The sequence below is a fragment of the Rattus norvegicus genome, chromosome 6 (genome assembly GCF_036323735.1).
Source record: "Rattus norvegicus strain BN/NHsdMcwi chromosome 6, GRCr8, whole genome shotgun sequence".
Taxonomy (NCBI): domain Eukaryota; kingdom Metazoa; phylum Chordata; class Mammalia; order Rodentia; family Muridae; genus Rattus; species Rattus norvegicus.
In genome coordinates, this window is record NC_086024.1 from 93,013,991 (window position 1) to 93,081,409 (window position 67,419).

A 67,419-nucleotide genomic window follows, 5' to 3' on the forward strand; every position below is an offset into this window, starting at 1 on the left:
GCCTTTGAAACAAGTTAATAAACAATATGTGCCTGCCCGATTGCAGCATTTTTTTAAATTCAAGTAAAACGTACTCTGAAATTTGTCCTTCAATAAATAAGAGAGCACAAGTGGTCCCTGAAGGCCTTCTGAGGTCAGCAATGAAGAACACACAGAGGCAAAGCTCCTTCTCAAAAGTACCAGAAGGCACAAGAATCATATACCCTCTGCTGTGAACTACCTGCAACTCGACTCTCAGTATTTGAGTACATGGAAATCTGTCTTCTATCATTTGGGGGGAAATTAAAGCTGAAATCAATATTTCATATTATAAGACAAGCTTTGACTCCTTGATGCTCTATAAACACCTATTACTGATGTTCAATATGCCTTAAAATGAAGGTTTCTGGGAAATAGATAAGTATTCAGTAGTTTAGAGAAAGCAGTAGTGACCTTTTCTGTTTCCGGAAGAAATAAGAGAGAAAGAACTAAGGTATAAAACACATAGACTAGATCCCAGTAGAGTTTGTTATAGTTCAAACCCTAATTAAACGCGGGCTAAAAACTGAAGCAAGCGAAAAGTGGGAGTGGCATCCTTCTCTAGAGAAGACCACGCCCGATTGGTTGCCCAATGTCAGTCAACCCTGAAACCATATGCACAGGTAGCATTACATGAACAGTGTGTGTGTGTGTGTGTGTGTGTGTGTGTGTGTGTGTGTGTGTGTGTGTGTGCAATAACAATTAGCTTAAAAAATTAAATTTGAAGGAAAGTAGGAACAGATACACGGGATTTGGAGAAAGAAAGAGAAAGACAGTTGTTGCAATTCTATTATAATCTCAAATAAAACTTTAAAAAAAATGTTGGCTAGAAATGTACACAAAACAACCAAACAAGGTAGAAGGAGGTTGGGTAGGTAGAGTTCCTAAAAACTGACTGCCTGCTCATTGGCGATTGCCTCTCAGACACAGAACCCTTGATTGGAATTTCATTGCCCAGTAATTCCACATTCTTCTGTATTAGTCAGGCACCGAACCATTCCAAACCAAGTGCTAAGATATGTGAAAAGAGCTAACAATTTTAAATCGCTCTTCTCCACTCATGAAGTGACTCCCAAACCAGGAGAATATGAAGGTGGCAGGGATTCTGTGAATGTTAAATCACTGTGAGCATGCACGGTAATTTAAAATTATCACACACTAATGTTTGGTTGAGAACAGTATTCTAATTGGAAACGTGATAGAAAAGTTAGTCTACTGCAGCACTCCAGGGCATATTGGAAGAAATAAGGCCTATAAAGTATTACATTACATTACATTACATTACATTACATTACATTACATTACAAGCAGTCTTCCCTCTATGTCCACCTCCTTGCTGAGAGAGCAGGACTCACCCTTGGCCCACCTTCTCCTGGGACATGAGCCAATCCCGAAAGGACATTACATGGGGTCAGCTGAGCTGAAAGGAAGCTTCTGGGAGGCGGGGGTGAGCTGCCTTGATGACTAGAGAGTCTATACAAAAAGAAAATGGAACATAGCAGACTTACAAAGCATCCTAAACCTAGAGAAGCGCGGAGGCAAAGACATAGCCAGGCAGATGAGTAACAGCAAAGGCCAGCAGCAGGAGCAAGCCAATGTGAATAATTCCCGGGTGAATGGTTTTAAATAAAGCTCAGGAGTGCGCATGTGCTACCGTCATACCAGCTGCCTATGGGAGCTGGAGGACCCACAGTAACTACGTAAATTGGGTATTCCCTCCAGAGATTCAGCCCAAGGGGTGCAGCTCAGGGCTGACCTGGAGTTGTTCTCTCAAATTGTTTGTGTACCTGCTAAGTCAACGAACGTGTAAAACCCCAATAAACATGCACAAGGCATGCTTACTGTCGCAGATCAGTAACTCTTTACTGGTTCTAAATCAACCTAGGATCTCCTCTCAGGTAGAAGGTTCCCATTAAATTCCCATAAAGTAAGAAGGTTTCGGTTTTGAGGGTCTTATGTTTTGTTTGGTCTTAGATTTTTGTTTGTTTGTTTTTGTTTTAAATGGCGGCACCATCAAAGGACAAGTCTTCACTGAGTTATATCCAGAAGCTCATAGGGAAACCAATAACCTCCTTTACCAAAGGAGAAACCATAGAAAGGCCTTGTCACAGTGGAAACTATGAGGGTCACCTCCTCTCAGAAGAGTAAGATTCAAGTAAACAACCCTTTCTAGGTCTCTTTCCCACCTGTGGCAGGTGCATGGGCCTTTACTGGTTAAATTTCATTTTTTTCCCTTTGTTAAAAAAATAGGCTTTAAGAGATAACATTAAACTGTAAGATAATAAGATAAAACAAAGCAAGCACATCAGACTATGACAAAGCAAAGCACCAGAAGGAGAGAGCACAAGCAAAGCCACATATACAGAAACCCAGTCATTAACACTTTCAAGAGTCCTATAAACTGGAAGCCATAATATACAACCTATATGACCAAATGACCTGAAGTTTAAAAGGGAGGAAAAACATATCTTTTAAAAAACTGATAAATAAAATAAAAATAAGATGAAATTAAAAAAATAAATCCCTGGCATGACATTATGATACAAGGATCCCCCCAAGAGGTCACTGACTTTATTTTCTGTTGGCCATCTTTGGCTGGACATACAGCCTACCTATCCTTAAGAGTTTGTTTTCCCAGTGACACTCCCAAGAAGGAAACTAAATTTTCATTTCTAAGTGGTTACCAATTGTGGATTGTTTCTGGCTTAGGGATGGGACATGTGTGGAGTTCTTGCAGCCATAGGACCCCATCTTGGACCAGGCCCCTGCAGGCCCTGTGCACGCTGCCTCAGACTCCATGAGTTCATGCGTGCTTTGATGGTGTTGATTTAGAAGGCCTTGGTTCCTTGGTGTCCTCCATCCCCTCTGGCTCTTAATAATTCTTCCTTCTTCCTCTCCTGCAGGGTTACCTGAGCCCTACCGGGTAGAGGGTAGGGGTGGGGGAATTTAATGAAGACATCCAGTTTAGGGCTAAGCGTTCCAAAGTCTCTCATTCTCTGCCTATTGTCTGGCTGTGGATCTCTGTATTGTCCCCATCTGCTGCAGGAAGAAGCCTAGAGAGAACTTCAGTGGTGATGGTCAAGCAAGTCACTGATCCATGAGTACAGCAGAATATCATTAAGAGTCATATCATTGCTGCATTCTTCCAGTAGAGCAGTAATATTTGGTTTCCCTGAGGTCCCTGGGCTATCTTGTCTTGGCCACCCAAGCAGTATTCGGTATGAGTTTTATCTTGAGGAGTGGCCTTCAGTCAGGTCAAATGTTGGTTGGTCACTACCACAAGCTTGGTGCCATCATTGTACTAGCACATCTGGTAGACAGGACAGCATTGTAGATCAAAGGTATTATGCCCGGCTCGTTTCTCTTTTGTTAATACACAGAGTACCTTTCTATACCAAAGACCCTAGCACATAAGGCTGAAGGCTTTATGTAAGCACTAGCTCAACTTCTCCATGTCCGATGAGTTCCACAGGTATTATCTTCATCAATGGGTCCTTGCTGTCAGTTTGTGGAGAGCAACCTTCAGTCTCACCAACAGCCTAGGTTGTTTGTGGATTCCCATGGGACCTCTTTGGTCAACAACTCAATTATATGTAACCCAAATCCAGTACTGAAATCTTCATGGTGGCAACAAGGGATGGCCAGTTAGACCCTGTCTTCCTCATTATTGGCAATTTCATTTAAATCACCTTTATATATGTATATATTTTAGGAAACTTCTACTGTAATGAATTTTCATACCACAACTCAAATAGCTCTCAATAGCTCTCCCTGTGTTCCCTCCCTCATCTCCCTCTTCCCTCTCCCTGCCTACTTGGTCCTCCAGTCTCAACAACGCCCACCCCCTTCATTCCATGGCTATCTATTCTATTTCCCTTTCCTAATGTCCCTTCCCTCCCCCAATCCATTAATCTAACTTAACCTCTACAGTTCCATGAATTGTAACTTGGTTATCATTGACTTTCAGCTAATATCCACATATAACCAAATGCATACTATATTTGTCTTTCTGGATCTGGTTTGCCTCATTCAAGATGACTTTCTTCTAGTTTCACCCATTTACCTGCAAATGTCATGATTCCATTTATTTCAACAGCTGAATGGTACTCCATTCTGTAAATGTACCACATTTTCTTCTTTTGATGGACATCTAGGCTGTTTTCAATTTCTGACTATTATGAATAGAGCAGTAATGAATACAGTAGAGCAAGTGTCTCTGGCAGGATGATGTGTCCTTTGGGTATAGGCACAAGAGTGGCATCTCTGGATCTTGAGGTAGATCAATTCCCATCTTCCTAGGGAACCACCACATTGATTTCCCCAGTGACTATACCAGTTTGCACTCCCATGAGCATTGGATGAGTATTCCACTTATTCCCCATCCTTGCCAGCATGAGCTGTCACTTGTTTTATTGATCGTAGCCATTCTGACAAGTGCAAGATGAAATTTCAAAGTAGTTTGATTTACATTTCCCTGATGACTAAGGGTGTTGGACATTTCTTTATGTATTTCTCAGCCACTTAGATCCTCTTCTGAGAATCCTGTTTAGATCTGTACCCTATTTTTAATTGGGTTATTTGTTTTCTTGTTATCTAGTTTTTTATTATTTATATATTTTATGCATTTGTCCTCTATTAGACATGTATTTGGTCAATTTTTTCTCATTGTGTAGGCTACTGCTATGGTCAATTGATGGTGTCATTTGCCATGCAGAAGATTTTCAGCTTCATGTAGTCTCATTTATTGTTTATCTTAGTGCCTATACTAGCAATGTTCTGCGAGGAAAGCCTTTTCTTATGCCAATGAATCCAAAGTGATTCCCAGTTTCTCTTCTACCAGGTTCAGTGTATCTGGTTTTAAATTGAGGTCTTTGATCCATTGGGAGTTGAACTTTGCGCAGAGTAGTAGGTATGGATCTGTTTGCATTCTTCTATATGCATTCATTCAGTTTGACCAGCACCTTTTGTTGTAAGTAGAGTGTTTCTTCCAGTGTTTTCTTCTGGCTTCTTTACCAAAAATCGTGTGTCCATAGGTGCGTGAATTTCTGTCTGGGTCTTCAGGTCCATTCCATCGAACAACCTGTCTGTTTTAGTGCCAATACTGTGGTGTATTTACTACTATAGCTCTGTAGCAGTTCTTTTGCTATTTAGGATTGTTTTAGCTATTATAATTTGTTTGTTTGTTTGTTGTTTGCAAGTTGACATGAAAATTGTCCTCTCAAGATCTGTACTGAATTATACTCCAGAATTATACTGAAATATTGATGGGTCTTGCATTGAAGCTGCAGATTACTTTTGGTAGAATGGTCATTTTCTATGTTAGTCATGAGCATGGGAGATCTTTCCATCTTCTGAGATCTTCTTCAATTTCTTTCCTCAGTGTCTTAAAGTTCTTGTCATACAAGTCCTTCACTTTCTTAGTTGGAGTTACCCCCAAGATATTTTATAATATTTTAGACTGTTGGGAAAATTATTGTTTCCTTGATTTCTTTCTCAGTCGTGTGTAGAAGGCTTTTGTGGGTTCATTTTGTATCCAGCTACTTTGCTGAAAGTATTTATCAGCTGTAGGAGTTTCCCAGTGGAATTGTTCAGGTCACCTATGTGTACTGTCATAGCATCCACAAATAAAAGATATTTTGACTTCTTTCTTCCTCGTTCATATGCCCTTGGTGTCCTTTTATTGTCTTATTGCTTTAGCTAGAACCTCAAGTATTATATTGAACAGGTATGAAAAGAGCCTTATCTTGTTCTGCATTTTAGTAGAATTGCTTTGAGTTTCTTTCCATTTAAATTGATGTTGGCTATGCACTTGCTATAAATTGCCTTTATCATGTTTAGGTATATTCCTCATATCCCAAAGCTCCAGAACTTTTTTTTTTAATTTTAAAAATTGGGTCACTTGCTTTCTTTCTTTCTTTTTTCTTTTTTTATTAACTTGAGTATTTCTTATATACATTTCGAGTGTTATTCCCTTTCCCAGTTTCCGGGCAAACATCCCCCTAACCCCTTCCCCTCCCCTTCTTCATAGGTGTTCCCCTCCCCATCCTCCCCCCATTGCCGCCCTCCCCCCAACAATCTAGTTCACTGGGGGTTCAGTCTTAGCAGGACCAACGGCTTCCCCTTCCACTGGTGATCTTACTAGAATATTCATTGCTACCTATGAGGTCAGAGTCCAGGGTCAGTCCATGTATAGTCCTTAGGTAGTGGCTTAGTCCCTGGAAGCTCTGGTTGCTTGGCATTGTTGTACATATGGGGTCTCGAGCCCCTTCAAGCTCTTCCAGTTCTTTCTCTGATTCCTTCAACAGGGGTCCTATTCTCAGTTCAGTGGTTTGCTGCTGGCATTCGCCTCTGTATTTGCTGTATTCTGGCTGTGTCTCTCAGGAGCGATCTACATCCGGCTTCTGTCGGCCTGCACTACTTTGCTTCATCTATCTTGTCTAATAGGATGGCTGTATATGTGTGGGCCACATGTGGGGCAGGCTCTGAATGGGTGTTCCTTCTGTATCTATTTTAATCTTTGCCTCTCTATTCCCTGCCACGGGTATTCTTATTCCCCTTTTAAAGAAGGAGTGAAGCATTCACATTTTGATCATCCGTCTTGAGTTTCATGTGTTCTAGGCATCTAGGGTAATTCAAACATTTGGGCTAATAGCCACTTATCAATGAGTGCATACCATGTGTGTTTTTCTGTGATTGGGTTACCTCACTTAGGATGATATTTTCCAGTTCCAACCATTTGCCTATGGATTTCATAAAGTCATTGTTTTTGATAGCTGAGTAATATTCCATTGTGTAGATGTACCACATTTTCTGTATCCATTCCTCTGTTGAAGGGCATCTGGGTTCTTTCCAGCTTCTGGCTATTATAAATAAGGCTGCGATGAACATAGTGGAGCACGTGTCTTTTTTATATGTTGGGGCATCTTTTGGGTATATGCCCAAGAGAGGTATAGCTGGATCCTCAGGCAGTTCAATGTCCAATTTTCTGAGGAACCTCCAGACTGATTTCCAGAATGGTTTTACCAGTCTGCAATCCCACCAACAATGGAGGAGTGTTCCTCTTTCTCCACATCCTCGCCAGCATCTGCTGTCATCTGAGTTTTTGATCTTAGCCATTCTCACTGGTGTGAGGTGAAATCTCAGGGTTGTTTTGATTTGCATTTCCCTTATGACTAAAGATGTTGAACATTTCTTTAGCTGTTTCTCAGCCATTCGGCGTTCCTCAGCTGTGAATTCTTTGTTTAGCTCTGAACCCCATTTTTAATAGGGTTATTTGTCTCCCTGCGGTCTAACTTCTTGAGTTCTTTGTATATTTTGGATATAAGGCCTCTATCTGTTGTAGGATTGGTAAAGATCTTTTCCCAATCTGTTGGTTGCCATTTTGTCCTAACCATAGTGTCCTTTGCCTTACAGATGCTTTGCAGTTTTATGAGATCCCATTTGTCGATTCTTGATCTTAGAGCATAAGCCATTGGTGTTTTGTTCAGGAAATTTTTTCCAGTGCCCATGTGTTCCAGATGCTTTCCTAGTTTTTCTTCTATTAGTTTGAGTGTATCTGGTTTGATGTGGAGGTCCTTGATCCACTTGGACCTAAGCTTTGTACAGGGTGATAAGCATGGATCTATCTGCATTCTTCTACATGCTGACCTCCAGTTGAACCAGCACCATTTGCTGAAAATGTCTTTTTTCCATTTGATGGTTTTGGCTCCTTTGTCAAAAATCAAGTGCCCATAGGTGTGTGGGTTCATTTCTGGGTCTTCAATTCTGTTCCATTGGGCTCCAGAACTTTTTTATCATGACGAGGTGTTGGATATTGCCCAAGATGTTTTCAGTATGTAATGAGAAGTTCATGTTTTTTTCTTTCAGTTCGTTTATATGGTGAATTATATTTATCAATTTACATATGCTGAATCATCCCTGCATCACTGGGATGAAGTCTACTTGGTCATGGTGGATGATCTTTTTGATGTGTTCTTAGATTGTTTACAAACATTTTATTAAGAATTTCCGCTTCTATGTTTATAAGGAAAATTGGTCTGTGATTCTCTTTCTTTGTTGGGTATCTTAGAGTTATTTTTGCTGTGATAAAACCCATGACCAAAAACAACTTTCCTACAAAGGGTTTGTTTTACTCACAATTCCATATAACAATTCATCATCAATATTGAGTGAGAGCAGAAACTCATGTAGGCAAGAACCAGGAGGCAAAAATTCATGTAAAGACCATAGGTAGATTCTACTTACTGGATTGCTCCCTTACATTATAGATCTACATAAGAGTAGTCACTAATAATCACATGACACACTCAATGCTCTGCCATTTTGAAGTCTCTTCTGCCATGCCATTAATCCAAAGCTCTTCAATTTAACCTCAGGCGTATCTTTTGGACAAGGCAAAAAAGCAGCAACATTCTTTGCCAAAATATCACAAGAATGGTCGCTAGACCACATACTACTGTTTGTCCCCTCTGAAACTTCTTGAACTATATACCCACAGTTCAAATTGCCTACAACACCACTGTCTTTCCTGCCCCTGATATGTCTCATTAACCCCCACTTACATGCAACTGCTTTCCTAAACTGAAGTCTGCATTCAGCCTACAAGCAGCCTTGTGGTCATGCCTGTCACAGCAACACTGCACCCGTGGTACCAACCTCTGTCTTTGTCTGTGTTCTGTTGTTGTGAAGAGACACCATAACCACAGCAACTCTTATGAAAGAAAGCATTTAATTGGAGCCAGATTACAGTTTCAGGGGTTTAGTCCATTATTGTGACAGGGAACATGGTGGCACAAAGGCAGACATGGTGCTGAAGAAGTTGAGAGTTCTACATCTGGATCCTCATACAGCAGCAAGAGAGAGCACTGGGCCTGGCTCAAGCTTTTGAAACACCAAAGCCCAACCCCAGTGACACACTTTCTCCAACAAGGCCACACCTACTCCAACACCTCCCCTAGTCCTTCTCAAGTAACTCCTCTACCTAATGACTGAGTATCTAAATATATGGCCTATGGGGCAATTCCATGGTAACCGTGACTTCATAAAACAAGTAGGGCAATGTTCTTTCTGTTTATATTCTGTGAAATAATTTTAGGAGTATTAGCATCAATTTTTATTTGAGAGTTCGGTATAATTCTGTGATAAAACCATCTGAACCTGGGCAGGGGGTGGCAGGGTGTTGTTTGGTTGGTTGGTTGATTGGTTTGGATTGGTTTGGTTTGGTTTGGTTTGGTTTGGTTTGGTTTGGTTTGGCTTGGCTTGGTTTGGTTTGGTTTGGTTTGATTTGGTTTGATTTGGTTTGGTTTGGTTTGGTTTGGTTTGATTTGGTTTGGATTGGTTTGGTTTGGTTTGGTTTGGTTTGGTTTGGTTTGGTTTGGTTTGGCTTGGCTTGGTTTGGTTTGGTTTGGTTTGATTTGGTTTGATTTGGTTTGGTTTGGTTTGGTTTGGTTTGATTTGGTTTGGATTGGTTTGGTTTGGTTTGGTTTGGCTTGGTTTGGTTTGGTTTGGTTTGGTTTGGCTTGGTTTGGCTTGGTTTGGGCTGGAGAAATGGTTCACCCCTTGTACTTTAATTGCCTATAGGAGCTGAATAGGGGCTTTGCCTCAAAACAAATAACATTCTTTCTACGACATCACACACAGTTCCCTGCTCGTCTGAGATTTACAAAATGTAATCACATAGGGGTCAACAGCTAGCACTATGTGGAACTGCCAATCTCTACTTTGTGAAATTAACATCGAACATAGTTCTATAGTTAAATAGCTCTTGGCTCATAATGTTTACATTTATGAGTACTTACCTGTTATTTACTAAACTGGTCCTGGCTATGGTATATAAAAAAATGCATGAAAGTTAATTTATTCAATTAAACTGAAATTCTAAAAGTGATGCTTCCAGAAGACAATCATTACTAAAATCCCAGTACCAGGCCTGGCATACCTCCCCATAATCTGTTTGTTAGGTAGGCCCCAGAGGCACTATAAACATCATGAACTGTTGACATTGCTCCTGGTTGTCCATCACAATTTCATAGTAAGACCCTAATTCTGAAGACAGCACATACTTTGATCTCGGGACACAGAAAAATCAATCTTGAACTAAGAAAGTCTCCTCTTTTTTTTTTTTTTTTTACAGTTTTTATACTGCCAAAAAAAGTGCTATGTAAAATATTGAGGGAGGAAAACAACATCAATAGTTTTGTTTTGTCTTGTTTTTTGTTTTTGTTTTTTTTTTTTAGCACTAGGCTCTACATGCTACTATATGGACCTGCCAGACCAACTATGCCTACAAATGCAATAGTGAAATATTTATGGGTGTAACCAAATGCTTTCAGATTAGATTTGAATCATGTTCTGCAAAAGGGATTTAATGCCTCATGTTATGGTCCAAATCCCATGTCTGTGGAGGTCATAAGGCATTGAAGGAGAGCCTACCTAGTATTGTTTTATTACTAAATGAACCTGCTATGAAAGTGCCTTCTAAATATTTAAGTTTCTGTCCATAGATTAGAACTCCTTTCAACCTTGCTCAGAGAAGCTTCTTTTGGAGTGTAACCATAGGAGAACGCAGAGATTCTGAAGTGGCCCAAGTGCTAAGAATAAATGACCCTGGGAACTGAGCTGTAGATGTGTTATCTCAACCAACTTTCCCCACCCTGGGCTCAGGAAACATCGTGGAAAGGGATGTGTAAACAACGTGAGCACCAGTGGGTTTTGGAGATGAGCTGTTAAATGTTACCTTCTGGATCTAACATGGCCACAGCATTCATAAGGTCACATAACTGTGATATCTTGTGCGAGACCATCAAAATTCCCATGCCTGGGTGATATGCTCCAAGGCTCCACTTCAGATAAGGAATTATTAGCAGTTGATGTCTACTGATGGGGGAAGTCTCTTTTCTTGGGGAAGGTATCTTGTAGGCTCACCATGCTCCAGTAAAATGTATTGTACCTGTGTATGTATGATTAGCATTAACTGAACTCAGTGAGTTATTAATTGAAATTTTAAAAGAGCACAAAATTTGGGAGAGAGGTCTGTTGGGGAGTCCTGCTTGAAGGAGACAGTGGGAGGGTAGACTTGATTAAAATAGATCGTATACATGCACTAAATTTTCAAACAAATTAATTAAAATAAGAAAAAACTCTCTTTCCCAGGAAAGAATGGGGGTATGAAGAACTGAGACTAATACAGATGCTTCTGACCAAGCATTGGAAGGGCTGTCTCTCCCAAGACGTTGAAATGAGATACAAACCAGAAGGGAGAAGCCATTGATGTTAGAAGAGAAAACCAGTTTATTTCCTTTTTCTCTAAATCAGTAAAATCAGACACCTCAGAAGTCACACACCAAAAATCAGGACTACCCCCCCCCCAAGGTTCCCTTTTACAAACCCAAAGAACTTGAGGAAGATTAGTTCTACATACGTAATTCCTGGTTCAAAGAAATACGTTATTTCCAAAACCGCTTTCAGGTTTTGTGACCTGTTCAGGGAGCACTATGAAAAGGAAGATTATGACAGGCACCACCTAGAGGAAATTGCACACATTTCATACTAACCTTCATTCAGCGCCTGAGCTGAATCTGAACCAAGACTATCTGAAGAGCTGTGCCCTGCCCAAGGAGCTCATAGCTGCTAGGAGACTTTAGAGCAGACCTGTGTCCTAGGCTTACTTCCAGTGGGGCCTGCCTTATAAAAAGTCTACAGGAGTTAGGGGAAGGACTGAAGGAGCTGTAGGGGTTTGCAACCCCATAAGAAGAACAACAATATCAACCAACCAGACACCCCAGAGCTCCCAGGAATACACAGGGGAGGACCTATGGCTCCATCCGTATATGTAGCAGAAGATGGCCTTGTTGGACATCAATGGGAGGAGAGACCCTTGGTCCTGTGAAGGCTCCATGTCCCAGTATAGGGGAATGTCAGGATGGTGAGGTGGGAGTGGGTAGGTCGGTGGGGGAACATCTTTAAAGAAGCAGGGGATGGCTGATGGGATAGAAGGTTTGCAGTGGGGCGGGAAAGGGGATAACATTTGAAATATAAATAAATAAATAAATAAATAACATTTGAAATATTAATTAATTGATAAAACCTCTATGAGGAGGTTGCTGTGAGCTGTCCTTCACTGGAGGAACTGAAGTATGCAGGCTGTTGAAGTGAAAGACACTGAGGAGAATCTATTGGTGCATTCCACAGAGGTTTTCCACAAGAAGCTGGGATTAAAAGAGCCCATCGGCCTCACACCTTTGAGATGCAGCAGCTGTGAACAAGACCCAGAGAACCAACAAGCAGGGTTCTCAGCTGGTCGCTCCATCATGGAAGATGGTCTCTGGAGACAGTAGTTTCAGGCTCAACAGGCAAACCTGCTCCTGATGAGTTTGAGCCCTCACTCTGTATTAATTCAATGACATTCTTGCAATACCCAGGACAATGGAGAGACTTGGTCGTCTACATGTATTAAAGGTTTTACTGATTAATTCTTTGAAGGAGAAAAGACAGGAGTAGGTAGCTGTCCTTTTTCTTTCCATCTGTCTGTCTGTCTTTCTCTTGAGACACAATCTTTTTATGTAGTTCTTACTGTCCTGGTGCTCACTCTGTAGACCACGCTAGTGCTGAGCTTGCAATGATTCTTCGGTCTCTGTCCCCTGAAGGCTAGGATCACAGCCATGTGATATTGCACCTAACTGGCAATTTTACACTAGATAACATCAATGAGATTCAAACCTGAAAAACTTTATTCAGGCCCCACTATGTCTTGGGGCCATTAATTCAAACCTTTGACTCCCTAGGTCCCAGTATGTGACACTGGAAAAGAGCATTGCAGACAACGAGGTAAGATGGATGGACTCTCGCTTCTCCGGCTGCTCCAAAGTGCTACTTATAAACTATTCTATGAAGATATGAGAATTCATTCTTTTACTTTTGTTCATATTTGATTCTTTGACGATTTCATGCACGTATGGAGAGAATTTCATCCTTTAAGCCCCTGTTACATTCACCTATCCCCCACTCTTCAAAATAAAATTATTTTTTGAATATGTTTTTTTTAAGTCTCTGGTACATTAGAAGATGCTTATTAAATAGGTAAGTGCATGTGAGGAAGCCAATTATAAGGAAAATAAGCATTTTGCATATACTTTTAACACTTTCTAAAGACTGCATTGTTGTTAACCCTTGAATTACCCCTAGCATTATCTGTTAAGCGCTCAACAACTGCTTATAGAATTAAATATATTTGCATCTCTTACTACCAGGCATGAAGCATGATGAATATACTATTCATTTACTGTCAGGGCAGTCCCTGGTCATCCTAATACTGAACGTTATCCATGAAGCATGACAGCGTCCTCTCCTCACTGTCTCCCATCTCCTTAAACTTCGCTTTGACGTTAGTAGGAACCCGCTCAACCATGTTCCTTTGCACAGTGATACCATTCCTGCCTACAGCATGCTCCAAGGCTAACAGCAGAAAGACACTGCATTCTGTGGGTGAGTTTTCTGTATAGTCCACAAGTCGAACAGCAGCAAGGGGCTGGAAGACAGTAAAGAGGAAAAAAATTAAAAAAGAGTTTATTGTTTTCCCGTGCTCACACCTGTGAGCACGGCTGCTCAGAACTCCAGCTTACAAGGCTTTTCCTTCCTGCACGACAATGAAGAGTCACTGAAGCAATTATGTCATGGCTCTTCTGTGAATTTCCACATGCAGGAGTTTAGGAGTTTTAACATGTACTAATGAGTCTGTCACTGAAGACGGGATGATGTTATACACAGCAAATGTATTGCTAACTTTTCCATAAACTTAGGATCCTACCAAGCTCAGGGAATGGTTTACCATTTCATGAATGTAATTTTCTTATTCAGCCTCTCTTCTCTGCTGTAAGCGTCTCTACATACTTCTCCCTTTTAATTCTGTTTTCCCTGCATACTCCTCTCTTTTAATTCCTATGCTTAATTCCAGGTTGACAGAAAGGCCTATGGATAGAGCGTTACATGGATTTCCCAAACCAGTAAGACTCTTTTGATAGCTGCCCATTTACAACCAAATACATCTGCAGTTTCCAAACCCCACACTAATATACTAATATAGAGGGGGTGTGCTGCAATATAGACCATAAAACACAAGAGTCAAGAGCTAGGTAACACGGTGTAAATTACTAGAACTGGGGTCAAAAGATCCAGCGTTTTATCTTGTACTTGAGCATAACTTTGTAATAAAATATATTGGGAACTTGGATATAGATAATGAAAAGTGATCGGAGAACTTTTAGCATTTGATCAGATCACCATAGCTGCTCCGTTAATCTCTGGGACGTATCTTACAGAAACATGTAGTCTACATTTGATGCTAATTAAGGATGGAAATATCTGTAGTTATGAGTAAGCTATTGTAGGAAACGGTGAGCACCCAGGTTTAAAAAAAAAAAAGCAGAGCAAACATTGAGAAAGAGCGCCACCTACTGGCATCTGCTCCCTTACAGCTAACGGGGAAACCGTCATAACCCACACTAAAGAAGCATAAAGGTGATCTCAAACTTGACTGACGTAAAACTTTACTGGGGTCTTAGGTTAGCAGTGTTCATCAACGCCGGCTAAACTTCTGATTTCAGCTCACACCGCGAGACAAAGGTGTTTTACAGGAAGTGGAGATAATTTTTTTTTAATTAATTAGCTCTGGCAATCACTGGTACATAGAGCTGAATCTAAAGTCAGTATTCTATAGAAGCACAATGGACTCTTTACTGCATTGTGAGACTCCAGATATGGCTTAGAAGGCGTAACGTTGCTGTAAGTCTTTAGTTCACAAAATCCTGTGCATGTTATCATTTAGCTCAACAGACGTGGGTAGCGCATGGTCAAAACGCTCCAATTTTACACATTTAAGAGGCTCACCCTGTTGGTGAGTGTCCTTTTTCATAACAATCATTAGATAATTTTAATACTGCCTTGATTTTACCACCATCTGTCTTAATACAACTGAACTGCAAAAAGAATGTTTGAGTAATTTTCAGAGGACAATTTAAATCTGCCCTCTCAACCAACCTGCCATATATACACCAGCAAATCTATGTTTGAGCTGAGTTGTGGAGCAAGGATTCTGTCCACAGTGCTAAATGCTTCCCCTCAGAGAGAAAGAAATGTTCACCACAGGATACACACACACACACACACACACACACACACACACACACACACACTTCCTAATTTGAAGTAAATTTGAATTTCTTCCCTCAGTTTATCACTAAGTGCTACTGAACTAGTTAGTTTCTAGAAACACAACAAAGATGGGAGGAAGAAGAAAAAGCAAATCCTGCCTAGTACCACATACAACACCCTATCTATATCTGATCTATATCTGAATCAATTACCTAAGTGCAAAAGGAAGGCTAGAGTTATGGTTTGCATATGCTTGGCCCAGGGAGTGGCACCATTAGAAGGTATGGCCTTGTTGCAGGAAGTGTGTCACTGTAGGGTGGGCTTGGAGACTCCCCTCCTAGGTGTCTGAGGATACCCAGTCTGTTCTGGGCTTCCTTTGGATGAAAGTGTAGAACTCTCAACTACTCCTGCACCATGCCTGCCTGGATGCTGCCATGCTCCTGTATTGATGATAATAGACTGAACCTCTGAACCTGTAAGCCAGCCCCAATTAAATGTTGTACTTTATAAAACTTGCATTGGTCATGGTCACAGCCATAAAACCCTAACTAAGACAGAAGTTGGTAACAGAGACTGGGGTATTGCTGTGATAGGCCTGACCATGCTTTTGTTTAGACGAATGTGGATTTGTGAATTTTGGATTCGGAGAGCACTAAAATGCTTCAGATGGGGCTTAATGGGCTATCTTGTTGGAATATGGAAGACTTTGATGTTGTGAGTGATTTGAACTATGGAGACCTGGCCCAAGAGGTTTCAGAGGAGAAGAATTTTAGCATGTGGTGAAGAATGTGACTACTCTTTGCCCTTGTCTGAAGAGTCTGCCTGAGTCTAAGATAAAGAGACTCAGATTAATTTCACTGACAAAGGAAGTCTCAGAAATGCCCATCATAGACTTTGTTCTCTGGTTATGTCTTATGAAGAGTATTTTAAACAAGTATAGCAAGCTGAGAAAGGGAAAATAAAAAATATATGTTTCAAGTATTAAAGGGACACCAGGAAGAAAAATGGAAGTGGATCCTGTGTTGAAGGATATCAAATTGAATTAAGAGAGTAGTGACCTTGTGGCAAGATTCCACCCAGCTAAATTTAGGTCCAGGTATGGTAGTACAATCCTTTAATCCCAGGAAGCAAAGACAAGCAGATCTCTGGGTTCAAGGCCAGCCTAGAACAGAACAAGTTCTAGGTGAAGAAAAACTTAAATCTAGGTTTGGAGGACCACACCTTTAATCTCAGTACTTAGGAGACAGGCATGCAGATCTCTAAGTTCAAAGTCAGTCTACAGAGCAAGTTCCAGGACAGTCAGGTTTAGGCAGTGAAGGAGTTGAAAAACAGGAAGAGATAATGTAATAGAATAAGGGATGCCATGTTCCAGCCCCAGTAGGCAGCAGATCACAGGCTGCCACATGACTCTGGCTTTAGAGTCCAGAATAGAAGGGACTACTGGGACAATTGATGCTGGTTATCTGGAGCTAAGAAATTAGTGGTGATTAAGAAGACACCAGCATCAATGAGGTAAAATCTTCTGGGAAGTGTTTTCTGAGAGCACGAGAAGCTGTGTTCCAGAGACAGCCAAGGTTGCACCTTGTGCTACAGCTATATACTTGGTAATGTTTAAGAGTTACCCAGGTGCTACTGGTTTTGAAGGCATAAAGAAGTCATGAAGAACAGCTGAGGCTTGGCACTGTAAGAGGCCATGGAAAGTCATTGGTGAGGGTGCAACCCCAGTTGCAGTTGACAGCTAGGGACTGAAGGGGTCATGCAAAGGGTTTGAGGCTTGGCACCATGAAGACAGCCTATGAGAGGCTACTGGTGAAGCCTAGTTGCAGTTGCATATTAGAGGTGCCAGTATCATGGGATGACCACCAAGAACAGCAGCGGCAGTGTAGTGGATCAACTTGTGCTTAGCGTGTTACAGAGAGCAGAGCTGGAGAAGTGATGCCAGCCCTTTGAAGGAGCCCAGAAGATCATGTGTGGATCCCAGACATTGAAACAAGAAGTTGTAACACTGAAGTTGCCTTGGAGACTCTAAGATGTTTGAGATGCCAAAGTCATGGACTATCTGCTGAGAAAAGCTTCTAACAGGGAGTGGAACCAGCCCAGGTGAAAAACGTCTGTTGCAGTCGACAAAAATGAAAAATGGGAGTTAGAGATCTGAAGACCACATTGACATCAGACATGGAGATGCAGAGTTTGGAGTTTGCCCCACTGGTTTCCTGTCTTGCTTTGGGAATTATAGTTAAGTGACTGGATGAATCTCAGAAGAGCCCTTGGACTTTGGACTTGTAACACTGTTGAGACTGCTATAGACTATGAGAACATTTGAAGTTGGATTAAATGTATTTTTGCATTATGCCATGTTTAGGTGTAGCCCCCATAGACTCATGTTTGAACAAGCCTATGGGGGCCAGGGAGTAGAATGTGTTGGTTTGCATATGCTAGGCCAAGGGAGTGGCACTATTAGAAGGTGTGGCCTTGTTGGAGGAAGAGTGTCACTGTGGGGTGGGCTTGGATACCCTGCCTTCTAGCTGCCTGAGGATGCCCAGTTTGTTCTTAGCTTCCTTCGGATGTGGATGAAGGTGTAGAACTCTCAGCTGCTCCTGCACCATGACTGCCTGGATGCTGCCATGTTCCTGCCTTAATGATAATGGACTGAAACTCTGAACCTGTAAGCCAACCCCAATTAAATGTTGTCCTTTATAAAACTTGCATTGGTCATGTTGTCTGTTCACAGCAATAAAACCCTAACTAAGAAAATTCAGTATCTCCACATGACCAAGAATGGGAAACTGAGAAGCACCAAGGCAAAGCATTCATTAATCAGACTTCACAAAAATGAAAAGTTCCAGCTCGCTGCGGTTCAGTGGCAGAGAATTTGCCTAACGTGTCTAGTGTGATACCCACAATTTCAAAAAAGAAAGAAGGAAAATGAAGTTCCTTTTTTTTAAAAGGTCAACAAAAATTAACAGAGGCACAACAAAATGGGAGAAAATTTTTGTAATGCTTCACCCAGTGGGGTCATTAATCTGAACAACTTAGATGCAATCTCAAAGGAAACTTAGGGAAAAGGTTACCAAATGCAGTGTACATGGAAGAAACTTCTAGAAAACTGATATGCAGGTGAACAGGCATTCAGATTCTAAGTAGAGAGGTGAAAGCTAAGGTAACCATGAAATACAAGAGCAAGGAGGTAGGTACATGGGAAATTTTGGGTGGAGAAAAGGGGAATGGGAAATTATATAATTATATTATAATCTCAAAAAATAAAGTATATGGGAGTGGATGGGTGGGTGGGGGAGCATCCTCATAGAGGCAAGGGAACGGGGGATAGGATAGGGAGTTTGCAGAGGGGAAACCAAGAAGGGGGCCAACACTTGAAATGTAAATAAATAAAATAACCAATAAAAATAGACCAAAAAATGTGAACATGGCTATAATATATGATGTACTTGACCGAAGTTGTCTGTGTGAAGCCAAATACAGGTGCAACAAACATATATCAAGAAAAATGACTCTGGAATGGGTAGGAATTATGGTCACTCAACAGTGTAAGTGAACGCAATGCCTGAACTACGCATGCACAACTGTGAACATGGTAAGTTTTATAGATTTGTGTGTTACCACGATTAAAAAAAATTAACAAGTTAAAAAATAAATAAATAATAAATACATTTAACAAATATGCAAACAAAGAGATATAAAAATACCAAAAGAGAAGCTGGGAAAAAAGCAAGGCTCTCTTCAAATCCAGGAGTAAAGAAATGGAAAAAAAATAAAATAAAACAAGATAAAGGATAAAGAAAAGGCAAGAAAAATAACATGGGCCAAGATATATCTTAAAATGAAACGTTTTGGAAAAATGAAATGTAAGTGAAGGGGGGATATGATAAATACGTTGGTGAAGGTATGTTTGGGTCATTGCTTTATCTTCCTATTGTCCAATAACATTAATAACATGAAAGGTGCTATATAAATATATATATATATATATATATATATACACACACACACATACACACACACACACACACACACACACACACACACACACACACACACACGAAGGGTCCCTAAAATAATCACAGTGAATAAAGAAGAACTAAACATTGATTGTGTGGTGCAATGAGGACCTAACCTTTGCTTCACCAACCACATCTTGTTTCAGTTGCTTTTTAAAAGATCTATTTTATTTTAAGCACATGGGTATTTGACTACATGCACATAGGCACACAAACATGGTGGAGGGAGAGAGAGAGAGAGAGAGAGAGAGAGAGAGAGAGAGTCAGATATCCTTAAACTAGAGTTCAGCCACCATGTGGGTGCTGGGAACTGAACCCTTCTCCTCAGCCAGAGCAGAAAGTGCTCGTTACTGGTGAACCATCTCCTCAGCTATACTTGACTCAATCAGCTCAGGGAAGAAATGGTTTGTCTGACTCATAGTCTCAGAGATACAGTCTATAATGATGAGGGGCCCAATCTGGGCTGCAGGAGTTTTGGTTAGGTGTGCCCACTTCTTATCATAACAGAATGCAGAGAGAGGACAGGACCAGGAGAAGCAGACCGGGATGTGGTCCTCAAAGGCTCTTGGCCTAGATCTACCAAACAGACCCCGGACTACAAAGGTCTCATGACCTTCCAATACTGCGTCGCCACCAACTGGGAACCAAGTACTCAACCATGTGAGCCTGAAGAGGCATTTCAGAATCAGACCATATGTGTTAATTATTTTTAAATGATGAGGAACATGTGGGCCAAAAGGCAAAAAATTTCATTTAAGCAACAGAAGTAAATTTCAGAGACCCAGTGTATGGTGACTATAGTTAATAACACATTAAATTCTTGGCCATTGCTGGGAGATCTTAAATGTTCTCACCAAATACACATAGAGTGGTGTCTGTATTCATCTGTTTTAATTTAATAAATTCATGAAGTATACAAATACTTGTATGCCATAAATATATGTTACCAGAGGGCTGGAGAGATGCCTCAGTATTTACAAGCATCTTACTTGGTTCATTTACCAGCACCCACATGGTGGCTCCCAACCATCTATAGTGAGATCTGATGCCTTCTTCTGGTGTGTAGCCATATATGCAGGCAGAACACTGTACACATAATAAATAAATAAATATTTTTAAATATATATACAATATTTTTCAGTTATCTATTTTAGTAAAGCAAGGGGAAAGAAATAAATGAAATAAAATAAAATAAAAACAATGGCCCCAAAGCAAAGTAATAAACTTTCTTCAAGTTCACTAAAGTAACCTGTGATGTAGTTTCCCCCATGGGATCCTAAAGGAATTAATTTCTGATTTTTTTCTTTGATTTGTGTTTTTAATCTTAGCAGACACTGTTTTGGGTAATAAATATGTAAATATCAAATGTAAAGATTTTCTTGACAGAGTAAAATAATTTCAAGAAAATACTTCCAAAGCACTGATTAAAAAAAACATAAACACATGGTTAAAAAAAAGTCGATACCCACAGAAGAGATGTGGGTAATACTGTGCCTCTGGTTTCAAGCAAGTCATATATTTCTAAATAGTTCAATATATTAGGCGGCTACCACAAAGGGTACAAAATCTCAATTAAATGAGAGAAGTTGGCTTCAGGGAAAAAAACAAGTTGTTATCAGTTTGACACAACTTTGGGAAGGCAGCCTTGTTTGGTTTTTGCTGTTGTTTTCTGAGGCAGCTCCTTTGACAGTGGATTCACCAACATTAGGAACATGCGGTTTTGCCGCAGATCTGCATGCACAAAAAAACAAGGGCTTCCTGCAGCAAGCTCATTGCCATTAGGTTCTCAATGTAGATAAGTTCAGCATAAGAGCCTTAAAGACAACACTCCAGGCTCATCCAGACCCTGTATGATAATGAGATGTGACTAGACAGGTCTTTGCAAATGGTAGAGTGGTATCCAGTTGTCTTAACGTAATTGTTCAGCTGACCCAGGAATTGATTTCACTGCAGAAGATAAGCAGCGTTTATGCATGCAGCACCCACCCACTAGTGTTTCTCCAGAGTTTCTGGGGTTTAACAAGTACTGATGCTAATCCAGGGATCAGTCAACTGAACAATGAAATTAATGTATTCATTATTTATTCAGACAGCTTGGTAAGCACATACCATGCCAGGCATATAAATGTAAGGATAAGTAAGGACGAAAGGAGAAGGGGAAAGTTCCTAACTTAGCAGGGGAAATGACATTGTGTGCCTATCCATGGTTTGCAAGCTAAAACCTTAGTGTAGTTAGGGAAATGCATGGAGAAAGAGGGAGAAGGAAGGAGGACAAGATATACAATACGGTAGTGTCCAAGTCTCTGGATACTTCCAGCCTAGGTGGAGACAAAATACAGAAAATCAAAAGGAGTGAAAAGATTATAAACTTAGAATTAAACTATTAGCTTAACAGGAAGGAAGACTACTTGGAAGAAGAAAGGGAACCAGCAAGAAGGGAGTGTGGGGTAGGTGGGGAAAGGAGGAGTGTGGGAAAGAACAAAGTAGAATGAGATGCCTTATGAAAATGCCATCACCTTGGATGTTAAAAATTAACTTTAAAATCTACTTTATTTTTTAACAGTGAATTTAAAGAATGTCAATCAGATCTCACACACACACTGAATATGCATACACAGTGTTAAACTTTGATATCTTCTCAGGAATGCATGTACACACACATGAACTCACACACACACACACACTGTAGAACTTCAACGTCATCTCAGGAATGCATTGGCACACGCACACACACATGCATACAACATGCATGTGTGCAAACACACACACACACACACAATGTCATCTCAGGAATGCATTGGTAATTTTCTCTGTCACTGAAGGAATTTGTCTGAAGAAGTCCTAATTAACAAGTTATCCTCTGAAATCGGAGCTGAGAGGCTGGAAGGGCTCTCCATGCTGGCACAAGGCAATCTGTACACATCTGAAAAATGAATCTGGAAGAAAAGCTTCAAGAATACCGTCACATCCAGAGTACTGCCACTGGGGAGCCAATTTCTGGGCGTTACTAGATGATACATCCTCAGCCAAGGAGATTTGAATGTGTAATTACTGTATTTATGTTCTTCGACTCTGCCAAAGTTCTACATGAGAAAATATTTCCCCATATGCTTTTGCACCAAGGTCTACTGGCTTCCTTAGTGTCATAACGACTTTAAGATGGTAATTGTGATGCATAAAGTCAAGGTGTCCCCTGGCGGAGAGACAGAAGAGGCACTCATGTCTTTGTAAAGCTCCTAAAGCTGCAAAACCCAGCATGAGCTGCTGTAAATGCGTGTCATAAGTGGAGCATGGTGGGGCTTACCAAGTGGGGCTTATCCTGTGTCTTGGAAGAGCTTACCTCAAGGCACGGCTTACCTAATAGAGGTGCTTACCTCATGGAAGGGCTTATCATGGAGTGGGGACTTGCCTTTTCTATTCACGGGGCTTTCATCATACAAGGGTTTATCTCTTGACTTTACAGTTGTCCCAAAGCAGGCATTTTTGTTTGTGCATTGTTTGAACTGGGTATTTGATTGGTTGATGACTGAATGGTTAGTAGGTTGGCAGGTTGGTTGGTTGGTTGGTTGGTTGGTTGGTTGGTTGGTTGGTGGCTTGAGGTAGGTTTTATTCTTGTTGTCTGCCTTTTTGTTTATTTGCTTGTTATGGTTTTTATATTCAGAATTTCAATTCTTGTACCTCATATAAATTAAAATATAAAAGGATATGCCGATGCCTTCATGTCTTAAAATTAATTTATATAAAACCAGGACCACCTTCTGGACCTATCAGTGGGACAGTCAACACCATTCATTTTGCCCCATACTCTAATAATTCCAGTCATGGACAGGCCTTGAGATTTTTTGAAGAAAAGCAGCTTTCTCTGCCTGGATCCCAGAGTAAGCCAGTCAGTTAGTTCAAAAGTCAGCAGTCACTCTGCCTCTGTGCTTTGTTTATGGGAGACTGACATCCCAGGACTGGATCAGCTCCCCTAGTATTTCATGGAGTCTTTCCCCTGAGGTCTTGCCACATGCAGCTGGGAGCAGTTGAGAGCACTGAGCCTGGAAGCCCTCAGCTCCATCTTTCTTTCCGCTCTCCCCTGCTTCCTAACCAGCATACCTCCACTTACGGTGCCAGACTTCAGGGCAATGGAGCCCAGAGAGACGAATAGCTCTTCTATGCTTCCAAACATCAATAATTCTCCTCTATGGAAAGGGGGCACAAAGAATAACTAGTTGGAAGGAAGGGGGAAGGAAAAAAATAAAGGAAGAACAAAGGCACACTCGATATCTTGATATATTATCCTGCCACCAAAGCAAAAAACAAAAACAGAAAAAAAAAATCATTCTACTCTGAGAGAGTCCGAGATGAAGTAGCTCCACTTCAGTACTGAAGAAATATTTCTCAGATTTCTACTGTGGTCAATGCCAAGTGGGAAAGGCAAGTCGTAAGAGTGAAAACAGAGCCCGCTTTACCATGAGAATAGAGATGGAATAGCCAACTAAAGTATAAGTCTTGACTCATTCACACAGAAATATGATAAAATCAATGCATATAAGGGCAGGCCTATTGCACGAAGGTCTTTTTATTCCATAGCCAAGTAAATAAGTGTTCACATTTTGTCAGAATTTCTATGCATGCTGTTAATGGCTCATGCTGCCTCTGTAACAGTTCCCAAGTTTACTGGAAGCTGTTGGATACTTATGATTTCACTCTACAGCTTAAAACCTTTGAGACAGAAGTGGCAGGAATAGAGCCAACACTTCTAAACTCAGAGATGCCCCTCTGAGCCTACAAGAAATAGTTAATTAGAGATAAGTAGCTTGGGGTCAGCTGTATGAATGAACGGAGTATAAAAATGATGGAAAGGATCTGATCCCTAGTAGGGTAGACAGATGGAAAGAGGGTCCAGGATCTATCCCAGAAGATTCCAATATGAAGGCATTAGCCAGAATAGAGAATGGGAAAGAAGGACAGCAGAAGAAGATGGCCATACCATGAAATCCAAGACAAAGGATGCTCAAAGAAAGGAGAAAAGAATGAAGTTGGGATCCAGGCAAAGGAAGCTGCAACCTTCCACTGGATTGAGCAGGAACAAGTCCCTGCTGACTATGCCACGCAGCTCTCACAGAAATCAGACTGAAACACTAAATTCTAAAGACCAAGAGAAACATTGCCATAGACTACTCTTCCAGTAAGTATGCCTTCATTACTTTCATAAATGCACCTCTGTAGGATGATGTCATATGGATGAAGGCAGGTACAAGCTAGAATGAGGCCTGTCATTAGAAGAAAAAGAAGGATAGGCAGGAGAAAAGTTTTAGAGAAAAGCAGAGACTGGCGAGGGAGGAGGAAGACGCCAAGAAAACAATGGAGGCTGATGTTAAGATTCCACTCTGTACCTTTACAGGTTGTTATGAATGTTCTTAAGAGATGGATGTTTATAGGACTTTATGTGTCTAAGTGGGTAATTATATCTTATCAATTGGATCAGAGGTTGTTGTATTGTGTGTTCTTTCATGTGGCGATTTGAGTTTAAGAGAGTATGTGGTGGCTGGAGACACTGGGCCTCCATGGAATTGGGATGTATATGTCTGGCATGGTGGCAGCCTGCCTTGGGAACTGGATGGGTAGAGAGATTGTTGCCAGGCTCAGAGAGAGGCCATTGGCAGTGTGATGTGGGATGGAGCAAAGCAGGTGAGAGGCTTTGCTGACTGAGATAAATATCTACCAGATATCTTGAGTCACTGTGGTGCCAGACCTAGTGGGGGATGAAAGACAGCCTTTTTTTATAATTTTACAGCAGCACACCTCTGCTACCCTGGAGGAAGACCGAAACATTTCATACTTGCCACAAAAAAATTAACAAAGCAAAATAGTTTCACTTAATGAAAGGAGTATGGTATATAGATAAGAGAGATAGATGGACAGATATCAGATGTACATAAGAAAGGAGGAAGTTGACAAAGCATGTAGGTGTGGGGAAATGACTTGAAAAAAGGAGGAAAGAAAAGAAATGTGATAAAAAACGTTGTCAAATTGACATATCAGGATGAGTTACAGACACAGAGTAGAGTAGATAGATATTGGCGATTAATTCAGAACATGATATTGTAAAGCATTTTCTTCTCCTATACCAAGCCTTTGTATAATTCAAACTTCATTGGTGAGAACTCTTTTTATAATTTAACAAAAAATCAACTATGTTTCATATTTCAAGTGAATACAATGATTATGCAAAGTACAGTATCAAAAAAATACTCTAAACCTAATTGTGACCAAATTTCAAATTGTTCTATAATGTATAACCTAAAAGAGCTCCCAAGAGCTCCCGGGAAAGATGTTTCCACTTTGCTAGACAATAGGGGCTCACAATAAAATACTGTCTGAGGGACAGCTTCCAAAAGTCAGAACTCCAAACTACACAACAAAGGAATATTCTTCCATGAAAATTAGAATCTGATGTCGCAAAAGGCACAGATGGAAGACTGCCTTCAAAGGGAAGTTTACATTATTTCCCTTCTCTGTCTGCCTCTATGGTGAGCATTTGATTAGTTTCCTCTTTTAGTTCTGATAAATTGCCAATACGTGGGCTGGGGATACAGCTCGAAACACTTGCTTAGCACGTATGCAAGTTCTAAGTTCAATTTCCAGCCCCACAAAAATAAACAGGCATCCATTAATTACAGGGATACAATGTTTCCCAAGCGGTGCCAGACAATCTGGAGTACTCTTACAACTAGTAAATCAAGGCTATGAAAGCACTGGGTAGCACTGTCCACATGGCCAGTGTTTGTGCACCTGACAACAGTGAGCTCCCAGAGAAGGGGTTTCGTTACTCTACAGTAGGAGTTCAACTATGGATCCTGCTCCCCTTGTAAACCTGGCCATCTGGCTCTGGATTCTATATCTGTGGCTGAGAGATAGGGCAGTGGGTCTGCGACCTGGAAGCCCAAGGGGGACGTAGCTTGTCTGAGGTGGTTCTGACTCATCAGCCTGTCAGCCAGTGATGAACTGAGCCAGAGCCGGGACACAGCAGGGAGAGGACGACTATCAATTAGCTGTGTGCCCTACAGCCTTAAACTCTCAGCCAGGTCTCCCTCCAATTCATATCTATTTCTAGACACATGGATTGTTTTTTTTTTTCTGTTCCAGAATGCATTGTCTATTTCATTTTACAACCCAAAATAGAAATGGCTGGGGATTTTACCACAGTGTGAGATGTCTCTGATTCACTGCTGCTCAGTCGTATCTTTCTCCTGTCTACCAAACAGCTAGCTGTACACTTCCCATTTTTCTATAATTTTACCCTAACATTTGTATTACTTTCTTTCACTCTCGAAAACAAGCAACAAAAGTCTTTTGGACATCATTCACTTAACCATTCACATGCAAGGCCACTGTGGCTCACTCTGGGCGGAACTAAGATACAATTTTATTTGTAATCACAGACTATTTAGAGATGTCTTTTAAAAGGGCTATCTCCCAGTTCTACAAGTAAGAAAACAGCTAGCCTAATCATACTTTGTGACCTGATAAGGCATACTAAAAATGACCCAGCCCTAGGGTTGCTCTGAGAAGCACCAGGAGACTGACTGTATTTATATACATAGGTCAGGAGCATCGAAAATAAAACGTCTGTGTGTTTTAGCGCTCCTTCTGTTTCTATTTTGTGGAATAGTTTGGAAGGTCTTGGTATGAGGTCTTCTATGAAGGTCTGATAGAATTCTCCACTAAACCCATCTGGTTCTGGGCATTTTTTGGTTGGGAGACTTTCAATGACTCCTATTTTTTTAGGGGTTACAGGACTGTTTCGATGGTTTAACTGATCCTGATTTAACTTTGGTACCTGGTAGAGGCTGTGTGTTTTAACTATTTGGAACTATTTGTCGGTCCCAGGAGATGGCAGTCTAGAGACTGTACTGTGTCCATCTTACCCAGACAATCTCATCTTTTATGTAACCATGCTTATGTGAGACTGGCTGGGAAAGGGGAGAGTTTCATCAGAATTGTAAGGGGAACAAAAGAGAATAATTTGGGGTGAATATAACCAAAGTGCATTATGTAAGTTTATGAAAATGTCAAAATGAGCCCATCATTATGCATAATTAATACATGTTAATAGAACTTTTTAAAATTTTTCCCATCCTCAGTTTGTCTTCTGGTTCAGTGGTTGGGTTGACCTCATGGAAACAGTTACCAAGTAACTAGTGTCACTTGTAAAGGGAACCCAACACAACAGAAGAACGGGCAACACAGTTCCGTGACCAAACAGTTGCCTCACATATTGAAGATCCCAAGTTCAAGTTCCAACTGTACAGATCAGCTTAAAAATAAAAGAACTCTTCCTCAAGGTCACCTGCATGCCTCTGGACCAAACACTGTGAAACATTTATTTTGTTAAAATACTTTTGTTTAGTGAATTAAGGCTTTTTCTTCTATTGCCCATTTCTTCCTTAGAATTGTCAGTTTGCCTTCAGTTTTTATAATCACGGGAATTTTATTGCGTGTGCATTGTATGTTGCATCTATGTGTGCGTGTGGTGTGCACCTGTGCTTGCAAGTGTACTTACTCATGTGTGAGGAAAGGACACAGATCCGCACTGGGTGTCTGCTTGATCACTCTCCACCATAGTATTTGAGACAGAGTTCCTCACTGAAGCCAGAACGTATTGACCTAACTACTCTAGCCATCCAGGGAGATCCAAGGATTCACCTGTCTCCACCCAACATGTCCCCACTCAGCACTGAGATTACAGACCCACCTGGGATCCAAACTCAGGTCCTCATGCTTTCAAAGCAAGCACTTTGCCAGCTAAGCCATCTCCCTAGTACTAAATCACATGAATTTAAATACTCACATATGTAGCCCATGAACATTTGAGGAACCAAGGCAGGATTTCCACATAGTGAACCCTGAGAGCAGCACCTAATGAGGACACACTAAGGGTTGCCACGATAAGCAGGGAAAAACTGTTTATTGGGAAGGATGACAATGATTGGGAGAGGTCCCAATCCTCTTTCAGTCCCTTCTTTTTTTTTTTTTTTTTTTTTTTTTTTTTTACTTTTTTTTTTTATTAACTTGAGTATTTCTTATATACATTTCGAGTGTTATTCCCTTTCCAGATTTCCGGGCAAGCATCCCCCTCCCCCCTCCCCTTCCTTATGGGTGTTCCCCTCCCAACCCTCGCCCCATTGCCGCCCTCCCCCCACCAGTCTAGTTCACTGGGGGTTCAGTCTTAGCAGGACCCAGGGCTTCCCCTTCCACTGGTGCTCTTACTAGGATATTCATTGCTACCTATGAGGTCAGAGTCCAGGGTCAGTCCATGTATAGTCTTTAGGTAGTGGCTTAGTCCCTGGAAGCTCTGGTTGCTTGGCATTGTTGTACATATGGGGTCTCGAGCCCCTTCAAGCTCTTCCAGTTCTTTCTCTGATTCCTTCAACGGGGGTTCTATTCTCAGTTCAGTGGTTTGCTGCTGCATTCGCCTCTGTATTTGCTGTATTCTGGCTGTGTCTCTCAGGAGCGACCTACATCCGGCTCCTGTCGGTCTGCACTTCTTTGCTTCATCCATCTTGTCTAATTGGGTGGCTGTATACGTATGGGCCACATGTGGGGCAGGCTCTGAATGGGTGTTCCTTCAGTCTCTGTTTTAATCTTTGCCTCTCTCTTCCCTGCCAAGGGTATTCTTGTTCCCCTTTTAAAGAAGGAGTGAAGCATTCACATTTTGATCATCCGTCTTGAGTTTCATTTGTTCTAGGCATCTAGGGTAATTCAAGCATTTGGGCTAATAGCCACTTATCAATGAGTGCATACCATGTATGTCTTTCTGTGATTGGGTTAGCTCACTCAGGATGATGTTTTCCAGTTCCAACCATTTGCCTACGAATTTCATAAACTCGTTGTTTTGATAGCTGAGTAATATTCCATTGTGTAGATGTACCACATTTTCTGTATCCATTCCTCTGTTGAAGGGCATCTGGGTTCTTTCCAGCTTCTGGCTATTATAAATAAGGCTGCAATGAACATAGTGGAGCACGTGTCTTTTTTATATGTTGGGGCATCTTTTGGGTATATGCCCAAGAGAGGTATAGCTGGATCCTCAGGAAGTTCAATGTCCAATTTTCTGAGGATCCTCCAGACTGATTTCCAGAATGGTTGTACCAGTTTGCAATCCCACCAACAATGGAGGAGTGTTCCTCTTTCTCCACATCCTCGCCAGCATCTGTTGTCCCCTGAGTTTTTGATCTTAGCCATTCTCACTGGTATGAGGTGAAATCTCAGGGTTGTTTTGATTTGCATTTCCCTTATGACTAAAGATGTTGAACATTTCTTTAGCTGTTTCTCAGCCATTCGGCATTCCTCAGCTGTGAATTCTTTGTTTAGCTCTGAACCCCATTTTTTAATAGGGTTATTTGTTTCCCTGCGGTCTAACTTCTTGAGTTCTTTGTATATTTTGGATATAAGGCCTCTATCTGTTGTAGGATTGGTAAAGATCTTTTCCCAATCTGTTGGTTGCCGTTTTGTCCTAACCACAGTGTCCTTTGCCTTACAGAAGCTTTGCAGTTTTATGAGATCCCATTTGTCGATTCTTGATCTTAGAGCATAAGCCATTGGTGTTTTGTTCAGGAAATTTTTTCCAGTGCCCATGTGTTCCAGATGCTTCCCTAGTTTTTCTTCTATTAGTTTGAGTGTGTCTGGTTTGATGTGGAGGTCCTTGATCCACTTGGACTTAAGCTTTGTACAGGGTGATAAGCATGGATCGATCTGCATTCTTCTACATGTTGACCTCCAGTTGAACCAGCACCATTTGCTGAAAATGCTATCTTTTTTCCATTGGATGGTTTTGGCTCCTTTGTCAAAAATCAAGTGACCATAGGTGTGTGGGTTCATTTCTGGGTCTTCAATTCTATTCCATTGGTCTATCTGTCTGTCTCTGTACCAATAGCATGCAGTTTTTATCACTATTGCTCTGTAATACTGCTTGAGTTCAGGGATAGTGATTCCCCCTGAAGTCCTTTTATTGTTGAGGATAGCTTTAGCTATCCTGGGTTTTTTGTTATTCCAGATGAATTTTCAAATTGTACTGTCTAACTCTTTGAAGAATTGGATTGGTATTTTGATGGGGATTGCATTGAATCTGTAGATTGCTTTTGGTAAAATGGCCATTTTTACTATATTAATCCTGCCAATCCATGAGCATGGGAGATCTTTCCATCTTCTGAGGTCTTCTTCAATTTCCTTCTTCAGTGTCTTGAAGTTCTTATTGTACAGATCTTTTACTTGCTTTGTTAAAGTCACACCGAGGTACTTTATATTATTTGGGTCTATTATGAAGGGTGTCGCTTCCCTAATTTCTTTCTCGGCTTGTTTCTCTTTTGTATAGAGGAAGGCAACTGATTTATTTGAGTTAATTTTATATCCAGCCACTTTGCTGAAGTTGTTTATCAGCTTTAGTATTTCTCTGGTGGAACTTTTGGGATCACTTAAATATACTATCATATCATCTGCAAATAGTGATATTTTGACTTCTTCTTTTCCGATCTGTATCCCCTTGACCTCCTCCTTTTGTTGTCTGATTGCTCTGGCTAGAACTTCAAGAACTATATTGAATAAGTAGGGAGAGAGTAGGCAGCCTTGTCTAGTCCCTGATTTTAGTGGGATTGCTTCAAGTTTCTCTCCATTTAGTTTAATGTTAGCAACTGGTTTGCTGTATATGGCTTTTACTATGTTCAGGTATGGGCCTTGAATTCCTATTCTTTCCAGGACTTTTATCATGAAGGGGTGTTCAATTTTGTCAAATGCTTTCTCAGCGTCTAATGAAATGATCATGTGGTTTTGTTCTTTCAATTTGTTTATATAATGGATCACATTGATGGTTTTCCGTATATTAAACCATCCCTGCATGCCTGGGATGAAGCCTACTTGGTCATGGTGGATGATTGTTTTGATGTGCTCTTGGATTCGGTTTGCCAGAATTTTGTTGAGTATTTTTGCGTCGATATTCATAAGGGAAATTGGTCTGAAGTTCTCTTTCTTTGTTGTGTCTTTGTGTGGTTTAGGTATAAGAGAAATTGTGGCTTCGTAGAAGGTATTCGGTAGTGATCCATCTGTTTCAATTTTGTGGAATAGTTTGGATAATATTGGTATGAGGTCTTCTATGAAGGTTTGATAGAATTCTGCACTAAACCCATCTGGACCTGGGCTCTTTTTGGTTGGGAGACCTTTAATGACTGCTTCTATTTCCTTAGGAGTTATGGGGTTGTTTAACTGGTTTATCTGTTCCTGATTTAACTTCGGTACCTGGTATCTGTCTAGGAAATTGTCCATTTCCTGAAGATTTTCAAGTTTTGTTGAATATAGGTTTTTATAGTAAGATCTGATGATTTTTGAATTTCCTCTGAATCTGTTGTTATGTCTCCCTTTTCATTTATGATTTTGTTAATTTGGACACACTCTCTGTGTCCTTTCGTTAGTCTGGCTAAGGGTTTATCTATCTTGTTGATTTTCTCAAAGAACCAACTTTTGGTTCTGTTGGTTCTTTCTATGGTCCTTTTTGTTTCTACTTGGTTGATTTCCGCTCTGAGTTTGATTATTTCCTGCCTTCTACTCCTCCTGGGTGTATTTGCTTCTTTTTGTTCTAGAGCTTTTAGGTGTGCTGTCAAGCTGCTGACATATGCTCTTTCCTGTTTCTTTCTGCAGGCACTCAGCGCTATGAGTTTTCCTCTTAGCACAGCTTTCATTGTGTCCCGTACGTTTGGGTATGTTGTACCTTCATTTTCATTAAATTCTAAAAAGTTTTTAATTTCTTTCTTTATTTCTTCCTTGACCAGGTTATCATTGAGTAGAGCATTGTTCAATTTCCAAGTATATGTGGGCATTCTTCCTTGATTGTTATTGAAGACCAGTTTTAGGCCGTAGTGGTCCGATAGCACGCATGGGATTATTTCTATCTTTCTGTACCTGTTGAGGCCTGTTTTTTGACCAATTATATGGTCAATTTTGGAGAAAGTACCATGAGGAGCTGAGAAGGAGGTATATCCTTTTGCTTTAGGATAGAATGTTCTATAAATATCCGTTAAGTCGGGGTTGGGGATTTAGCTCAGTGGTAGAGTGCTTGCCTAGGAAGCTCAAGGCCCGGGGTTCGGTCCCCAGCTCCGAAAAAAAAAAAAAAGCAAAAATATCCGTTAAGTCCATTTGGCTGATGACTTCTCTTAATCTGTCTACATCTCTGTTTAATTTCTGTTTCCATGATCTGTCCATTGATGAGAGTGGGGTGTTGAAATCTCCCACTATTATTGTGTGAGGTGCAATGTGTGTTTTGAGCTTTAGTAAGGTTTCTTTTACATATGTAGGTGCCCTTTTATTTGGGGCATAGATATTTAGGATTGAGAGTTCATCTTGGTGGATTTTTCCTTTGATGAATATGAAGTGTCCTTCCTTATCTTTTTTGATGACTTTTAGTTGAAAATTGATTTTATTTGATATTAGAATGGCTACTCCAGCTTGCCTCTTCTGACCATTTGCTTGGAAAATTGTTTTCCAGCCTTTCACTCTGAGGTAATGTCTGTCTTTGTCTCTGAGGTGTGTTTCCTGTAGGCAGCAGAATGCAGGGTCCTCGTTGCGTATCCAGTTTGTTAATCTATGTCTTTTTATTGGGGAGTTGAGGCCATTGATGTTGAGAGATATTAAGGAATAGTGATTATTGCTTCCCGTTATATTCATATTTGGATGTGAGGTTATGTTTGTGTGCTTTCATTCTCTTTGTTTTGTTGCCAAGACGATTAGTTTCTTGCTTCTTCTAGGGTATAGCTTGCCTCCTTATGTTGGGTTTTACCATTTATTATCCTTTGTAGTGCTGGATTTGTAGAAAGATATTGTATAAATTTGGTTTTGTCATGGAATATCTTGGTTTCTCCATCTATGTTAATTGAGAGTTTTGCAGGATACAGTAACCTGGGCTGGCATTTGTGTTCTCTTAGGGTCTGTATGACATCAGTCCAGGATCTTCTGGCCTTCATAGTTTCTGGCGAAAAGTCTGGTGTGATTCTGATAGGTCTGCCTTTATATGTTACTTGACCTTTTTCCCTTACTGCTTTTAATATTCTTTCTTTATTTTGTGCGTTTGGTGTTTTGACTATTATGTGACGGGAGGTGTTTCTTTTCTGGTCCAATCTATTTGGAGTTCTATAGGCTTCTTGTATGCCTATGGGTATCTCTTTTTTTAGGTTAGGGAAGTTTTCTTCTATGATTTTGTTGAAGATATTTTCTGGTCCTTTGAGCTGGGAGTCTTCACTCTCTTCTATACCTATTATCCTTAGGTTTGATCTTCTCATTGAGTCCTGGATTTCCTGTATGTTTTGGACCAGTAGCTTTTTCTGCTTTACATTATTTTTGACAGTTGAGTCAATGATTTCTATGGAATCTTCTACTCCTGAGATTCTCTCTTCCATCTCTTGTATTCTGTTGGTGAAGCTTGTATCTACAGCTCCTTGTCTCTTCTTTTGGTTTTCTATATCCAGGGTTGTTTCCATGTGTTCTTTCTTGATTGCTTCTATTTCCATTTTTAATTCCTTCAACTGTTTGATTGTGTTTTCCTGGAATTCTTTCAGGGATTTTTGCGATTCTTTCAGGGATTTTTGCGATTCCTCTCTGTAGGCTTCTACTTGTTTATTAATGTTTTCCTGTGTTTCCCTAAGGGATTTCTTCACGTCTTTCTTGAAGTATTCCAGCATCATGATCAAATATGATTTTGAAACTAGATCTTGCTTTTCTGGTGTGTTTGGATATTCCATGTTTGTTTTGGTGGGAGAATTGGGCTCCGATGATGCCATGTAGTCTTGGTTTCTGTTGCTTGTGTTCCTGCGCTTGCCTCTCGCCATCAGATTATCTCTAGTGTTACTTTGTTCTGCTATTTCTGACAGTGGCTAGACTGTCCTATAAGCCTGTGTGTCAGGAGTGCTGTAGACCTGTTTTCCTCTCTTCCAGTCAGTTATGGGGACAGAGTGTTCTGCTTTTGGGCGTGTAGTTTTTCCTCTCTACAGGTCTTCAGCTGTTCCTGTGGACCTGTGTCTTGAGTTCACCAGGCAGCTTTCTTGCAGCAGAAAAGTTGGTCTTACCTGTGGTCCCGAGGCTCTAGTTCGCTCGTGGGGTGCTGCCCACGGGCTCTCTGCAGCGGCAGCAACCAGGAAGATATGCACCGCCCCTTCCAGGAGCTTCAGTGCACCAGGGTTCCAGATGGCCTTTGGTGTTTTCCTCTGGCGTCTGAGATGTGTGTGCAGAGAGCAGTCTCTTCTGGTTTCCCAGGCTTGTCTGCCTCTCTGAAGGTTTAGCTCTCCCTCCCACGGGATTTGGGTGCAGAGAACTGTTCATCCGGTCTGTTTCCTTCAGGTTCCGGCGGTGTCTCAGGCAGGGGTCCTGCCGCTCCTGGGCCCTCCCCCACGGGAGCCCAGAGGCCTTATACAGTTTCCTCTTGGGCCAGGGATGTGGGCAGGGGTGGGCAGTGTTGGTGGTCTCTTCCGCTCTGCAGCCTCAGGAGTGCCCACCTGACCAGGCGGTGAGGTCTCTTTCCCACGGGGTCTGGGAGCAGAGAGCTGCTGCGGGCCGGGATCCGCGGGTGTGAGACTTCCGGTAAGCACAGGACGTGCCTGGTCCTAGAGGAACTCTGCCTCCGTGTGTCCCGATTTCACCAGGCAGCTTTCTTGCAGCAGACAAGTTGGTCTTACCCGTGGTCCCGAGGCTCAAGTTTGCTCGCGGGGTGCTGCTCTCTGCGGCGGCAGCAACCAGGAAGACTTTCAGTCCCTTCTGTAGACTCCTCGGAAGCTGACTTTCAAAAGAAAGTGGCGAAACCAAGCTGCCTCATGAACTTAAACACATTCCTGAGTGCTCTGAGAGGAGCAGGAGCCTGAAGCAACTCATGCAGCCGTCCAAGCCACCAGACCACACCTGCTGGGATATTTACGGAAGACAAACAAGCAAAAGAAGAGTCTGGAATAATGAAATTTTACAGTACTGGCTACTGATGACTCTCTGGGGTAGAAGGTCATAATATTTGGTGGGTTTTGTTTTGTTTTAACTTTCTCTAATGGGTCATGGCCAGACAACGTGAAAAGTTTGCAGCTGTTCTATGTTCTGGTCTCTGCTTTGGCTACAGTAAGACTCAGTATAATTCAGCTCTGCCATGAAACTCACTACTGAAGAATTGTGAAATCCAGCTGTGTCCCTATACAGGCAGCCTATGGGCCCATTATCCACTCCTGCCTCTGTTCTAGGCGGACCTACAGTATCGTGTTTAAAATCTACTTTGCATCAGATGAGTGGAAGCACTCAAAACCAAAGCAAATCTAATCTGAGCCTTACCCCATGCCCACCTCTCCTCACCCTCCTCATTTTTCCCATAATCCTCTGAGCCCACATAGACTCTCGTCTCCTGAGATACACCTGCTTTCTTCCAGATTCTAGTTTATTCTTAGGGTTGGCTTGAGTGCCACCATTGCACTGTGAACTAAATCCATTAATCTATATGTGTGAGAGGCTGTGGCCTGACTTACAACTCTTGACCTACCGCATAATTCTACTTTGAACATCAAAACAAAGATGGCTTTTGATTCCACTAGGATTCATTATCCACTAACAGATAAGACCCAATTCAAAGTGAATTAAGACCGAGGGATTCAGTCAGCCATGCGAGTAGCTCAGCAATGGGTTCTTAGGTTCACCTCCCATCCTGTAGCACTTTCCTGCAAGACAAAGAATGGCAGTCTACTCTCAGCATACTCACCAAAGATGGTCCCTTAAAGACATATTCCCACAAACTTTCCTCTTGAAGAAGAGAACAACTGGACCAAATTGGTTTCCATTGCAAAGGAAACGAACGAGGGGGCTATGGAGTGGACATCAGCAAGGCCTCTGCTTGGCCTTGGCATTGCTGCCATGAGCTCACACTGTTGTGTGCTTGGAAAAGCTAAGCACAAATGTTAGATACACAGATTTAAGAAAGAAAAGGATGGTCGACTTCTTACATTCATAATCCAAATAGCATGTGTGTGAAAGATTGCTGGAAACTGAAACTACTTTGAGACTTCATCTCACTCCAGTCAAAAGAATCGGATTAACAAAACAAACGGAGCAGAAGTTAGCAGAGATATGGAGAAAGGCTAACACATACTCATTTCTGTGGGGATGAAAGCTGGTGCAGGCACTGAGGGAATGGATGTGGAGGTTCCTCAAAAAGCTAAAGATCTGTTCCAAGATTCAGACATACCATTTTTCTTAATCACTGTTCTATTGCTGTGAAGAGGCGTGATGACCAAAGCAACTCTTATAAAAGAAAGCATTTAGTTGGGGGTGAGGAGGTTGCCTATAGATTCAGAGGTCAATCCATTATCATCACAGCAGGGGGCATGGCAAGAGTCAGCAGAGTACTGAGAGCTGCATCCTGATCCAAAAGTAGAAAGCAGGAGAGCTGGGCCAGGCATGGCCCCACCCCCAGGGACACACTTCCTATAACAAGGCCACACCTACTCCAACAAGACCACACTTCCTAATCCTTTCAAACAATGCCACTCCCAGGTGGCTAAGCATTTAAATATATGAGCCTTTAGGGGCCATTCTTATCCAAACCAACATAAATGTTCTTGGACATATACTCAAAGGACTCTCTACATCTTAGTTCTTCCAAGTTCATTGATTTTCTATTTATAATGGTCAGAAATTGAAAGCAGCCTAGCTGTCAATCAATGAGTGGAAAGCAAAAGCATCATACATTTACACAACAGAACCGTTAAGAAAAATGAGTTAGGCAGTGCAAGCGCACACCTTCAAACCCAGCAAATATAAAAGAAATTTAAGTGAAGTTACCAATAGAAAGGAGAATGCGCCAACCAGACATCACATGCTAGCGTGTAAAACTCGCAGTACCACTTAGTGGATTGTATCTTTTTGAGCCGTTGGCCAATGGGACCCCATGGACACCCCAGCAAAACAACACGACTACCTATAACCAATGTCCTTGGTTACTCTCCACAATTTGATGATAAGACCCTACTACTGAAGACACCACATACTGCATCGTCAAACACGGGGAGATGGCACTTCGCTTCAACAGGAGGCTTCATCCTTACTAGCCAACATTCACAGTGCTGGAAGGTACCATGCAAGCTACTAGAAAAGAAAATTAGCCATCAGTCTCGTACTGCTGAGAAGTCTGTGACTTACAACAGTGACCTGCCGGTAAAACAACCCACTGGTACAATAAAGGCACAAATGTTTCGGGAGTCACCAACCAGGCCAGGCATCATGGTCACTTTGGTCACCATACAGTGAACTCCATGCTTTCTTTGATTTGGGCTTTATTCTCCTTTTTTTTTTTACTTTGGTTTGGACTTGGCTTTGGGGGTTGATTTGTTTGTTTGTTTGTTTGTTTGTTTGTTTGTTTCTTTGTTTCTTTGTTTCTTTGTTTCTTTGTTTTTAAGAGAGAGTATGAGTTTGGGTGGGGAGGGAGGTGGGGAGGATCTGGGAGGAGTTAGTGGAGGGGAAAGCACATGATTAAAAATGTTTTAAATACATGAAAAATGTTTTAAATAAAACCATCAAAATTAAAAATTGCTGAGTGGGGTTGGGGATTTAGCTCAGTGGTAGAGTGCTTGCCTAGCAAGCGCAAGGCCCTGGGTTCGGTCCCCAGCTCCGAAAAAAAAGAAAAAACAGTGACAACAGCCAGCTGAAATTATGTGCTGACTGCAGGTCTACCTGTGCAAGACGCACTTTAATGCAAGAATGCGGGACAAACTTAAGCCAGTGACTTGGCAGAGTTCTGAACTGTCAGTGGTTTCCCCTCTAATATCTATGGTTTCGTATACGAATATATTTCTTATATAATTTTTTTAATTGCAGAAATTGCAAACTCCAGTCTGCGATCCTTTTCAAGCCCTCATTACCTCCCAATGGTCTTTATTTCAACACTCTATAAAAGGAAATAACCGGCAAAGCCTCTGCTTGCTCACCCTGCATACCAAGGCACAAATATTCTCCATGAACAGCATAATTAAAGAAAATATCTGTCGTAAATGCATGCGCACTGGGTCAAAACTCGCCTCTAAATGCATGCTCTCATTAAATCTGGAGAGGTGGTTTCTGCTATTTCCCCCATAGCCACTGTAAAATTCTAATGGCTTCTGTAATTATTTCCTATTTTTCAAGTCACTTTCTAATTTGTCCATTAGTGACAGTGAGACACTTAAGCTACTATTTTTGAGACCGCATCCGCCCCCGCCCCAACGCACCTTTAAAGGGAACTCTTATTTTTCCCCCTCGCCTTTTATCTCCTAATTTCTGCAAGCGCAAGAGTTAGTCTGGCTCCCGGGGTAGTTAATGTTTTGTTTGAAATATTTAGAGGCTTTTAACGTTATGCAAACTCTCACTTAAACAGAAGCCACTTCTGGATATAATGTGTTCGACTGTCGGCCCACCACCCACACCACACTCCCGTGTGCCTTCTCCCCTTTGGCTTCCAGGAGCCGCTGCACTCTGTGCCCGCCAGGCTGTCACTTCCCGTCTCCTATCATCTCCCACCTTTACAGTTAATGACAAGAAACATACTGACTCCACTGGTGACTAAGATACCTTCAATCCTAAGTACATCCGTCCAGTTTACTGTTAGTAAAACACTATGGGCAGGTAGATTGTAAGCCAATGCTTTCATACATTTCATAATTACTTCATACACTAATCCCAGTCATGAGAGCTCTGTCCAGGTGAGTGATAAAATGGGTCCGAAAAGATTCATGTCAGGACAAAGAGGTGGGAAGGGGGTTGGGGTGGTTGCGGAGGGGAATACCCTTATAGAAGAGGGGGGAGGGGAGGGGATAGGGGACTTATGGACGGGAAACAGAGAAAGGGAATAACATTTGAAATGTAAATTTAAAATATCCAATTAAAAATTTAAAAAAAAATTCACCTCCTAGTGACATTCAGAATAGCAAACCCCGGGCTGGAGAGATGCCTCAAGGGTTAAGGCTGCTCTTCCAGAGGTCTTGAGTTCAAATCCCAACAACTACGTGGTGGCTCACAATCATCGTAATGAGATCTACTGCCCTCTTCTGGTGTGTCTGAAGACAGTGACAGTGTACTAATATATAATAAATAAATAAATCTTTAAAAAATAAAAAAGAATAGCAACCCCATCTTCCAATCATCAATTTTGGCCAAAATAAAGACTTGGAGAATGTAGACGCTATTATGTTCCATTTAATATAACATTTGCTAATGTCTCCATCAAAATATATCTTCATCATAAATGAACCTTCTTTTCAATTCCCCTTTTTTTTTCTTCCAGTTAGCCTTCTAGCCTAAGGCAGACTTTTTAAATAGCTCTTTTGATTTACCTCTTTCTCATCAGACTTACATTTTTATTTGCAACTTTGTGTGCCGACTGCTTCCATTCCTCTTGAACCACACCCGTTACTGTTTCCCAGAGAGGGAGCAATGGCTCTTAAGACCAGCTAGGAAAGCAGCAAGAAAAATTTTAGCTAATTCTGAAAATTGATGAGGCTCCCAGCTAGCAGAGACTGGAAACGCAGCAGAGAGCCTGCTCTATCAAGCTGGAAAAATGGCACTCCATATTACAGAGTAAGGACCCAACTGGCAAAGCCACCGCCTTTGTTAAGCTTGGAAGACAGAAGATAATCTAATGACTCTGTGAGCCTGGCAAGATCATTTCCATGTAGAATTCTGAAAGTGTCCCTCGGCTCATTTCAGCTGATTATGTATGATAAAACAGGGGAAGGGGGAGGTGAGGAGCTGCTGCCAGTGCTCCGCTTGCAAACAGAATTTAGGGGACACTTAGAGAAGCCAGGGCTTGCTGGATTGGATAATAAAATCGTTTCTCATTTCCAGTTTCTCGAGACAGTAAAAGATTCTCCAGGCAGGAAATGGCCTCAGGATAAAGATGAGATCAAGCTGCCCTGTCAGTCCATTCGTCAATACCCTGAAAGACCTAAGGCAGGGACTAAAGGATCTAGGCTATATTGAGTGTTTTCCTTGGGTTGCTATCCCACTGTAGCCTGGCCTGGCTCCCATAGAAAATAGAGCCCTTGTCTCAGAATTCTACCTGGAGCTTTTATTAAATGGAGCCGACAGAATGGAATTGGACTCTTGGAGAATTCCACAGAGGTTTTGACAAGGCTGTACTGACGAAGTCGGGCCAGCTTGGACTAAGATGGACTGGCACGGAAAACTGCCGAGAAGCCTAACTTTCTATTTTCTGTAAGAAAGACTGCCGAGAAGCCTAGCTTTCTATTTTCTGTAAGAAAGACACTGGCTACTAACACCAGTCATTCCTTAATGCAAAACCAAAGCCAAATGTGAAGCTGAAAGCTATGAAGAGCAATAGACAAGGCACCCGTTCTCATGCAATTGAACTCAGCCAAGACCTCAAAGGAATGCTCTCTGTGGGACACATTGTCATCCCATACCCCTCTCCAATGTCTATCCAAGTGATGACTTTTCTTACAAAGTCCTGGTCCTTGTAGTAATGGATGACTCCCTTTCTCTGGCAGCTTAGGAGCTCAGCCATGCATGCATTATAAAGGCTGGGGTGGGTTATTGGGAAAGAGGGTCTCCACAGTTCCTCTCTCTGCAATAGGTCTGCATCCTTTGTAATCTCTTGTAACTCATGAGGTAGAATCTATTTTTCTCTGGAATGTTGGCTGATGTGCCACTTGGGAATGCACTGTCTGACATCTGTCAGGAGACCTTGTGGATTCGGTCATCACCCTTCTAGAAGGTGGTAGGACAAGGAGGAAGGTCAAGCTTAACATATGAGAGACCAAACACACGCCCATCCATTCTTACCTATTCCCCCACAAAAGCTACAGAGACAAATATGGCCCCACGCAAATCCAGCAGAAGGGTACCCATACTTCTGAAACACTGAACCATGAGCAAATCCGGTGATTGTTTTACTCCACTAAAGGTTGAGTGATTCCTCATTTACCAGGAAGGGGGAAAATGCAGACATTGAGGAAGAAGAGATTAACCTTACCAGTGAAAATGTTATTTATACTATTCCTAAGTAATGCTATGTGTTATGTTTTATTAAAAAAAAAAAGGTAGAAAGATCCAGGTTCTGTTTGGTAGATGTGTGACATGGTGAGGTGAAGGAAGGGGGTGCCTCTGCAGGCACATGTGAGGCTCCCTTCTCTCTGAGGTATCAGCCATATGATATAGTACGGAATGGAGTTTATTCAGGGCATGGGAAAGGGAGTTGAGGAGGGAGTTCCCAAAGGCAACAAAAGAGGTATGAAGATAATTAACACCAGAAATAGTCTGTAAAGAATATATAGGGAAAAATAACAGCCCAAAAAAGGAGTCATACCTCCAACCCCAGGAAGGAACCAACGCTGCTCCTTATAACCAACCCTGCCATGGTGGTACCCCCTGGGAAGGCAATTTTCTGGGAACACTAAGGTAAGCGTATAAGGCTGGAGCGCCCAGGACAGTGGAAAGACTATGCACTGGGTGATAACAATGGCGGTTCAATGAGGCAGCTCTGAGAACAAGATGTCAAACAGGAAAGGTTAAGACTCCTGATTTCTCTAAAATCATTGACAACCCTACCTTGTACCTTCTCTATTAAATGTGGAAACTGGAGTTGAAATGCATCACAAAAAGGGTGGGGCATATCAGTTCATGTTTTCATGGCGCTTGGGGCCTTGGTGCTGCTGCTGGTCTTATGACAGAAGCATAAAGAGCTACCAGTGACCAGACACCTTGTAACACTGGCCCAAATGACCCAATTTCACCAGCCAGCTTCACCTCTTACAGGTCCCACTGCTTCCCACAATGGCACCACCAGCCAAGGTCAAGTATTCAAGCACATTTCACATTCAAACCATAATACCTTCTGTGGAAGCAAAACCTTCCTTCAGACTTCCAAATTCAAGACTATCAGGTTCAGTCTGTGTCTGGAGTCCGCAGCCTAACTTACCACTCCATAAACACCACTGAAGGAGCCATAAACACCTAAATCCAAGACCCCTGAAAACCTGGAACACAAGGAAGGAGATCAACATGGAGCTGGAGCATATTCACTGACAGATGCAGAAGAGCAGGAGCCCACTGGGGTGAAAGTTCATCGCCACGGGGCAATTCACACAGGACTGAAGAGTGCTTTCTGGAAAAACGAACACATTTCTCCAACAAAAGCCCTGACAGAAACTTAGGACCAAAGTACAGTAGGACCCACAACAGCCTCTGATCCTCTGATGGATCATTCTTTCCTTCCTATTATCTTCCCCCTCCCCCAACTACTATTGTCAATTATTTATCCAACAACTGAAGATGCGGAGCCTGTCTTTGCCAGAAACTCTTGGAAGGGGCAGGAATGAATGCAGAAATGCACTCATTCCGAGTTCTCAAAGAGCAAATGGTCTGAGGGAGACAAGTGATAAAAGTTATCAGAATGCACCGGATAACTATAGATGCTCTGCAAGTAATAATAAAAGAGAGACTTGGGAGAAGTGACTATAGGACTTCTTGGAATTAGTGGTCAAGAAAGACCACTAGGGAAGAAGACATCATCTTCAACTAAATATCAAGCATCAACTATTGGGGTGGTTTGAATAATAATGCCCCCCATAGGCTCATACATTGGAATGCTTAGTCACCAAGGAGTGGCACGATTTGAATGGATTAGAAGGATTAAGAGGAGTGGCCCTGATGGAGAAAGTGTGTCCCAGGAGTTGGACTTTGAGATTTCAGAAGTCTATGCTAAGCTCCACCCCACCCCCTCTGCTTATGAATCAAAATGTAGCTCTCAGCTCCTGCTCTGAAACCACACTCACTGCCATGATGATAATGAATTAAGTCTCTGAAACTGTAGGTGAAGGGACCCTAACCAGCATGACTAACAATGGCTCACACAGGCCTTGTTCCTCTCCATCATTTCTTCTGTCTTTCTTTTAAAAAAAGAAGTTAGATTATATTTCTAAAGCGAGCCCCCAAGGTCTATTCCCTTACTTGGCTAATTCCTCCTCCTGCAGCTGACTACCAAGGTCCAGCTATCAAAGTATTGAAGTCCAGGAATCAAAAACTCCCTTTGCCTCACCTAACTAACATGCCCGATTAAAATTAAACACCTCAACCTAACACAGGGCTTCCCTTTTTAAGTTTGCCTGTGGAGCATGTCTGTCTCCTCTCTATCCAGAGGCACTTCCTTGTCTTTCTGGAACAAATATTCCTCCCTCATCTCGCTTGTTCCCTTCCCCTTCTCCCTCACCCTCTACCTCCTATCTTTGTCCCTTACTCTCTGACCTCTGTTCCTCAAGGGAAAATAAATCTCTTCTGTGCTGAAAACTTAGTCTTGAAGTGTCCTGAGCCAACTCTGAATTTCCGTACACTAGGTAAGACCCCAATTCAATGCTTTCTTTTACAAGGGCTTCCTTACTTATAGTGTGTCTTTGAATCAGTGACTAAGACATTCATCCATAAGATAAGAACAGCATTCCTGGATTGGGGTGGAGGGAATATGAAAGGTTCTTAAGACACAAATCAACTTTAAAATGTTTTAAGTCTTAGTTCAGACATCACTGCCTCTAGCACATACTCCTAAGCCATGCTCTCAAGTGGGCATGTGCACAGACACACACACACACACACACACACACACACACACACACACACACACACGTCTGGACTCTATTCTAATAGCATCTCTTGTTTCCTCAGCACATCAGTGTCCTGCTCTGCTAAAGTGGGTTGCCAGCTTGCTGCTCCTTTCTCTGTCTGGGAACACCATACCACATTGTCAGTACCTAACAATATGCAGACACCAGATCTAAATGTGACTGTGAATTAGAGGATGATCTCATCATAACTCCAGTGCATCCCCCTGTTCTAAGTCCAGTGTCCTTCCCAGTCATTGTAAAGCATCACCTCTCCAGCAAATGAGAACTGTGATGGAATAGGCTCTCCTTCCGTTCAGATGTATGCTCGCACATCTTATCAGGTCACATCTGGCTAACCGTTACGTTTCTGTTCTCCTAATTAAGCTCTTTTATGTTGCTGGGAACAATAAAGAAAGGCATGTTATTCAATCTACTTTTTTATTTTAAGAAAAAGTCTAATTCTCTTAATATAATTTTTACCTCTATAAGCAGCAACCAAAAAATATCATCATACAGTTGTTTCTACTATCTAAACAGTATCTTTCCCTAGTGCCTCCTTTTGGATTTTTCTTCCTCTTCCTTTGATAAAGCCCAATCTTTTCTTTACTTTATTATCATGTTTAGTCTGATTTTCAAATTCCCAATCACTTCCCTCATATAATCTTGCTTTTTTTTATCATTCCACTTTGCTGGCAACTGCACAGACATTGACTTTACCCTCGGCACACTAAATTCAAACTCATTCACTCTGCAGTCCCCAGACCAAGTAATGCCACATTCAAACAGAGCGGCAGAGTGTTCCCAGGTGCCTGCTGCAATAAACACTGCAATCAAGTCATTTGATTTTACTTTCCCAGCTTCCTAAGCTCATAACTCTCTTCTGCATATACAAGAGTCTAATAAACGAGGGAAATTTACAATGCCCGCAGCACAGAAACTCAGAACTAAGAAAGGGTATCGGCATGTAGTAATCAGAGCTTCACTGTCCAGAGATTTCTGTGTTCTCTCACACCTCTTCTGTTGATCATAGCAATGTGCTGTGCATCTAAACGGCATTACTCTGCATTTTACAAATGGGTTTTGCAGTGTGTGTGTGTGTGTGTGTGTGCGTGCGTGCGTGCGTGCGTGCGTGTGTGTGTGTGTGTGTGTGTGTGTGTGTGTGTGTGTGTGTGTGTAGAGCAAACTCTTCCAAGAGATAGGAGAAGAGTTGCAGGCAGTGGAAAACAAGTACAGAGGCCTGGCCTGAAAGAAGGAAGGAACTTATGTTTGAGAGACAGAAATGAAGGACTGCTTCAGAGGTGCAATAACTCTAGTTATGCCTGCGGTTCTCTGGATCTTTCCTTCCTGGTCACAAGATAACTACAATGATTTCAAATATGATGACTACATCGGCAGCAGGAAGAATGGAGGAACTGGTGATAGGAGCAACCTCTCCTTTCATCACAAAAAAAGGGACAAAAAGCATTCCCAGAAACACTCTAGTAAAAAGTCCATGTGATGATCATTGGTCCAAAGTACTTCACAAACAACCCCACCTATCCAGGCATCAGGGAAGTAACCTGGGAAAGTGAAGACCTTCCGCCCTCTTCCTGAACCTGCATCTCTCTCTTCCTTACAAGTGTTAATCTCAAGATCGCTCCCCAGGGACCCTTGTGCACACCCGCTCCAAAACATGTGGAGCAACTGAGAAAACATAATGTAAAAATACTGACGTTAGCCCAGTTGCTGACTCGCAATAAAGGTCTAATTCACTGATGGTCGGTACAGACCAAATCCCATGGCGTGCGGTAGCTGTGAAACAGTTGGATTTTGCGTAGTAATGAGCAGTGATGGGGTACTGGCAGTCAATAAAGCTTCACCACCTGGACTCAGGGTGTCTTATCTCAGGCATTCCAGAAACAGTCAGCATAGGACAACAGACTCAGGTGACATTTTTGTTCGGAATACTATGGACAAATCAGTGAGAAAGATGGAGAAAAGATGAGAGTGATTAATCACTAGTTTAAAACAAATTATGAAAACAAAAAGGCCTGGTTGAAATTGTGGAAACATCCTGCAGTCAAAGGGAGACAAAGCTAAAAGTCATGTTTGGGACATAATTCCAAAGATAGAAGAGTTCTAAAATGGGCTGGGTTCTCGAGCCCACGAAGTCTTCTGAACCAACACCGGAATTCTCGCGGGGGAGATGGAATGAAGGTTGACATCTAAGCTGGTGCATTTTAAAGCTTTGAATCCTGAGGTTCTGCTAGAGAAGTATTCCTCTCCTCTGAGGTGAAGGCTAGCAGTCCTCCTTTCCAAGTAACTAGAGGTGTCTATCACATAAGACAATATGATCCTTTTCAGGAGCCACTGAAGCACCTTCCTTCTAAGTAAGGCCGGTAATCAAATCAAAATATAACCCAGACAGAAATAGCTGGGGCTCTAAGAAGACAATGCTTCATCCTCCTGCAGGGCTTCCGGATGTAGTCATCATGGACCAGAGATGGATTTGTTATTTGTGTAAGGTTCGGGTTTCTAGGGGTATCCTGTTTGTTTTATTCTTCTCTATTATAACACTTAAATTTTGCTCTGGCAACCCTAGTGACACTGTGACAGGACACTGATATTGATATGATAAAGGAAGCTCATATTAGCTACTTTTCCTTGTTGTTGTGACCAAACACATGACAGAAACAACTTAAGGGAGGATTTATTTGGGTTCATAATTCAGGGGAAATAGTCACTGCGGGGGAAGCATAGCATCGAGACCAGCTCTCATCCATGACGGTGATGGAGGGGGCTTGCTCACATCTCAGAAGAGCAGAAAGCTCCCTCCACTTCTCCAGATTATCATCTGCCCAGAGGCCCCACTACAAAGGTTCTACAACCTCTCAAAACAGCACCATGCACCAGAGACCACACGTGAGAACATGGGGGATGTTTCCTGTTCAAACCAAACCAAACTTCAATGTTCCTAAAGATGGCATTAAAGAAATAGGGCTCAGCTAGGCTTCTGGTGACAACTAGAAAGCTCCCTAAGTAGTGCAAGCTGGTGTGGCCATCAAGCCAAAGCAACATGTAATAGCTGATGGATTCGAACAGCAGCTCCCAGCTCTTCATAGCCTGTGAGTCCATACTGCAGAGCTGGGCACAGTAGGCAGAAGAGCGGGGCCTGGCTGAGAATGATCGTGCCTTGACTATGTCTCGTCTTAGAAAACATTATATGCCTGTGAGTGACTGTGTGTGCACTGACTAACCAACAACTCTTCTTCCTGTACCTATCTTCCAAAACATTTGAAAGCCTCTGGCAAGATGTTGACGCTGGCTAGTCACCATGGAGACTGCGTCGGATCTACAGTGAAGATGAGTCTGTTACAGGTTCTGTAAAGTCACCTTTCCAGACCAGCTCCCTTTTTCACAGGCTGTGGTCCTTGCAGATTGGTGGCAATGCTTCATTTATATCAGATTTCCCGACTTTGTTTCAGTCTCCTACAGTCTCTTCTGGAAAGCATATACTGGACCCTAACATTGTTGCCTCCAATAAATATAAGTGATAACTCGAAATGAAAAGAAAATTAAATCTATCCTGCATAATTGGCTACCTGTAATGGATTAACAAACTGAGATTTTTGGGAAGAGGAAGACAAATGTCGTGGCTTTAAGAACCACGGAGCAAAGAACTGGCCCCACAATTTAGGAGCTTAACCCAGCCATTCACGGTAAGGTATATTTTGAAAATCCACACATTACAGGTTCCCTCAAGGTCAGATTTCTGAGTCCAATATCAAAACTATATTGAACTAAAAAATCAGCAGGGGTCAGTCATAGGGCAAAAATGAGATTCTGACAGAAAATAGCTTTCTGTCCTTAACAATTTTATCTGGGCCTCAGTTTACAGGTCTGCTATTCCCTGTTGCCATAAAACCCAAGTGCATCATTTCATTTTAAAGGAAAACAACAATTGCAGCTGTGTGTCAGGGACAACTCTGCAGCTTGACTTTAGACAACATCCCCAGAGCCCGCTGTTTGAAAATAGATGCTAGTCAGCTAGAGAGGGATAGCTCAGCATTTAAGAATACCAGCAGCTCCTCCAGAGGACCTAGGTTCAGTTCCAATAACCCACACAGTAGTTAACATGTGTAGCTCTGGTTCCAAGGAACCCTTTTCTGGCTTCCTCAGACACTGGTCACACAAGCAGTGCACAGTGATAGATGTAGGCAAAACACCATTCCATGTAAAATCATTTCGCCCCTACTGCAGTCTTAGAACTTGGAAGAGTGAAGCAGAACTTCCATAATTTCAAAGCCAGTCTGAACTAGAGTGCCAGGCTGGTGTGAGCTATATGTGAGCCCTTATTCCACAGATCTGCCTTTCAAAGACACCAAATATCTAGCTTTGAGACACTAGCTTCACTGGCCACATGAGTGTGACTAGACAGTAACATCTCTTCAGACCTCCACGTTCTGACCCTCCCCATCCATGTCATATAAGTAGAACCATGACAAACTAATGCCACCATGAGGCTTCTGTGCCTATGTGTCAAGATGCAGGATGAGATCTTAACCTTGATTGCTCGTTGTTTTTACTTGTATTTTTGTTTATAAAAGATAATATTGTAAGATTCAAACTTAAGGACAAAGGCTGCCTTAGGCAAACACCAGGTGGAATTTAAGATAACACCCACCCTTAGCAGGGGTCCTTCGCCTCCCCCTCTTGCCAAAGATATTTCCTCACCAAGGGCCTCCAATGAATTCAAAGGACAATAGGCAGCCACCAGTGAATTCAAAAGGTTAATAGGCCCCACCAATGAGAAATAACCAACTCATGATGTAACCTAAAGCCTATACCCTGAAAAAGTATAAAGGGTGTGGGCCTTTGTTCTTCAGGACTGCCTCTGTCCCAATTACAGGGTCACCCCAGTGCACTCGGTCATTAAACCTCTTGCTTATTGCATCGATCTCCATCTCTGTGTTTTCATGAGTGGGATCTCCCAGGCTCAGGGCTGATCAGGTCCTACAATATCACACTGGTAGCTGACATATCCCTTCCAGCTGAGACTAAGGAAGAGAAACACAGCCCAGTTGCCTTGACCTTCGTCTAGACTCCCACTGAAAACTGGTGGTGCCCTCCATAGGGCAGTATATAGTTTGAATAAGAATGACAGGTAGGTGAACACTTGGTCCCCAGTTGGTGACACTGTCTGGGAAGATTTAGGAGGCATGTCCTTACTGGAGAAAAAATGCGGCAGGTGCTAGGGGGACTTCGAGTGTTTATAGATATATCCTATGTCCAGTTTGCTGTGAAAGACCCCCGGAGAGGACCTTTCCCTCAGGAGGAGTCCCAAGCGCCCAATGACCGAGCCGAGTCCACTCGGATGCAATCAGCAAGAGGGTTTATTGGAAAACACAGGTACCTGCAGGCACACAGTCTCTTCGGAGGACTTGCGCGCCCAGCAGCTCCAGCATGGGGCTTTTATAGGGATTGGGGAAGCAGAAGCAGGCGTACAGAAGCAGATGCATAGTTACGGGGATTGGTGGATTCAAACGAGGCACATAGACATGTTCACATATGATTGGCTATTTCACATGATGAGATAATAAGGTATAGCTACACACATTGGCAGGTTTGGGGCGTCCTGGATGTCGGGGGCTGGGGGCTTATCTCTTCCTGCCAGGTGGCCTGTGAGTCAGATCGGGTACTCCTGGTCTGTTCTGCATTCCTTTCCTTTTATGGTCTGTTAGTTCTACCGGCAGGGCGGGGCTGCCTGGACTTGCTTTTCACAGTGTTTAGTCCTGAGGTTGTGAATTTTGAAACATACTCTTTTAACTTCATATTTTTAAACCTTAAATCTGTATAATTTTCCTTCAGCTGTCTCTGCTTTGAGCTTACAATTCAGGATGTGAGCTCTTAGCTTCCTGATCCAGCCTTCATGTCCACCACTGGCTACCATGCTTTTTAGCCTTTGTGAGTTCTTACCCCTCTGGAAACATAAACCCAAATAAACCCTTCTTTCTATAACAGCAGTCTCAACCCCTTAGGCAAACCACTATCTCCAAAATTATTTATATCATAATTCATAGCAGTATCAAAATTGCAGTTGTGGTGTTTGAATATATGTGGCACTATTAGGAGGTGTGGCCTTGTTGGAGGAGGTGTCCCACTGAAGAAGTGGACTTTGAGACCTTCCTCATAGATGCTTGGGACAATCTTCTCCTGTTTGCCTTTAGAACAAAATGTAAAACTCTCAGCTCCTCCCATTCCATGCCTGCCTGGATGCTGCCATGCTCCCTCCTGCCTTGATGACAATGGACTGAACCTCTGAACCTGTAAGCTAGCCCCAATCAAATTGTCCTTTATAAGAGTTGCCTTAGTCACGGTGTCTGTTCACAGCAGTAAAACCCTAAGACAACAGTTAAGTAAGAATGAAATTACTTTATGGTTGGGGGACACCACAACATGAGGAACTGTATTAAAGGGTCTCAGCATTAGGAAGATTGAGAACCACTGGTCTCTAAGCTGCCTTGGTCATAATGTTTCTCACAACAACAGAAAAGCAACTAATCCAAAGCAGGTTGTTTGGTTCTCACACCTTGTTTTTCTCTGCTTTGCTGGAGGATGGGTCCCCTTGTTTCTGCATTTTCCAGGAGCACACCAATTTCCCACCTGATTGGGAAAATTCAGAAAGCAGCTCTGGAGTACTCAACCCTTTAGCTTCTGTCTGCCCACTAATTCTAAAGAAAAAGAACTTTTCATCAATAACCACTTGTAGAAAAGCACAATCAGTACATACACTGAAAGCCCAAAGTCAGTGAAAAAAAAAATGTTCCAGGGCTGGGGGAATGTAAAAGGAACTGCTTTGTCAAGGATCCCAGCAAATACAGGGAGGAAGAGAAGAACCTTTTAGCCTTTGTCTGGTAATAAGCTTAAATAAAATCAAAGCTATTATTGTATGAAAGATAAAATGGAAGCTCCTGGAGGAATAGTGCAGGATGAGTTCAAGGCTCCGATGAATCAGCTGTGAAGGAGCCAACAATAAAAACTGAATTGATTACCTGAGAAAAATAAAAAAAGCCATAATGGAGCATTTTTCTGGCCCAGAGCTGTGTTTGGTGGTCTCCCTGAGAAGAGGCCTGCGGTGGGATTGTTTTGCTTTGAATCACATTCCCCTTCCCATTCAGATGATAAAAAGTCTTCTTTTATGAGAGCCATTGATGTTGAAAGGACTCTTCAAAATGTATGTGAACAGCCTTGGGGACTCTAGGAAGAGCCATCTCAATGTGCTCTTAATGACAAGAAACTTTCCTTCTCCGTAAACAAACCCCGATGCCAAATTCCAAGTAGGGAGAATAAGGTATGTCATCTGTCCTGAGAGCTAAGAGCAGGTTTGAGGACTGATGTACTTCATTCCCTCACACTAGACACCAAAATCAACTACTATTGGACAAGCGATACTGTCGGGCTACAACAGAAAGATCCACTCCTCTACCTCTGCTGCCGATCGTTAACAAACACTTGCTGAAATATCTTCTCTCCTCTTTTATAAGCAAAAAGAGCCTCACAGGCTCCCGATCTGCCTGTGAGGTCCGTGAGCACACAAGGCAAGATTTAATCCAGGCTTTATGCTCACTTCCACTTCCTTCTTTAAAAAATTCCCAAACAACATCATTAGGAGTCATTTTCTTGCTACCTTCTTTTAACAGAACAGTAGCAGCATTTAGTTTCCCCTTAGGTACCTGTTTTGCCTTTGTCATGGTGTCTGTTGAGTATTGATATTCTGTCTAAGCTCCACCACCACAGCTACCTGGGAACAGCCAGGTATGCTCCGCCCCACAGTTGCCTGGCAACAGCCAGCTATGCCTGACTATAAAGGGAGCTGCTTGCCCCCTCCTCCCTCTCTTGCTCTTTTGTTCTTTGCTTCTTTGCTCTCTTCCCCTCTGTCCCTGTCCCTTCTCTCCCCATCCCCGCTTCCCTCCACATGCTCATGGCCAGCCTTTCTTCTCCTCTCCTCTTCTCTCATTAAATCTCTCCACGTGGAACCACGGTGACTTGGTGTGCTTTATCTGGGCGCGGACCGAGATTTAAACCCTAACACACAGCAGTAAAACCCTAAGACGATAGTAGTAAAGTAAGAATGAAATTATTTTATGGTTGGGGGTCACCACAACATGAAGAACTGTATTAAAGGGTCTCAGCATTAGGAAGAGTAAGAACCACTGGGTCTCCCTATTCTCCAGTTCTTGGCCACGCAACACTGTTGAGGATGGGTTCCATCTGTGGAGTGGACCTTACGACCAACCAGACAGTGGTGAGTCACTCCCACATGCTTTGCCACCATTGTACTAATATGTCTTGCAGGCAGGTCACCTCTGTAGATGGATAGTGTGCAGAGGACTTTCCCGTACCTTGAACATCAGTCAGTGGGGGGTGAAAGTTCTAGATAGACACCAGATCAACTTCTCTGTGTTCAAAAAGTTGTGTAAGTGTTATCATCAACATTCTTGTCATCAATTTATGGAGAGCAACCTGAAACCTTGGCAACAGTATGTTTAGTGGCTCCCAGGGATCCCTTTAGCCAATAATTCTATTAGATGTAATCCATTCCCAGAACTGGAGGCTTCATATAATGATGAGAGATGTCCAACTGGGGCTCCACCTCCTCCATTATCATATTCATAGATCAGTGTCTTACACAACCATTAAAAGAGAAGATTCCTCCTCCAGTATAAAAGAATAATACAGAGACCCAGAGCTGGGCAATGTGCAGAAAGTGAGAGACTGTGGAACACTCGGTCCTAAATGGGATTCTCCATCAAATTCTTCCCTTAGGGCTCAGAGAACCCTGCAGAACAGGACACAGAAAGATTGTAAGGGCCAGGAAAGATGCAGAACACCAAGAAAACAAGGACTTCTAAACACACAAGACCAACATACACCAGAACTTTGAAACTGTCACAGCGTGCAGACGGCCTGAATGGGTCTGGGCCAGATGAGGTGCCTGCACTGAGGTCCCATCCCTAACCCAGAAGGGCCCTAATGTTAGCTACTGTCTTGCTCCATTATAAAACTATGCATTGACACAAAGATTAGACAATTTTTCTTCTTTTGAGTAAACAAAATTAATGAGTACAAATTATTTCCATTTTCTCTCTTGCCTTGGCTGTTAACTGTTCTCCCACCTTGAGATTACTCAATGGTTAGAGCACTTGCTGCTCTCACAAAGGAAAACCATATTCTTTTCCCTATGGTAAAGCGACCATGCATCTGTTCCCCAGAGACAACCTTGTTACATCTGTTATCACACTATTTCTAATAGCTTCCTTTCACCCTTAAAAATTATAGTAATAGCTCTTTCCTCTGGCCACGGAAGACCAACATCTCACAAAGGAGTGAAGTGGTTACTTCAAGATAGCTCCAGATCCCAGGCCATCTACTCAACCCAGACCCTGGTAGGGGCATCCAGCACCTTTCCGTACTTCTTCTCTGAGGCGCTCATGGGTCAGCACTTCCAGCAGGAGGAGTTAGAAAGCTGAGAGCCTGAGCCTGGAGACCTGTTCCTATTCAAGTCATGGTCCCCTAAGGCACAGTGGTGCAGGCCCACATGGGTGTTTACTGCCGCTAAGGAGAGATCATACACTTTGAGGGCAGGACCCCCAGCAACAGTGGAGTACAAACACTTCTGGGTTACTGTGAAGGTGTCGTATGTAAACAGGGACACCAAGCTCTGGTAGTGCTCCAGACAGCTCTGGCGTGTGCTACACAGACGTAGGGGTATTGACCCTAGGGTGCTGGAGAGCTGCGTTTGAGAAGCTATGGTCAATGATCCTCCTCCCTACCATCCCACTGGCAGCAACAGCATGCACTTTGCACTGAACCTGTGGAGTATGGACTCAATGTTAATGGACAGGAACCTAACCAAGGGTTAATGTGACCTTAGGCCCTCCTGAATGGGCCAGAAGAGCCTACGGAAAGGACCATTAAAATATTTTCCCAAACGTAAAATAATAACAACAACAACAGCCACATCAACAACACTGGATGACTCTACTGGAAAGATGTCATTAATATTTGCCTTCAATCTGGAATAGCACAGGAAACTCAAAGAATGACTCATGAAAGCCCATCTCGATGAGCAAAATGAGTTTATTAAGGGTTACTTATGAAGTAGTAGACAAGAAACAATTGGATTTGCTTCACTCCCTTCTCTCCCACCATTGGTACTATGCCACCACACCCCCACCTACCAAGCTCCCATCTGACATGGCTCTCAGTGTGCAGCAGAAAATTGGGCTCAGAGTACTACATAGCACTATAGCCTCAGAAAACCTAAGGCACAAATAAAACCAGACTCTGAGCATGTTTATGTGTACTCTGTCCTTTTCCTCATCAGGGACTTTTTTGGCAGGGAAGGGGGGAGTTATGACAAGCACCACCAAGCCATGGAAAGCTGGGTTGCTATAGTCTGGTTCATACAACAGCTAAATGAGGCAGAGTCGCACTGGCCAGGGTTCAGAAGACTAATTTACTACCTACGGCATGTTACCGTGCAGGCGATTCTGCTGGCTTGTCCTCGGGAACCTAGCAATTGCTAAACTCAAGACCTGCTGCCACAGCCAGGTGTGATAGGTGTATGCTGAGAATAGAAAGGACCCATCAGCCACTCCAACTCTCTCTGTGTCCTTGGCATCTCCTCTCTCGTTCTCAACACACAACCTCTCTCTCTCTCTCTCTCTCTCTCTCTCTCTCTCTCTCTCTTTCTCTCTCTCTCTCCTTTTCTCTGCCCTCGTGGCTCTGTTCCTATCTATCTCTTTCTACAAGTCTTCTTGTCTGCCTCTATCCCTCTTCCAGGCCCTCACTCCTCTCCCCTCCCCAATAAACTTCTCTTACACTAAGTCTGTTGCATGGCGTAATCACTCGCAGGCACACCTTGGCGCTCTCTCTGTCTGCAATCTACTTCATAAGGCCCAGACTAGAAAATAATGATTCTCTCAAGGCTAGCATCTCAAGGCTATTCCCCAGCCTCATCCAAATCTTCCTCCTCCACATACTATCTTTGAACCATAACAAATTGTTTTTACAGTGAACTTCAACCCTGGCTATACATGAAAACCATCTGGAAAGCTTTATAAAAGCAACTAAGGTGAGGCTCAACAAGTAACCAACTAAATCTGATCCTCCATGGGGGTGGGATACTTACCTCTCCAGGGCAGTCTAACTCAAACCCATACAGGAACTACTGAAAGATGGTCCCCATGTGGGTTTTTCTGTGTTGGGGGTCCCTGCTGTTAAGGTTGCAGTACACCATGTCTGGATAGCTCCCTGAGCTTGGCTTAAAATGGAGGACTCCCTTTCTCAGTGAGACTTCCTCTTTCCCACCTAACCCTAGTCAGTGTCTCTAAACTCAAATGCCTTACCTTATTTGGAAGATAACCCTGCACAGAGCCCTGTTCTTTCCTCCAACCCATGTGATAATTAATGCATAACTGTGTTCAGACCATTCAGCTTTTCCCACCTGTAACCCACTACATCTGATAATGCTATCATGCTTGTGCCTAAAATGCCTTCTCAATCTCCATCATGAAAATGCTGTGTTTTTACAAATATTGTTAAATCATGGCTTCTGTGAAATTGCCCCCCTTGAAAAATTCATCATCTTCTCTTTCAACCTGCACTTTATAGATCACTTATGACAATTTGGTTTCTATTATGTAAGTGACTGCCTCCTACATGCCTGGGGCAAAGACCAAGTGGTACCAGTACATGTGACCCCAGAAAGTGGCTGTTGAATTTATATAAGAACACAGTTATAAATCCCAAACCAGTAAATTAAAGATAAGCATCTTTAATCATTCTTTCCTCACATCCACTGGGGAAAGTGGCAGGGGAAACAGCTTAGACCTTCAAATCCTAATGGTACAAGAACTGTCAAACTAAAAGAAACTTTGCAGACTAAATTCAATATACATTCGCTGATTTAAAAAATAATAATAAGGCTCTTTCCGAACTAAAGTATTTCCAAACAGCAAATCTATTAAGCCAATGCCTTCTAGCTTTTACATTTTGATTCTGTGTTTAAATCATGCAGACTAGAAAAACCATTTATTGATCAAAACGACAAAAGCCATTGAGTGGTTTCTTACAAGATCCTAGGAGAATTCAAAGCTTCTCATCTCTAACATTCACAGTAGTTCCAACATCCTCGCTTTCTGCCTTGAGAAAGGGAGCTGCAAACAGGAAAGTTTTGAAGGCTTTTCATACCCCGGAGGGGCTGTTATCAGTTCAGAAAATCTGCTAGATTCCTAATTATGGGTTCACAGTAGTCTACTTAGAGATGATGTCCAATGACAGACTATTTCAGACACATTGAGTGTTGTCAAATATCAATGCAAGGTCTGCTTTTGCATTTAGGATAAATCAGCTTAGGAATGCCGTCTAGAAATTTATTTTTCCTGAAATACACACTGCTCATCAAAATTTCTCACATGTAAAAATTCTTATTTCCATCTGCTACCGATGAAAATTGCTTAATAATTTGAGATCATTGCTCTTATACAGAAGGCCAAATGTGTCTGGACACCTTCTTTTATGGGCAGTATTAATAAGATGACTTGACTTATGAGTAACACCACCAAATATTTTTAGATAACCAGTTGCTTATTTTAATGTAGAAAAATGTGTATTGTAACACTCACAAGGATACTGTGGCTTAGAATGAGATAATGCTTAGGACTGCAGTTAACCATTGAACCCACACTGAACAAGGCATTATGCCCTAACATAGGCATATATCTTTCACGTCTTTAATAAGCAAACTTCTTTACTGTTGGAAGCAGTATTGGTGCTATGGTCTACATCTCCAGCATGAATTCTCACATAGCATGTGCTATATTACTGATCTCTTCCTCAGTATGGATAACATTCATTCTACTAGTTAAGGCTATCTTTAGCCTTTCTGACCGTATGTACATGTGACCATGTGACTGAGACTATCAGCTGTAAGTAGCACAAAGTTAACCAAAAAAAAATTTTTTTTAATTTAATTTCTTTCCTTGGAGACCATCTCATTTTCAGATATGTGTTTTATAAATGAGTAAAATGTTATGGCTTTCCTTTGTGTTTTAATGACAACGTGATAGGATAACTGTTCATTTTATTATTCTAGTTATCTTCTCCAGCTACTTCTCTAGAGTCAACTTGAGAACCAACCAGCACAATGACCACTTATCAAAACAACAGGTCCTTGAGACCTATGACATCCCTAGTCATTGGCTTTTGACCAGGTTCGTAGGTGTAACCATGTGTAACCTTCCTTAGAACAGGTTTCATAAATCAGAAAGCATTTGGCTGCTCTCAAAACTGTCATGCCTGTACTACACCAATAACAACACACCTTGCCAGCCTGGTCAGTACTGTAGCAAGTAGGGCCTAGTGCTGAGTGAGACCAGTGGTCTCTTCTCTTTCCCTGCAGCCTTCATCACACCCTCTGGAACCACATAAGACACCCGCCAAGGAAAAAGTGTCCTGGTCTTCTTATCATGAGCAACCAAGAACAATGACAATGGTGTGTCTGGGGGAGCCTTTGGGACTTACCTGACAACTCACAGAAAGGCAATCCATGCTTTCTGAGAGGGGTACTGTTCTGTTTTGTAAATAAGGTTCTCTACACACACACACACTGGAGCCACATGTTGGTGAGCAGACTTTTGTAAACTCCCTCTCCATTCCTGGGGGAATCATGTCTCATGAGTTGGGAATTACTGTCTGCTTTAAATTGCCATTATGAAAAGTCGATGCTGCTCTCAGCAACCGAGACATTATTCATTACTCCCTGCTTGGGCATGCTATAATTACTTCAGACTGTTTAAATTTTCTCAATGATTAGGAAATGCAGTTAGAAACCATAGTTAACTTGCTACAATAAAGACAAATTGCGGAGAAATACAATTAAGCTAAGTTATTTTTGTTCTTATTTTAATAACAAGAGAATGAGGTAGAGGTAACCAGCAACCCCGTGGTTTGTAATAGAGAGGTAGTAATGTGATTTTTATAATTAAAACTTCGGCATGGGGCAGTGTAAACTGTCCTGGTTAGCATTCCTAACCTTGACAACATGCAGATCAACATGTATGATTAACATATAATGTTCATTTCCAAGACTAAAAGTGTTTCAACTATATCTTAACAGATATTACATCAGCAGTATATACCACCAAATATAGGGTAAAAAGAAGCTATAAAATAAAAGCACAAGTCAGGAAATGTAGGAAAGAAACACCATGGGGAATACATGGGAAATTCAATGTTCTTTGTAGAGTTTGTTTTTTAAGTCACAGGGTAGACATAAAGAATTTCCAAATACCCAAAACCCTTTGCATAAAAAACATTGGCAACTGCTACAAAGATGAATGACCATATGCAGTTTGGCAGTGTTTCTGGTTGCACTTCAAAAAGTGCCATTCTCCATCTCATCTGTCTGTCTGTCTGTTTTATTTTATAAGGTTCCAAACATGTAGCCCAGGATGACCTCAAACTCATGGTCCTCTTCCACAAGCTCCAAAGGACTGAAACTACTCATGTATGTGTCCATGCCTGGCTTTTTCTCTTCTATTATGGTCACTGAAACCCTTATTCTAATTGATTAATGATATTCAGAATAGAGACACTGAACCCCAGCCATCCCTGAAGGGAAGTGTATCAACATGGCTTGCATTGTGAATGATGACGTGCAAAGACAGACAGTACCTGAAACTCCCCAGAGGCTAGCTTAGTGGAAGGCAGCACAGCCTTCCAGCTTCCCTCTCTCCCTTCTACTGATGTAGAGAGGGCAAATGGGATGGCTTGGGCAGAAGTGAGGTCCTGGCTGTGAGATAGATGGTCTTACAAGGGGAGTCCGATTGCATAGCAGAGAAACAAAACAGAAGCCCACATGTCGGAAACAAAGATGTCTCGGCCTTCATACAGTTTTCTTTAGATACTAACATGAAAGAGAAATAAAATTCTTTCCTATGTGAGCCACCGTAAGTTGTTTACTGTTAGTCTCAGCCACACCCAAACCCATATCATATATGGCTGTACTTTCAACCACACAACTTCAAACCGATCCACTTTCACTGTTTCAAGTGAATGCTTTCTAGAACACATTTATTATGGCCTGTTTGAAGTATGTAACTATCACTAATGAATATATCACTAAAGAAATATACAAATGACTTCAGCATTTAATCATTTAGTACAAATGTTGCCAAGGCTTTTTTGTCTTTTATTTCATTGATGACTAACAGAAGGAAAAAGAAACCTAAGTAGTATGTACAAATTTACATTGGACATACACTTATCAGGTAAATTACAATCTCTAGGTGAAACTTAGGTTTTGACTGAAATAAACAGTAAGTGAATAAATAAATAAATAGATAAATAAATAAATAATAAGAGAATGAAATGGAAACTAGCCGGTAGATGGAGGGGACAGGCGAGCCTGTTTTACACCAGTGGTTACAGAAGACTGAGGCTCTTAGGATAATAAAGTCAGCCTGGCAAAGGCTGCAGGCAAAGGGATACCAGACAAAGAATTCAAATAATCTCACGAGGACAGTGCTTTTTCTTTGAGTAACTGGAAGAATGAATCCACATTCCGCCAGTGCAGTACACTGGGGCAGTTTCCAACCTCCCCCAGCACCTGAAGGATTTGGTAATGCACGACTGCTTGTTCTCTCCCCCAACAGAACAAATCAATGGAAGCATCTGTGCTGAGCCCCGGGCCTGTGAGTACTCAGGCTGCCCCGAGGAAAGGGCTGAGAATAAGGCATCACGAGGCATCATTATCAGATGCTGCAGCAGGACCATTCAGGAAGAGCTGATCCAAGCATGGGGTCAAAGTCTCTCCTTTTGGACTTGGTTACACATTCCTCTTGCCACACTCTGTGTCTACACTAAAAATAAAGAAAGAACAATAAGTAAAAATTAAAGATACAGAAAGCTATAAAATAAAAAGTAGCAGATCCTGACTTCTCTGACCTACTAACCTCTATTCTCAAATAAACCCACTTGATAACCCTCTGTTAAATTGGTGGCTGCCACTGTAGATCTCAATGATAAACCATGTCTTCAGTTACCTATTCAAATATATACATATAAATTCCTTCAGTTATCCATTTGAACAGTTTCTATCTCGTGGTTTACTTTTCTCTAATTTAACATCTTACAGATTGGTACAGTATCTCCATTCCTTTTCTCATACAACTGCAATTACGTTCTCCCATAGTTCTCCCTTCTCCATCATCACTCCAACCAACCTACCAAAAGACCTAGTGGACCCGGAAATAATCATAACAAAAGGAGACAGCACATTCAAAACAGTGAGGTTCCAGTTACCGACCCGTGCTCCAAAACCCCATGTCACCTCCTCTTGTTGCTCTGGTGCCTTTCTCTGACCTCATAGAGAGTCTGCTGCTCCACATGGCCACCTGAGAGAAAAGGAAATACCCAACTTTGAGTCCCAGGTGGGTCAGCTCAGTGTGAGGATGCAAACAGATGTGGGCTGCAGCAGTGCCACAACCACATCCATTGACCAGAAAGATAGAAACAGAGGATTTGCCTAGTGGGCAGAACACCCAGTCACCTACCTTATTTGACGTTAGAAGGAGCCTAATACAAGAATGAGCACAGGCACGTAGCAGCCCGGTCAGAAGCCCAGACTAAGGAAGAGGTGAGAGGTAGGTGAATGAGTTCATCGAAGAGGATAGAAAACATGGGGCGAATGACTGCCAAGTGAAGCACACTTCGAGAAAGGCACAGAACAACCAAGTAGATGAGATTCTCCACCAATGGACATCAGCCAACCTCTGTCTCATTCACCTTAAGCTTTATAGTCTTCTCCTGATAGAACAGTGGGTTTAGCAACTTTTGGCGGGGGAAGCTTTGGGGGTTCCATAGCAAAGCTCTCACAAAGACTCATGTAAGCCCTATAAAATGCTTGACCTACCAACCATGAAACCAACATTAAGCCAGTCCTCTCACCTGTCACTTGGTGGTAAATTTATTACATTGGATCCCTTCCTTGCTGGATAGACCATCACACAATAATTGTAATCTAGCCTGCCAACCTTCCTTTTGTAAGTTTTCCCATGCATTGTGACCCTAGGAATTCTAAAGTGTGTCTAAATGGAGTGAATTCAGTGTGGGAAGCAAGGAAATCTAAGCAGACCACCAGCACCTTGCTGGATACCAGTCCTCTCTCCCATCAACGCTACTATCCCCACTCCTAGTGAAGACAATGTAGGGCAGCCTCCTTTGAAGAGAAATGGCCTTGCCCTAATTGGGAGTTTCCTTGGCTAGAAAGTTACGCCCACCACCCCCAGGATCCAGCAGGGTCTTAACCAATCGCTGCATACAGTAAGCTTCAAGATGGAGTCAACTGGAGGCAGAGCTTGTTTGCTGGTTCCCAGGGAAGAGGTCTGTAGCTGAGACCACATTCTGTTGTTGTGGTTCTTGCTCTTGTTGTTCTTGTTCTTGTTCTTGTTCTTGTTCTTGTTCTTGTTCTTGTTCTTGTACTTGTTCTTGTTCTTGTTCTTGTTCTTGTTCTTGTTGCTGTTGCTGTTGCTTTTGTGTTGCTGTTTATTTTGTTTTCTTTTCTTGGTTTTAACCTTTATTCTTTGTGAATTTTACATGATGTACTCCAATCCCACTCACCTTCCTATCCCTTCATATCCACCCTCCACCCTTGTAACCTCCCACAAAAAGAAAATAAAAATAAGTAAAAAACAAAAAAATATATATATTTGTGGAAGCTACAGTGTGTCACAGTGTGTCCCACATTATACCCTTTTGTCCACACTTCTTTATTTACAAATGTTCATTGCAATGACTCTTTGGTCTGGCTTCTGCTTACACTATCAATATTAGATCCTCACTGGGACTCCTCTCTGAAACCCTGTTGTTTCTAATGGAGATCCTGCAGCTTTGGGTCTGCAGAAAGAGTTCTTTCACACACTCTTAACAGTTCGTAGATGGGATAGATGCTAGATGGGCAAGCTCAAAGCTCTGAATCTGGGCCTGGTTGGCAGCTGAGCTGGTCAGCCTACCAACTCTCTACCTACACCACCAGAGCGAGCTTTCTCGAACTGCACTGGCTAGCTCAACCAATGCCTCAGCCTCCGGGCCAGTTCCACATTCTTACTAACCTGGCTTCCCTGCTCTTCTTTCCTCCCATCCTCTTCTAAGGAGAAAGTTCTTCCTTCCCATTAAGTCATTTGACTTTCCCAGGCCTTATCTAGAGCTCTGCTTTTGGGAAATCCCATCTAAACATCACATACTGAACTGATTCTGCAAAAGATAACATGTGCTTGCTCCTGTTGCAAAGTTTACGCTATGTAGTAAAGATGGGAGGAGGTATAAACATAAATTACTTTTCAGAGTGACTCATTCAATGCACGGCCTTCAAAGACATTAACATGATGTACTTTTTTGGTAATTATATTCAGTGACCAATGTAACATGAACACTAAAACTCACAGCTAAAATAGCCTCGCTAGCAAGCCTGGCAACCTCACATAGCAGCTCTGATCATATAAGGCAGGCCCTGCCAAAAGCTCCATTGTGGGAAGACTACAGACCAAAGTTCTGTCACTTTACCTGTAAAGTAAGTATTCAGACAAACAGATTCATCTGTCCCCGAAGGCCTTGAAGAGAAATTTTAATCTTCCTAAAATAAAATTGAGGCCTCTGACTCTGAGAGACACTACTTTTGCTTCATTGGCATTGTGGGTGAATGGCATCTAATCTATTCTTAAATCTTCTAATCTAGTGTCTCAACGTTACCTGAAGCCTCTTCCTTACATCTAACATAAATTCTGTATATAGCTATTTTTTTGTAGTTGTAGACAACAGATAACAAACTCTATTTCTTATCTTTCATAATTTAGATGTCGCTTTAGGTCTGAATTCTCTGAGAAGCCAGAATGTCACGTTGTTTTCTAGCTTAGAAACCACATTACCAATGTGTCCACTCTCTCTTCCAATAGAAGCTTTAAACACCTGCCATACTGCTCCTCAAAGTTAATAGTACAGAGAACACAGCTTAAAAATAAAATCAGGTGGCTCAGTGGTTAAGAACACTGGCTGCTTCCAACCACTGAACTGAGAACGGGACCCCCGTTGAAGGAATCAGAGAAAGGACTGAAAGAGCTTGAAGGGGCTCGAGACCCCATATGAGCAACAATGCCAAGCAACCAGAGCTTCCAGGGACTAAGCCACTACCCAAAGACTATACATGGACTGACCCTGGGCTCCAACCTCATAGGTAGCAATGAATAGCCTAGTAAGAGCACCAGTGGAAGGGGAAGCCTTGGTCCTGCCAAGACTGAACCCCCAGTGAACAGGATTGTTGGGGGGAAGGCAGTAATAGGGGAGGATGGGTAGGGGAACACCCATATAGAAGGGGAGGAGGAGGGGTTAGGGGGATGTTTGCCTGGAAACCGGGAAAGGAAATAACAATTGAAATGTAAATAAGAAATAACCAATTTAATATAGATGGAGAAAAAAAAAAAAGAATACTGGCTGCTTTCCAGAAGTCCTGAGTTCAATTCCCAGCAACCCTCATGACCATTTATAAAGGGATCTGATGCCCTCTTCTGGCACATAGGTGTACATTCAGACAGCGCACTCCTACATTTAAAAAATTACATAAATAAATTTTTAAATAAATAAATAATAAAATCACTAGAGGCTGAAGATGTAGCTCAGTGGTAGACAATTTCCTACAATATGCAAGGATCTGGATTTGACCCTCAGCATCACAATAAAATAAAGCAAACTCCTTATGCAAGAAAAAATGTGGGATATGCTCAAAAGAAGATACTGCTCAGCTTTGAGAGGGAAATTGTGCTTCATGTGCTACAACACAGATGAAACTTGAGGGCATTGTGGGAGATTAAATAAACCAGCTACAAAAAGGTAAGCACTGTGTTTTCCACATAGATGACACAGCAGAGAGAGAAAGACAATAAGCAAAAGAGTAGTTGCTAACAGGTAAGAGGGTATAGTTTGGTGGGCACAGAGATTGAGATTTAGGAGATGAGAAGCTGCTGTGGTATGTGGTAATGGTGGCTGAACAACATTAACTACATTAGGATGAAAAGTTTTGTAATGTGTGCATAATATACAAAGACATCGTGGGAGAAGAGTAAATAAGAAAAAGTAAAATGGGAGGCTGGAGGTGGTTCAGTCAGTGAACTTCTTGCTGGGCAAGCATGAAGGCCTATGTCCTAATTCCCGGGAGTCGCATAAAAAGCTGGACAGGGTTGCAGCTTCTGTAAGCCTACTGTTGGGAAGGGAGTTAGGAACCAGTGTCTCTCCAGAGCTCCCTTGCAGTCAGTTTAGCCTATTAGTGAGCTCTCAGCCAGGGAGAAACTATCTCACAAAACAGGGAGCAGGGGATAGACAGCTCCTGAGGAATTACACCCTGAGAAATGAATGACCTTTGGCCTCCCCATATTCACAAGCACATGTGCACACACTCCTCCACGAGCAAAGGAAAATCTATTGGGCTAAATTAAATGTTGCAGCTACCAGTCCACAAAAGTTATAATAGCAAAGAACTTGTCACGCTGTAACATTCAACTTTCTCTTTATAATTTCTTTCTTTTGAAAATATAATTTAGTGCAAAGTCAGGTTTTTCTCTAGTGAGATATTTATAGCTTTGAATTCGATATCACATCTCTAAGTTTCTGAGTTAAAACTTCCATTTTTTTTTTTGAATGTCACCTTTCCAGCTTTGGACCAAGACATCGCATGAAAGCCTTCATTTGTGCCTTCAATTGGTGTCTGTTCTCCACTGCAGAATGAAAGAAAAGAAGGGGAGGAGATGAGGGGAGGAAGTTAAAGAAGAGAAAGGAGAAGGGAAGGGAACTAGATTAGCAGCACAAGCATCCATGAAGAGGACAGAGGTTGAAAACTGAATGTCACTGACATCCATGATCAGGCCACTGTTGTCATTTTAATAGAAGGGATAAAGGGCACAGTCAAGAAATCATCTCTCCCTCCCCACCAATAACTCAAACACAAAAGATGCAGCTGCTCCAGGTAGCTTCAAAATGACCAAGCAGGATCCTGCTCGCCGTAAACCTAAGTGTTCCTCCCTCTTATGTAAAAGGCTCAAGTTACTTAGCTGTCCAGTGTGACCCCTTGCTTGGATGGATACCCACTGTATTCTCCTGAAGCCAGACTGGTGCTGTGGCCACTGTGGATGCCTCACTCCACGTCACCTGTTCTCATGTTGTGAAGTTCCCCACATCAGGCACTGTGCCTCACCTCTGTCACAAACAAGTGGGTGGGCCTTCAGTTCCTCGTAGCCTCTTTAGGCTGCTAGGTCATGGGAGATTTTTGGTTTTTGGGGTTTTTGCTTTTGTTTTATTTTCCTGGTTGGTTGATTGGTTGGTTTTGTGTTTGTTTGTTTGTCTTTGAGATAATAAATGCCCTTTTAGAGGCTGAAGAGATGACCAAGTTTGCAAGGTAATTGCCACCCACACAGGAAGGCCTGAGTTCAATCCCCATGTAAAAAGTCAGGTTTGATAGCATACTCTTTAGATCCCAGAGCTAGGGAGGCAAACACAGGCAGATCCCTGGGGCTTGCTTGCTAGCCAATCTATTCTAATTGGTAATCCTCAGGTCACAGCTGGAACCCCTATCTCAACAAGTCAAAAGGACAAATCCTGAAGAATGGCACCTGAGCTTGATCTCTGGCCTTGACACGTGCATGTACACACATACATATGTACAGACAGGCAAACAGGCAGAGGGGCAGACAGAGGAGCAGATGGACACACATATATAGACACACAAGATGTCCTTTTGTCTGCCTTTAAATATCTCTAAAAATGACAGACTTGCATTTTTTTCATAGTCTTCACATCTGATAGGACCTTGAAACTCATGAGTTGTAACATAACTACTTTTAAATGATGTTCAACTGAATTCTGGCTGATTGGAATTGTCACCCCAGTTGTCAAGGCCATTCTGCTGACAACTGACTTACCAGTATCTACTGTAAATCTATAACACTGCATGAGACTGTCCATGCTACATCAATCCACGTCTACACCAACCACTACTTATGTCACCTTGCACAAGTGACTTATACTTTATAAGGCTCAACCTCCTTATTATAATGTGGAAAGAAATGATTGACCTACACAAACATTTGATGGGGCTGTTACAGAGATTAAATAAGAAAGTGACTAAGATGTGTACTAGCATATGTCATCGATAATTTTAAACTATGATAACTACAGTTACTACAACTGTAACTATCTCTTCCATTGTAATCTATAAGCTTTTAAATTTTTTCTTGGATGTTTTATGTAGTTATAGTTCAATATTATCCCCTTTCCACCCTCTCTCATACCCCCCTACTCTCTCCCCCTGCTTCTATGAAGATGTTCCCACTCCCACCTATCCACTCCAACCTCAACGCCCTGTCATTACCCTACACTGGGGAAACGACACCACACAAGATCAAGGGCTTCTCCTCCTATTGATGCTGAACAATGCCATCCTCTGCTACATATGCAGCTGGAGTCATGGATCCCTCCATGTGTACTCATTGGTTGGTGGTTTAGTCTCTGGGAGCTCTGGTGAGGTCTGGTTGGATGATATTGTTGTTCTTCCTACATTGTTGAAAACCCCTTCAGCTCCTTAAGTCTTTTCTCTAACTCCTCCATTGGGGTCCCCTTGTTTAGTCCAGTGGTTGACTGCAACCATCCTCATCTGTATCAGTAGGGCTCTGGCAGAGTCTCTCAGGAGACACCCGCATCTGGCTCCTGTCAGCAAGCACTTTTTGGCATCAGCAATAGTGACTGGGTTTGGGGGCTGCATATGGGATGGATCCCCAGGTGGAGCAGTCTCTGGATAACCTTTTCTTCAGTCTCTGCTCTAGTCTTTGTCCCTGTATTTCCTGCTGTGAGTATTTTGTTCTCTCTTTTAAGAAGGAATGAAGCATTCATATGTTGGTCTTCCTTCTTCTTGGGTTTCATATGATTTATGAATTTTTTTCTTAGGTATTCCAAGCTTTTGGGATAATATTCAGTTATCAGTGAGTGCATACCATGTGTGTTTTTTCTGTGATTCGGTTACCTCACTCAGGAGGATATTTTCTAGTTCCATCCATTTGCCTATGAATTTTATGTAGTCATTGCTTTTGATAGCTGAGTATACTCCATTGTGTAGATGTACCACATTTTCTGTATCCATTCCTCTGTTGAAGGACATCTGGGTTCTTTCCAGCTTCTGGCTATTATAAATAAGGCTGCTATGAACATAGTGGAACATGTGTCTTTGTTATATGTTGGAGCATCTTTTGGGTATAAGCCCAGGAGTGGTATAGCTAGGTCCTCAGGTAGCACTATGTCCAATTTTCTCAGGAACCTCCAGCCTGATTTCCAGAGGGGCTGTACCAGCTTACAATCCCACCAACAATGGAGGAGTGTTCCTCTTTCTCCACATCCTCACCAGCATCTACTATCACCTGAGATTTGAACTTAGCCATTCTGACTGGTGTGAGGTGGAATCTCAAGGTTATTTTAATTTGCATTTCCCTGATGACTAAGGAGGTTGAACATTTTCTTAGGTG

At 42.1% G+C, this 67,419-nt stretch overlaps 1 pseudogene; it reads left to right on the plus strand.

The window, feature by feature from the left end:
* The first annotated feature begins 18,723 nt into the window (after positions 1–18,723).
* On the plus strand, positions 18,724–53,721 carry LOC100362796 (cDNA sequence BC048679-like; annotated as a pseudogene).
* The last annotated feature ends 13,698 nt before the right edge of the window (positions 53,722–67,419 follow it).